General features: G+C 48.8%; 1 long non-coding RNA gene across 1 annotated transcript; it reads right to left on the minus strand.

Annotated features, from left to right (window-relative positions):
• Nucleotides 1–3,889: 3,889 nt before the first annotated feature.
• Nucleotides 3,890–5,025, minus strand: LOC117184788 (uncharacterized). Its single transcript, XR_004470257.1, has 2 exons — nucleotides 4,135–5,025; nucleotides 3,890–4,073 (listed from the first exon to the last, which is right to left on the minus strand). It is a non-coding gene; the product is annotated as an uncharacterized lncRNA (long non-coding RNA).
• Nucleotides 5,026–72,089: the final 67,064 nt, after the last annotated feature.

A 72,089-nucleotide genomic window follows, 5' to 3' on the forward strand; every position in this document is an offset into this window, starting at 1 on the left:
TAAAAAGGACCAGTAGTCGGGCTCCACGTCGGCCTTAGCTCTATACTCCTCCCCTCGCTCTCTGTTCCTTGCCGTTAATAGTCAGTGTTATAATCATTACCTTTCACAATGTAGTAGTAACTTTCGTAGTGATCCTAAAAAATTCTATTCGTTCGTTAATTCTAAGCGCAAGTCAAACGCTTTTCCTCCGTCCCTTCATTACCAGAACACAACAGAAGCTTCTGCAGATGGTATTGCAAATTTATTCGCTACCTTTTTCCAAACAACGTACTCGTCTCAAATTTACAACGCATCCACTCCGTATCCGTACCAGCTACCTCAAGCTAACGGTATTTTTCTGCCCTTTTTCGAGGAAAGCGTTGTTCTGGACGGTTTGTCATCTATGGACATATCGTTTTCTGCGGGTCCAGATAAGGTTCCAAGTTTCATTTTAAAACACTGTGCCCAGTCCCTTTGCAAACCCTTGACCTTTCTCTTCAACCTCTCCTTGGAACAGTCTTGTCTCCCAGTAATTTGGAATGAGTCCTCCATCATTCCGCTTCACAAAAAAGGTTCAAGATCAAACATTGAAAACTATCGTGGTATCGCAAAGCTTTCCGCCATCCCGAAGTTTCTTGAGTTCCTGGTCACCCGGCAACTGCAACATCTTTGTTGCAGCTTGATATTTCCGTCGCAACACGGTTTTTTCAGACATCGTTCAACATCGACTAGCCTTCTTCAGTTTTCTAACCTAATCCACCGTGGTTTTCAAATTGGTTTGCAGACGGATGTAGTTTTTACGGACTTCAGCAAGGCATTCGATTCTGTGAACCATGCTCTGCTTATTCACAAGCTCTCTTTATTAGGGTTCCCAACGGATCTTCTAGATTGGATTTTGTCCTATCTCTCTAACCGTACTCAACGTGTTTTGTTTTCTAACGTGTTGTCAAATACTGTTGTCAAATAATGTTACTTCAGGTGTGGCACAGGGAAGTCATCTGGGCCCGCTTCTGTTTATCTGTTTATTTGTGAATGACCTTCCTCAAGTTATAACATACTCTACTACACTAATGTATGCTGATGATGTTAAAATCTGCCTTTCTTACTCTGATTGGTATTTGCACACACGCCTTCTACTTGATCTAAGTGAACTACTATTGTGGTGTTCAACTAATCTTCTTTTTCTGAACCTTTCCAAATGCAAACTTATGACATTTTACCGTCGTGCTCCTCATTTTGTCTCATATGTTATAGGAAATCATGTCCTTGAGCGAATTTCGAGTTCAAATGACCTCGAAATCCTTTTTAATCATAAGATGTGCTTTAACACTCATATAGCTGCAACTGTAAATAAAGCTAAGGGTGTTTTAGCGTTCATCAAGCTTTGGTCCAAGGAGTTTGACGACCCGTACGTGACGAAACAACTGTACATCTCGTTAGTACGTCCTATACTGGAGTATTGTTCTTGTGTGTAGAGCCCGCAGTATAAAGAGCAGCAGGCTGTTATTGAATCCGTGCAAAAGCAATTTTTAATTTTTGCCCTTCGGAACTTTAACTGGGACTCGAGTAGAATCTTGCCACCCTACCGGTCTAGGCTAAATCTTATTGACCTGCCGTCGTTGCACCATCGCAGAATATGCTATGGCGTAATGTTTGTGCACAAGCTCCTTCTCGGGACTGTTGACTCCCAAACTTTCTTGGGTCAGATTGACTTGGCCGTTCCATCTAGACCTACCCGTACTTCTAGGCCTATCCGTCTACCCATATGTAGGTCTAATTATGCTGATCATGAACCTTTTAGGGTTTTATGCCATAATTATAACTCCCTCTGCCAAGCACTATCCCCTGAACTGTCTCTTAAACTAATTGCATGCAATATTTATAATCACTTAAATTTAGCTAACTTTTAACTTCTCTTTTTCCGCATTTAGTAACTAAGTACATTATTAACAGATAATTTGTTAATTTAATAAATAAATAAATACCATTGTACCTTCCTACTCACTAAAGTTTCAAAATTTATATCACGAGTAATATAAATCATCTACTTTGGCGGTAATGTATAGGTATACAACCTAAGCGCCATCCATTTTAAGGGCTAGTTGCTTCGGCAGGTGAGTTGTTACACACTCCATAGCGGATTTCGACTTCCATGATCACCGTCCTGCTGTTTTAAGCAACCAACGCCTTTCATGGTTTTTGCATGAGTTGTTAATTTGGGCACCGTAACATTACGTTTGGTTCATCCCACAGAGCCAGTTCTGCTTACCAAAAGTGGCCCACTGGGCACATTATATCATAACCTTAAACTTCATATCGAGAAAGTTAAGGTTCTTACCCATTTAAAGTTTGAGAATAGGTTAAGATCGTTTCGACCCTAAGGCCTCTAACCAGATAAGATTATTTTATATAACATTAAAATGCACCAGCTATCCTGAGGGAAACTTCGAAAGGAACCAGCTACTAGATGGTTCGATTGGTCTTTCGCCCCTATACTCAATTCTGACAATCGATTTGCACGTCAGAACTGTTTCGGTCTTCCATCAGGGTTTCCCCTGACTTCAACCTGATCAAGTATAGTTCACCATCTTTCGGGTCACAGCATATAGGCTCAAGGTACGTTCCAGTTAGAGGCATAAATACTATAAATATTATTATACATAACTATATAGAACGCCCCAGGATTGTGTAAATTATCTATAAATAGTTAAAAAACTAATACCATTATTAGTCAAGTTAATTACGCTATAAGTTTTATCTCCCAATAACTTGCACATATGTTAGACTCCTGTGGTCCGTGTTTCAAGACGGGTCCCGAAGGTATCCTGAATCTTTCGCATTGTTAATCATACAAATGCATATAATAAACACAAAAATCAATGATAATTATGCCATTATATAATTTCGAAAAATTAACGCACTGTATTAATTTTAGTTTATCAACACTTTATCAAATTAATGACATTTATGTAAAGGACAGTGTATCAAGCAGTTAACACTATCCCATCTAAATTAACATTTGAACTTAAGATACCATCGATAAGACCTAACCGATATAACCAGACTTAACCGATGTTTAAAAGACCTAGCCGATAAGGGGTTATCGATATGGGAGTCGGTTGTTGGAAGTAGAAGCAGAAAGTTGAACAAAAAGTCGGAGGAACAGAATCATTAATTGCACATCTTAAATCAAACACTTTGTACTCTTTTTCGATCAAAACATTATTAATAAACGATACTTTAATATTAATCTTACATTTGGGGGCTCGTCCGCGTCGAATAAAGAGCTCAGAGTGTGTGAAAAAGAAAAACAGAAGAAAGCAGAAGCTGATGCAAGAAGAGGATTGTTGAAAAGTTGTTAAAGTTGTTGTTTGTAGCTACATAAAGTTGTAAAGTTGTTGTTGGTGGCTATAAACATTAAGTTGAACAATCCAAATTCTGTGAGCATAACAGTAGACACGGATTTTAATTAAAGATCAGTCGTTTAATTCGGTTGGAAAATTGTGAAATTCATTGTCGCGTCGCAGCGTCGCCTTGTCCGTGCGCAGTACATACATAAGCAGAAAAAACACGCACAGACACGTTGTGTGTGATACACACTTATAAACAGAAAGGACAAGCACCCCAGCAGTACTGGGAACTAGTTCGGAGGTGGTGATATCACCACTCCCTAACAGACCAGGGGTACTTTCTTTACTAACCCTTAACAATGCTTTTCATCATTTCCATTTTTACCCGCAATGTCCTACGACATGGGGACCAGTGACACCACATCGTTTACCACCGAACTAGTGATATGGGTGCTCGTCTAGTAGCTAGTGAAATGAGTACCCATGTAGTAGCTAGTGAAATGGGTACCCATGTAGTAGCTAGTGAAATGGGTACCCATGAAGTAGGTTATCAATCTTCATTTAATTTCATATTTAAATTTTTATTTTATTATATACATATTTCATTTAAGTTTTTAAATTTACTAATTAAGGTCTGCTGTTCGCGGTGGTACTGTTTTTTGAAAAAACGTTTTTTTTGCAGCTGTAGGGCTTTCCTAATCTGGACTTCAGCTGATCCAGTCCCCGTACCTACAGTTATGGCATCTATAAATATAAAATACATATATAATAGGAATACAAAAAAACCAAAAGCATATAAGCTTACCAATCAAAACTCTAAAGAAGTTCTTTAAATTTTTCAGTGTCACTTTCCATTTGTTTCATTTTCGTCGATTGTCTCTCCTATTTCGCGGCCTTCAACTTTTTCTATTTCACTGCACGACACTGTTTCTCCGCTAGCACGATTATGTTTGGCTGCATATTTGTCTTATATTTCTTTATTGAGCCTACGCAAATGCCGTTTGCTATACATTTGCTTTGAATAACTGTTTAAAATTCAATAATTATAATCACTTGGACAGCCGCACTGATTTGCACAAACGCCAAACGCAAAGAACATTCTAGCAATGAAATTACCGAAAACAGAAAAGGGAAAGGAGAAGAGCAGATCAGCATCATTTTTAGCTACCTGCTCTCTTCATTTTCCTCTCATGCTTTTTCGTTTTTTCGTCTACTGGTGAGACGTTGCATCCCAACCGAACTAGTTCGGTGGCTGGTGCGCGGTGGGTTGTAGAGTATACAGAGCAACATTTTTTGTCTCTTCTTTGAGTGGTTCGGCGTTCGTTTACCATAGGGTTAGTCCGGAAAGTACCCATGTAGGAACCAGCCAAATCAGTAGTTCGGGCATGGTCAATCGCCACCGCCAGTACTAGAGGGACGCGTCGGGTACACAGACACAAGTCGAAAAGAGCCGCAAAATGATGCAAACACCGCCGCCGTTGCACTGGAAAGAGAGAGAGAAGGAAGAAGCTGTACCAGGAACGTCGTGCCCGAGTGCAAACGAGATGGAAGATTTAGAAAATGCGGAAAAGAATACTGAGGACAAGATTGATCAAATGATAAAGTTGCTAAGTTTGAAAGTGCTTTGCGATGAGCAACGAGAAATGAAGATCGCTCCAGATAATTTTACAAAAGTTGTGAGCGATCGTGATGGAAAATCGGTTAAAATAGAAAAATGGTTTGAGATTTTCGAAAAAAATGCCGACGCATATGAGCTTACTGAAAAGCAAAAGTATGTGCAGGGCAGAGGAAAAATGACCGGTGCAGCTAAGCTTTTCCTTGAAGCTGAATGCGTGTGCACCTATGAGGAACTCAAGAACGTATTATTGGATGAATTCACATGTAGCTATAACAGTGCAGACATTCATAAGCTGCTGCAAGAAAGAAAGAGGAAGAGTAGTGAGTCGATGCACGAGTACTTGCTGCAGATGAGAAAAATAGCAGCAGTCGGACATGTTGAAGACGCGGCTGTTATAAGCCATATTGTGAACGGTCTGGACATAAGAAAAGAGTATAAGTATGCCATGTATCGCTGTGAGACCTTCAGGGCTTTGAAAGAAGAGTTCGATATCTATGATCGTTTGAACATATTGGAGACGAAGGGCAATAACGAACAGCATAAGACGAGTTTCAAGCAGCAAAGTGGGCAAAGCGGTAAAAAAGAATATTGCTATAACTGTGGATCAGGAGAACACAAACGCAAAGACTGCAAAGCCGAAACGAAGTGTTTTAAGTGCAATCAGAATGGTCACATTTCGCGTAACTGTCCTTATGAAGCTGATAAAGTTGATAAAGTTCGCATCATTTTGGATCGCAGTCGCATGAAAAAAATTCAAATAAACGGCATTGTAGTTGACTGTCTTGTGGATACAGGATCAGATGTAACCATAATCAAAGAGAGTATGTTGAAGACCATGAAAAACGTTGAACTTTTGAAGTGCACAACTATGTTGCGCGGTCTGGGTCAGATATCAACAAAGCCTGTTGGATACTTTAATGCAGAAGTTACCGTGGATAACTTGCAGACCACACAGAAGTTTTTAGTAGTCCCCAGTAACCAATTGATTTCGACGCACTTTTGGGGCATGATTTCATTAAAAAGTTCCGTTTCGTCGCTGATATGCAAGGATACACGTTCTTGAAGCATGACGCAGATCCTGTGCCAACAGATGAGCATGCTCTTATATATAATGTAACTGAAGAGTTATCCTTTGTAGCTCCACCGCAATATCGTAAAGACGTTGAACAGATGATAAGAAACAGTTACCAAATGCCCACAGAAGTTGCAAAGCAGTCTCCAATTCAACTGAAGATAGTTTCCGACGGAGTAATCAAGCCGTTTCATCACTCACCGAGTCGTTTATCGACAGACGAAGCCAGTGGATCGAGCAAGGAATCGTACGCAAGTCGTCTTCAAATGTAGCGAGCAGAGTTGTCGTCGTGAAGAAAAAAGATGGTACACTTAGAGTTTGCGTAGACTACAGGAAGTTAAACAGCATGGTATTGCTGGACTGCTTCCCAGTCCCGATCATGGAGGAAGTCTTGGAAAAGCTGCAGTCGGCTAAGTGATTTACCATAATGGACCTTGAAAACGGATTTTTCCATGTGCCTATGGAAGAGCAAAGCAAGTCGTATACGGCCTTCGTCACAAAGGAGGGATTATTCGAGTTTAATAAAGCGCCTTTCGGATTCAAGAACTCGCCAGCTGCGTTCATTCGGTTCGTAAGCTATATTTTTCAAGAATTAATCAACTCTGACATTATGCAGCTTTATATGGACGACATAATTGTTTACGCCGCGTCGCGTCGAGGTATGCATGAGGAAGACTAAGTCGGTTCTGGAGACAGCTGCGCAGTTTGGCCTAAAGATCAAGTGGAAGAAATGTAGCTTCATGCAGCCACGCATTAGCTTTCTGGGCCATATCATTGAGGACGGGAGAATCTGGCCCGGCAAAGAGAAGACAGCAGCTGTCAGTCGGTTTGCTACGCCCAAAGACATTTAAGCAGTTCAAGCATTTCTGGGACTCACAGGCTTTTTCAGAAAGTTCATCCCTGGCTATGCACAAGTTGCCCGGCCGCTCACGAATCTACTCAGGAAGGAAGCAGTTTTCAACATTGGCGAAGCAGAGCAACGGTCGCTACAAACCTTAAAGAATCTGCTTGTAATCGCACCTGTATTACATTTATACTCACGAGAAGCGCCAACGGAACTCCACACGGATGCATCAAAAGAAGGTTTCGGAGCAGTTTTGTTGCAGCAGTTTGATGGCAATTTCCACCCGATTTACTATTGGAGTAAAAAGACTACACAAGCTGAGCCCAAACGTCACAGTTACTATTTGGAGGTCAAAGCTGCATACCTCGCACTCAAGAAGTTTCGTCACTACCTGTTGGGGATCAAATTTGATCTTGCCACTGACTGTGCGGCGTTTAAGCAGACAACAACGAAAGCAGATATACCCAGAGAAGCTTCCCAGTGGATTCTGTATATGGAGACTTTACATTCAAAGTAGTACACCGCCCAGGGGACAGAATGAGACACGTGGACTGTCTCAGTCGTTTTCTGCAGACATGCATGTTCGTGACGACGGAGCTAACAGCTCGGATAAAGAAAGCACAGCAGGATGACGATTTCATCAAAGCCACAGTTGAGATCCTGAAGCAGCACCTATATCAAGACTACAAGCTAAAAGGAGGTCTTTTCTTCAAATCTGTAAATGGCAATGACGTATTGGTGGTTCCAAGGCTGATGGAAAGGGAAATCATTCAAGGATCGCATGAAGTTGGTCATTTCTCCACAGCGAAGACTATGCACTCAGTTCAGCAGCAATACTGGATTCAGCACCTTGAACGGAAAGTAAATAAGTTGATTACTAATTGTATCAGTTGTATAATTTTCTGCCAAAAGTTGGGCAAACAAGAAGGCTATCTTCATTGCATTGACAAGGGTGAAACACCACTATACACGCTGCACGTTGATCTTTTGGGACCAATGGATGCGACAGCCAAGCAATACAAGTACGTTTTTGCTGTGGTAGATGCATTCTCCAAGTTTGTGTGGCTGTTCCCAACTAAGTCAACAGGTCACGAAGAAGTTGTGAAGAGGCTGAGAGATTGGTCATTTGTGTTTGGTTTTCCCAAGCGCATAGTCAGCGACAGAGGAGCAGCGTTTACATCCAACGCATTCAGCGAGTTTCTCAACGAAAACAAAGTCGAACATGTGTGTACAACGACAGGTGTGGCGAGAGACAACGGTCAGATTGAGCGGGTGAACCGTTCAATTTTGGGTATCATCGCAAAGCTCTCAGCTCAGGAGTCAACGAAGTGGTACAAGCATGTGCCAAAGGTTCAGATGCCGATTAATTCGCATGTGCATTCTACGTTGAAGTCGTCGCCATTCGAGGTCATGTTTGGGACAAAGATGCACAGACAAGCTGAAAGTCGACTATTGGAGGTTCTCAACGAGGAGTTGGTTACGCAGCTTAACAACGAGCGCCCAGAACTGCGTGACCAAGCGAAACAAAACATTGAGAAGGCGCAAGAGGTGTACAAGCGCAATTATGATAAAAAACGACGACCTGAGCACGGCTACAGACTAGGAGACATGGTCGCGATCAAGAGGATGCAGTTCGTCGCAGGACGTAAGTTGGCCAGCGAGTATCTAGGCCCATTTGAAGTCACCAAGGTAAAGCGGAACGGTCGCTACGACGTCAGAAAGGTTGCACAAGTCGAGGGGCCAAACATCACCGCAACGAGCAGTGACAATATGAAGCTATGGCGTTTTTTCTCAGAGAACGGGGATATATTATCATCTGGGACAGATGAAGATGAGCAGGAGGGCCGAATGTAAAGGACAGTGTATCAAGCAGTTAACACTATCCCATCTAAATTAACATTTGAACTTAAGATACCATCGATAAGACCTAACCGATATAACCAGACTTAACCGATGTTTAAAAGACCTAGCCGATAAGGGGTTATCGATATGGGAGTCGGTTGTTGGAAGTAGAAGCAGAAAGTTGAACAAAAAGTCGGAGGAACATAATCATTAATTGCACATCTTAAATCAAACACTTTGTACTCTTTTTCGATCAAAACATTATTAATAAACGATACTTTAATATTAATCTTACATTTATTCTATGTTAAAATGCAAGCATAATAATTTGAATAAACTATAAGTCTAGTAACTATATGTAACTATTATTATAATATTGTTAAAATATTAAAACTTTAATGATGAATTTTCCATAACGGATATTCAGACACCGAAAGAAGCACCGCACAAAGCAGAAAACGAAAATTTTGCATTCGGCAAGCGACACCAGAAAAACACGTTTGCTCTGACAGTCAGAAAGCAACTTCGACCACGTCCCGTGCGTGCACTCCGGCATTTTTGTTCCGCACCACCAAGAACCAGGTGTCAACCGGTCGCGGCTCCACAGGGGATGAAAAACCCACCACTGCGCCTCCATGGGGGGCTGCTGCCGGCAGAACCGGCGCCAGACCGCCAACATTCATCGGACCGATGGCCTCCAAACGGCCCCGCATTCGCTCATTCTCAGCAATAAGCGAAAAAATCAGCGCCTCATATTGGCCAATGCAGCCTACCAAACTGCACATTACCTCCGTTGTCGCACCACCGTCCAACGCCACGCTCAACACCTGCTGGCTTATAGCCTGCATTCGCTCTACAGTGTTATTCACCTGCGTCTTTGACAATGCAGGCACTGCAAACTGCGGCATATCTGCCGCCTCCACAGTGGGAGCCACACCCACATTCACTTCCTCAACACTCTTGCCGTGGTCCCCAAGGGTATCCTGGGAACCAACACGAACGTTCTCCGGGGACAGCTTGGCGATATCGGTCTCCGAGGTGGCCCTTTTCAACCGCCAGAAGCAGCCAGTTCTTCATCAGAACAAAGCTTCTCAACGGCCGCCGAATTTTTCTTTTTCGGAGGCATAGCAGCCACCTGCATATCTGCCGCCTCCACAGTGGGAGCCACACCCACATTCACTTTCTCAACACTCTTGCCGTGGTCCCCAAGGGTATCCTGGGAACCAACACCAACGTTCTCCGGGGACAGCTTGGCGATATAGGTCTCCGAGGTGGCCCTTTTCAACCGCCAGGAGCAGCCAGTTCTTCATCAGAACAAAGCTTCTCAACGGCCGCCAAATTTTTCTTTTTCGGAGGCATAGCAGCCACTGTCAAAGATCTTTATCGAGATAAGCAGCTATAAATAGAAATTTCACACACACACGCAAACACAGGCACACGCTAGCGCCCCAGCGACACCAGAAAAACACGTCTGCTCTTAAAGACAGTCAGACACAAAATGAGTAGATAGGGATAGAATGAATCTCATCTCTCAGCTTTATTTTACGTGGCGGTTCCTTAAGGGAGGGATTTTAACCACGGCGTCTAGTGTGTATTTGCGGCTTAGCATCGATTAGTGCAATATATATACATATATCACGCCATCACGCACCAGCGCTACAAATGCAGGAACCTGGTACATGCGCCAGTTAGCGAACCTAAAAAGAAGCGAGGAGACTGAGTCACAAGTCGGACTCCGGTCAGCTTATCACGCAAGCCCGTGATGTGAGGGAGAAAACTCAACCGCTCGCCAACCGTGATACTAAGGTACCGATACTTGCGCTTATATGGCAGGCTTGCTCTGGCGGCAGTCTAAGTATGCCACTGTGCAGCATGATCGCCGTCTTGCTAGTTGAAACGGCAACGCCAACTTCAAGTCCCCAAGCGCCTACGATGGACATTAGCTCACCTCCTTTTTGCTCGAGCCCTGATCGGGCATTCCCTTCGATGAGGAGGAGCAAGTCGTCAGCATACGCGCTGAGCGCACCAAGGGGCTCTTAGCGCTGGAGCAACACGTCCATCAAGATGTTCCATATAAATGGACGCCTGCGGGCAACCTCTTGTCACCGGAACAGTGGCTACTCCATGCCATTCCACTCGACGTTGTCGAAGGCTCCCTTGAAGTCCACGAAGACTCCGAGCACGTATTTCGACCGGCTGGCCGAAACAGTGCTCACGACGTGTTTCCAAGCATCCTCCACACGACGACCTTGGCGAAAGCCAAATTGCCATCTGCAGCCATCCGGATTGGTGTCCTTCAGACGATTCACCATGATCCCTTCAAGCACTTTGCCGAGCACTGGCAACAGACAGATAACACGATATGAGGATCAGTCCGGTCCTTATCGGGTCCCTTCAGGAGTAGAACCACCCTTCCATTCCGTTGGGAAGTACCCTCTCTCCAGGCAGCGGAAATACATCGCTGTCATGTGCTGAGTGATGGCACGCTACAATGCCTAGCAAATGGCACCTGTGATGTCGTCCATGCCGGGAGAGCGTCTGCTCTTCAACCTGGTGACGCATGCATCAACCTCGATAGCTTCGAAGGCCGGTGGAGCCTCGATCGGGATGGCAATGTGTGCATTCGACTCCGCAACAGGAAAGAAGTTGCGAAGGAGCACACCCGCACAGTCGCGCCATATTGCGACCAGCCTACCATCCGTTCGAAGGCATCCAATGTGTGCATCTGTGATCTTTTTGCGGCCTCGGCAAATCCTGTATACTTGCCCCCATGGATCATCTCTGTTCTCTCCCACGAGGTGGTCCTCAACGCGACCACAAGTTCCTCTGCTGCGTCGGTATCGTGCCGACGAGCGTCCTGAAGCCTCCGCCTGAGTCTCCTGACCTCTGGGCGTTTGGCGTGTAGTTCGGCAGTCCACCAAACTACTTTTCTCGCGGCTCTCGGTGTGCTGCGTCCCAGAACTCTGTCGCAAACACTGTACACTACAGAGCGCAGTGCAGACACTTGGTTGTCCAACGGCGATTAGGCGATGTCTTCCGGTAATTCGGCTGTCTCCCTTACCACTTCCTCCTCGTCGTCGGGTACACAGACACAAGTCGAAAAGAGCCGCAAAATGATGCAAACACCGCCGCAGTTGCACTGGAAAGAGAGAGAGAAGGAAGAAGCTGTACCAGGAACGTCGTGCCCGAGTGCAAACGAGATGGAAGATTTAGAAAATGCGGAAAAGAATACTGAGGACAAGATTGATCAAATGATAAAGTTGCTAAGTTTGAAAGTGCTTTGCGATGAGCAACGAGAAATGAAGATCGCTCCAGATAATTTTACAAAAGTTGTGAGCGATCGTGATGGAAAATCGGTTAAAATAGAAAAATGGTTTGAGATTTTCGAAAAAAATGCCGACGCATATGAGCTTACTGAAAAGCAAAAGTATGTGCAGGGCAGAGGAAAAATGACCGGTGCAGCTAAGCTTTTCCTTGAAGCTGAATGCGTGTGCACCTATGAGGAACTCAAGAACGTATTATTGGATGAATTCACATGTAGCTATAACAGTGCAGACATTCATAAGCTGCTGCAAGAAAGAAAGAGGAAGAGTAGTGAGTCGATGCACGAGTACTTGCTGCAGATGAGAAAAATAGCAGCAGTCGGACATGTTGAAGACGCGGCTGTTATAAGCCATATTGTGAACGGTCTGGACATAAGAAAAGAGTATAAGTATACCATGTATCGCTGTGAGACCTTCAGGGCTTTGAAAGAAGAGTTCGATATCTATGATCGTTTGAACATATTGGAGACGAAGGGCAATAACGAACAGCATAAGACGAGTTTCAAGCAGCAAAGTGGGCAAAGCGGTAAAAAAGAATATTGCTATAACTGTGGATCAGGAGAACACAAACGCAAAGACTGCAAAGCCGAAACGAAGTGTTTTAAGTGCAATCAGAATGGTCACATTTCGCGTAACTGTCCTTATGAAGCTGATAAAGTTGATAAAGTTCGCATCATTTTGGATCGCAGTCGCATGAAAAAAATTCAAATAAACGGCATTGTAGTTGACTGTCTTGTGGATACAGGATCAGATGTAACCATAATCAAAGAGAGTATGTTGAAGACCATGAAAAACGTTGAACTTTTGAAGTGCACAACTATGTTGCGCGGTCTGGGTCAGATATCAACAAAGCCTGTTGGATACTTTAATGCAGAAGTTACCGTGGATAACTTGCAGACCACACAGAAGTTTTTAGTAGTCCCCAGTAACCAATTGATTTCGACGCACTTTTGGGGCATGATTTCATTAAAAAGTTCCGTTTCGTCGCTGATATGCAAGGATACACGTTCTTGAAGCATGACGCAGATCCTGTGCCAACAGATGAGCATGCTCTTATATATAATGTAACTGAAGAGTTATCCTTTGTAGCTCCACCGCAATATCGAAAAGACGTTGAACAGATGATAAGAAACAGTTACCAAATGCCCACAGAAGTTGCAAAGCAGTCTCCAATTCAACTGAAGATAGTTTCCGACGGAGTAATCAAGCCGTTTCATCACTCACCGAGTCGTTTATCGACAGACGAAGCCAGTGGATCGAGCAAGGAATCGTACGCAAGTCGTCTTCAAATGTAGCGAGCAGAGTTGTCGTCGTGAAGAAAAAAGATGGTACACTTAGAGTTTGCGTAGACTACAGGAAGTTAAACAGCATGGTATTGCTGGACTGCTTCCCAGTCCCGATCATGGAGGAAGTCTTGGAAAAGCTGCAGTCGGCTAAGTGATTTACCATAATGGACCTTGAAAACGGATTTTTCCATGTGCCTATGGAAGAGCAAAGCAAGTCGTATACGGCCTTCGTCACAAAGGAGGGATTATTCGAGTTTAATAAAGCGCCTTTCGGATTCAAGAACTCGCCAGCTGCGTTCATTCGGTTCGTAAGCTATATTTTTCAAGAATTAATCAACTCTGACATTATGCAGCTTTATATGGACGACATAATTGTTTACGCCGCGTCGCGTCGAGGTATGCATGAGGAAGACTAAGTCGGTTCTGGAGACAGCTGCGCAGTTTGGCCTAAAGATCAAGTGGAAGAAATGTAGCTTCATGCAGCCACGCATTAGCTTTCTGGGCCATATCATTGAGGACGGGAGAATCTGGCCCGGCAAAGAGAAGACAGCAGCTGTCAGTCGGTTTGCTACGCCCAAAGACATTAAAGCAGTTCAAGCATTTCTGGGACTCACAGGCTTTTTCAGAAAGTTCATCCCTGGCTATGCACAAGTTGCCCGGCCGCTCACGAATCTACTCAGGAAGGAAGCAGTTTTCAACATTGGCGAAGCAGAGCAACGGTCGCTACAAACCTTAAAGAATCTGCTTGTAATCGCACCTGTATTACATTTATACTCACGAGAAGCGCCAACGGAACTCCACACGTATGCATCCAAAGAAGGTTTCGGAGCAGTCTTGTTGCAGCAGTTTGATGGCAATTTCCACCCGATTTACTATTGGAGTAAAAAGACTACACAAGCTGAGTCCAAACGTCACAGTTACTATTTGGAGGTCAAAGCTGCATACCTCGCACTCAAGAAGTTTCGTCACTGCCTGTTGGGGATCAAATTTGATCTTGCCACTGACTGTGCGGCGTTTAAGCAGACAACAACGAAAGCAGATATACCCAGAGAAGCTTCCCAGTGGATTCTGTATATGGAGACTTTACATTCAAAGTAGTACACCGCCCAGGGGACAGAATGAGACACGTGGACTGTCTCAGTCGTTTTCTGTAGACATGCATGTTCGTGACGACGGAGCTAACAGCTCGGATAAAGAAAGCACAGCAGGATGACGATTTCATCAAAGCCACAGTTGAGATCCTGAAGCAGCACCTATATCAAGACTACAAGCTAAAAGGAGGTCTTTTCTTCAAATCTGTAAATGGCAATGACGTATTGGTGGTTCCAAGGCTGATGGAAAGGGAAATCATTCAAGGATCGCATGAAGTTGGTCATTTCTCCACAGCGAAGACTATGCACTCAGTTCAGCAGCAATACTGGATTCAGCACCTTGAACGGAAAGTAAATAAGTTGATTACTAATTGTATCAGTTGTATAATTTTCTGCCAAAAGTTGGGCAAACAAGAAGGCTATCTTCATTGCATTGACAAGGGTGAAACACCACTATACACGCTGCACGTTGATCTTTTGGGACCAATGGATGCGACAGCCAAGCAATACAAGTACGTTTTTGCTGTGGTAGATGCATTCTCCAAGTTTGTGTGGCTGTTCCCAACTAAGTCAACAGGTCACGAAGAAGTTGTGAAGAGGCTGAGAGATTGGTCATTTGTGTTTGGTTTTCCCAAGCGCATAGTCAGCGACAGAGGAGCAGCGTTTACATCCAACGCATTCAGCGAGTTTCTCAACGAAAACAAAGTCGAACATGTGTGTACAACGACAGGTGTGGCGAGAGACAACGGTCAGATTGAGCGGGTGAACCGTTCAATTTTGGGTATCATCGCAAAGCTCTCAGCTCAGGAGTCAACGAAGTGGTACAAGCATGTGCCAAAGGTTCAGATGCCGATTAATTCGCATGTGCATTCTACGTTGAAGTCGTCGCCATTCGAGGTCATGTTTGGGACAAAGATGCACAGACAAGCTGAAAGTCGACTATTGGAGGTTCTCAACGAGGAGTTGGTTACGCAGCTTAACAACGAGCGCCCAGAACTGCGTGACCAAGCGAAACAAAACATTGAGAAGGCGCAAGAGGTGTACAAGCGCAATTATGATAAAAAACGACGACCTGAGCACGGCTACAGACTAGGAGACATGGTCGCGATCAAGAGGATGCAGTTCGTCGCAGGACGCAAGTTGGCCAGCGAGTATCTAGGCCCATTTGAAGTCACCAAGGTAAAGCGGAACGGTCGCTATGACGTCAGAAAGGTTGCACAAGTCGAGGGGCCAAACATCACCGCAACGAGCAGTGACAATATGAAGCTATGGCGTTTTTTCTCAGAGAACGGGGATATATTATCATCTGGGACAGATGAAGATGAGCAGGAGGGCCGAATGTAAAGGACAGTGTATCAAGCAGTTAACACTATCCCATCTAAATTAACATTTGAACTTAAGATACCATCGATAAGACCTAACCGATATAACCAGACTTAACCGATGTTTAAAAGACCTAGCCGATAAGGGGTTATCGATATGGGAGTCGGTTGTTGGAAGTAGAAGCAGAAAGTTGAACAAAAAGTCGGAGGAACAGAATCATTAATTGCACATCTTAAATCAAACACTTTGTACTCTTTTTCGATCAAAACATTATTAATAAACGATACTTTAATATTAATCTTACATTTATTCTATGTTAAAATGCAAGCATAATAATTTGAATAACTATAAGTCTAGTAACTATAAGTAACTATTATTATAATATTGTTAAAATATTAAAACTTTAATGATGAATTTTCCATAACGGATATTCAGACACCGAAAGAAGCACCGCACAAAGCAGAAAACGAAAATTTTGCATTCGGCAAGCGACACCAGAAAAACACGTTTGCTCTTAATGACAGTCAGAAAGCAACTTCGACCACGTCCCGTGCGTGCACTCCGGCATTTTTGTTCCGCACCACCAAGAACCAGGTGTCAACCGGTCGCGGCTCCACAGGGGATGAAAAACCCACCACTGCGCCTCCATGGGGGGCTGCTGCCGGCAGAACCGGCGCCAGACCGCCAACATTCATCGGACCGATGGCCTCCAAACGGCCCCGCAGTCGCTCATTCTCAGCAATAAGCGAAAAAATCAGCGCCTCATATTGGCCAATGCAGCCTACCAAACTGCACATTACCTCCGTTGTCGCACCACCGTCCAACGCCACGCTCAACACCTGCTGGCTTATAGCCTGCATTCGCTCTACAGTGTTATTCACCTGCGTCTTTGACAATGCAGGCACTGCAAACTGCGGCATATCTGCCGCCTCCACAGTGGGAGCCACACCCACATTCACTTCCTCAACACTCTTGCCGTGGTCCCCAAGGGTATCCTGGGAACCAACACGAACGTTCTCCGGGGACAGCTTGGCGATATCGGTCTCCGAGGTGGCCCTTTTCAACCGCCAGAAGCAGCCAGTTCTTCATCAGAACAAAGCTTCTCAACGGCCGCCGAATTTTTCTTTTTCGGAGGCATAGCAGCCACCTGCATATCTGCCGCCTCCACAGTGGGAGCCACACCCACATTCACTTTCTCAACACTCTTGCCGTGGTCCCCAAGGGTATCCTGGGAACCAACACGAACGTTCTCCGGGGACAGCTTGGCGATATCGGTCTCCGAGGTGGCCCTTTTCAACCGCCAGAAGCAGCCAGTTCTTCATCAGAACAAAGCTTCTCAACGGCCGCCGAATTTTTCTTTTTCGGAGGCATAGCAGCCACCTGCATATCTGCCGCCTCCACAGTGGGAGCCACACCCACATTCACTTTCTCAACACTCTTGCCGTGGTCCCCAAGGGTATCCTGGGAACCAACACCAACGTTCTCCGGGGACAGCTTGGCGATATCGGTCTCCGAGGTGGCCCTTTTCAACCGCCAGGAGCAGCCAGTTCTTCATCAGAACAAAGCTTCTCAACGGCCGCCAAATTTTTCTTTTTCGGAGGCATAGCAGCCACTGTCAAAGATCTTTATCGAGATAAGCAGCTATAAATAGAAATTTCACACACACACGCAAACACAGGCACACGCTAGCGCCCCAGCGACACCAGAAAAACACGTCTGCTCTTAAAGACAGTCAGACACAAAATGAGTAGATAGGGATAGAATGAATCTCATCTCTCAGCTTTATTTTACGTGGCGGTTCCTTAAGGGAGGGATTTTAACCACGGCGTCTAGTGTGTATTTGCGGCTTAGCATCGATTAGTGCAATATATATACATATATCACGCCATCACGCACCAGCGCTACAAATGCAGGAACCTGGTACATGCGCCAGTTAGCGAACCTAAAAAGAAGCGAGGAGACTGAGTCACAAGTCGGACTCCGGTCAGCTTATCACGTAAGCCCGTGATGTGAGGGAGAAAACTCAACCGCTCGCCAACCGTGATACTAAGGAACCGATACTTGCGCTTATATGGCAGGCTTGCTCTGGCGGCAGTCTAAGTATGCCACTGTGCAGCATGATCGCCGTCTTGCTAGTTGAAACGGCAACGCCAACTTCAAGTCCCCAAGCGCCTACGATGGACATTAGCTCACCTCCTTTTTGCTCGAGCCCTGATCGGGCATTCCCTTCGATGAGGAGGAGCAAGTCGTCAGCATACGCGCTGAGCGCACCAAGGGGCTCTTAGCGCTGGAGCAACACGTCCATCAAGATGTTCCATATAAATGGACGCCTGCGGGCAACCTCTTGTCACCGGAACAGTGGCTACTCCATGCCATTCCACTCGACGTTGTCGAAGGCTCCCTTGAAGTCCACGAAGACTCCGAGCACGTATTTCGACCGGCTGGCCGAAACAGTGCTCACGACGTGTTTCCAAGCATCCTCCACACGACGACCTTGGCGAAAGCCAAATTGCCATCTGCAGCCATCCGGATTGGTGTCCTTCACCATGATCCCTTCAAGCACTTTGCCGAGCACTGGCAACAGACAGATAACACGATATGAGGATCAGTCCGGTCCTTATCGGGTCCCTTCAGGAGTAGAACCACCCTTCCATTCCGTTGGGAAGTACCCTCTCTCCAGGTAGCGGAAATACATCGCTGTCATGTGCTGAGTGATGGCACGCTACGATGCCTAGCAAATGGCACCTGTGATGTCGTCCATGCCGGGAGAGCGTCTGCTCTTCAACCTGGTGACGCATGCATCAACCTCGATAGCTTCGAAGGCCGGTGGAGCCTCGATCGGGATGGCAATGTGTGCATTCGACTCCGCAACAGGAAAGAAGTTGCGAAGGAGCACACCCGCACAGTCGCGCCATATTGCGACCAGCCTACCATCCGTTCGAAGGCATCCAATGTGTGCATCTGTGATCTTTTTGCGGCCTCGGCAAATCCTGTATACTTGCCCCCATGGATCATCTCTGTTCTCTCCCACGAGGTGGTCCTCAACGCGACCACAAGTTCCTCTGCTGCGTCGGTATCGTGCCGACGAGCGTCCTGAAGCCTCCGCCTGAGTCTCCTGACCTCTGGGCGTTTGGCGTGTAGTTCGGCAGTCCACCAAACTACTTTTCTCGCGGCTCTCGGTGTGCTGCGTCCCAGAACTCTGTCGCAAACACTGTACACTACAGAGCGCAGTGCAGACACTTGGTTGTCCAACGGCGATTCGGCGATGTCTTCCGGTAATTCGGCTGTCTCCCTTACCACTTCCTCCTCGAACAATCGCCAGCGCGCATTGGAAAGCTTCCAGGACGGCACAGGAGCAATGGGCTCAACTGTGTCGTTCGGGTCAGTCGTCACCACAACATGGATCATGTTGTGATCGCTGGTGTCCCATTCCTTCACTTCCCAATCGTATGTGGCCCACATAGTCGCAGCTTGGTTGACGATTGTCACATCGATATCGCTTTGGCCTCTACGGTTATCGAATGTAAGCACCCGACTGGCTTCATTAAGCACGCCGGCTCTCATATCGGTTATCCACTCAGACAGCAGCTTACCCCGTGCATAGTTAGCTTGCCCCCGATTGTGTCTGGAGAGCTTGCTAAACCACGCTGGGGATACTGCGTTCGCGTCGAGCCCAAAGATGACAGGAGTGCGGCTGCCCAGCAGCAGCACCGTATCTAAGTACCTGAGGTACGGCGCCAAGTCGGTGTCGAATTGGCAGTACACGGAGCATAGGAAGATTGAGCCGAATCTTCCCGTAACTCTGACGCATACTCCAAAGTCCGTGGTAAGGGTCTTCATTGGCGTGCAGATGGCATCCAGTTCGTCGACGATGATAGCAGCTTTTTCTCGGCGGTCCTGGAAAACTCGCATTCCAGAAGGAAGGCCGGTAATCCGCCCTGCTCCATCGACGTACGGCTCCTGGACCAGTGCGAACTGACGGCCAAAGCTGCGCATGATGGCTCCGAGTGCCATCACAGCCGCTCGGCCACGGCCACAATTAGCTTGGATGAAGCTAAACATTAATGTCTAGCTTGCACCCTCGTCAGTACCGTCTCGTAGATCGGGCCCGCCGCTGTAAGCATGGAATGTGCTGCAGGGTACTCCTTGAAGCGGCAGTTGCGGCAGTCCACGGGGTTGGGACACCGTGCAACGTTGTGGCCGTTCTGTCCACATCGGTGGCACACGTTCTCCTTTAGGCGACATTGCGGCACCTTGTGGTCGAAGCCTGCACACCTGTGGCAGGCGTATGTTCGGACCAAGGAGCGGCAGCGGCATCCTGGGCCTTCGCGTCGACCTCTAGCGTCACATTGATCGTGGCGCCGTCGGTGACCGACCAGGGTTACTGCTTAGGTGAACCGACTTTTTGAATTCCGCGGCAGTCATGATGTCCTCCAGGTTCTTCGTGACGAGCTCCTCCATGAATTCCTCCTGAGTGACGGACGTGTCGACGTCGTACACCACAACCTGGGGCTAGGTATCCGGCCTCTTCTTCACTTCTAATCCTGCCTCGGCGACGATGGCGCTCGGTGCCGGCAAGCCTGGGAAGGCTGTCGCATACGCAGCGGTGGTGCCCGTGTTGGCAGCAGCAGCGGGTCTCGGTGGAGGCGGCATCCTTGCCCTCTCCTCCGCACCTTTTCTTCAGCCAGGGCCATGACCAACTCGTCGTACCGGTTGGTAGCGACGAGGATTCCCATGGAAGCCTCTTACGGCATCAGCCCCTTCAGCGCAGTCTCGCTCACCACCATCCTAATCACAGACATCTCCGTGATGATGGCCGAGTAGCCTTCCGCGACAATGCCAGTTGCCGGGCATGTGGCAGCGGCAGCGGTGGTGGCAGCGGTGGCGGCAGCGGTGGAGGCAGCGATGGTGGCAGCGGCAGCGGCAGAGGTGCCTGGAGCCTCCTCAAAGGGGAGCGATGGTGGCGGCGATCTCTCGGTTGGGATCGGCTGCTCTCCGATTAGCCCAATCCCAAGCCCTATCTTCTTGGCCCCCTTTTTTGTCGGCTGTGGATTTTGGCCGGCCTCGCCTGCGGACGGGAACGCTCGACGTCGAGCTCGCCCCAACACTAGCCAAGTTAGTGTCGCTAGCGTCGGCCTCCGTATCTACTTCCGTACCCGGCGAGTTGTGGCTCCCTTTATTGGCCTGACTCAACACTAAATGGCACTAGTGGAGACTGCGAACCAAAAGTCTCAGCGGAGACACGAACCGCAAGTTCTAGCGGAGACTAAACCCAAAAGTTTTAGCGGGGACGCCAACCGAAAAGCTCCGACCTCGAGCTAAAGTTTCGAGCTCGAACTTGTGGACGAACTATTCGCACTTGTTGACGCACTAAAGTTCCGCACGTGGCTGTTTTTCGGCGTTTATTTTGCAAAAATTAATTTACCAATATCGTCACTGTTTCTGCACCGAATTATCTCGCGATTACATTGGCGAACAGCGCGTGATCTCGCGGCAATTATGATATAATTTCCACTCGGAAAAATCACTTCTTACTTAACTCAAACGACGGTATAGCGGAACGATAGATAGATAGGGACAGAATGAATCTGATCTCTCAGCTTTATTTTACGTGGTGGTTCCTCAGGGAGGGATTTCAACGGCGTCTAATGTGTGTTTGCGGCTTAGCCTCGATTAGTGCGATATATATACATACGTCACGCCATCACGAACCACCGCTACATACGCAGAAACCTGGTACATGCGCCAATTAGCGCCCCTAAAAAGCAGCTATAGCTATGTACATAGCGACTCTTCCGGTACCAATTGAAAGTATCCTGGTCGGGCATACAATCCCCCGTGGTGAGGGGTGAGGTGTATCTAACACGTCTTCCGATCTATGGCTCTCCCCGCATAACTTTTGGGTATCAACCACAGCTACCACGATACTCCCAATAGGGGGCCGACCTCAATGTGCAGCCTTGGAACTGCACAACCCGTGGTACCGATTTTAATGACTCAGCTCGATCCTCCCTTTTAGCCCCGACCGGCCTGGAAGGGAATCCACCCAGCCGGTGCGCCGCTTGCGCCTTCAGCAGCTGCAGAACGCCACTCCGCCGAAGCTATCGAGAATCCGCATTCTCTCCTGAGAAGCCGTCACATCGGAAAAGGTCCAGTCGCCATCCGTGTACTGCACTCCAAGTCCATCGAGGTCTTGCAAGTCTGTATAGAGGGGACAAGCACATAGGGTCTCCAGCTGATACTTGCAGTGCCATGGTGGACACCATTCGGCATACCGGTGGGCATCCAATCAGGATGATCCTTTGACACGCAAGCAGATGCCTCCTGGCAATCACCTGCGTCGTCACACTACAGACCAAACCGAGGCCCCAAATAGTGCACAGGGCACCATGAGTCCGGCATATATTGTCCGCTTTGCGCGGGGACTGAGTCACAAGTCGGACTCCGGTCAGCATATCACGCAAGCCCGTGATGTGAGTGAGAAAACTCAACCGCTCGCCAACCGTGATACCAAGGTTGGCAGGCTTGCTCTGGCGGCTGTCTAAGTATGCCATTGTGCAGCATGATCGCCGTCTTGCTAGTTGAAACGGCAACGCCGACTTCAACTCCCTAAGCGCCTACGATGGACATTAACTCACCTCCTTTTTGCTCGAGCTCTGATCGGACATTCCCTTCGATGAGGAGGAGCAAGTCGTCAGCATACGCGCTGAGCGCACCAAGGGGGTCTAAGCGCTGGAGCAGCACGTCCATCAAGATGTTCCATATAAATGGACCACTTATGGACCCCTGCGGGCAACCTCTTGTCAGAATCTTTCCACCCTACCGGTCTAGGCTACATCTTATTGACCTGCCGTCGTTGCCCCATCGCAGAATATGCAATGGCGTAATGTTCGTGCACAAGCTCCTTCTCGGGACTGTTGACTCCCAAACTCTCTTGGGTCAGATTGACTTGGCCGTTCCATCTAGACCTACCCGTACTTTTAGGCCTATCCGTCTATCCATATGTAGGTCTAATTATGCTGATCATGAACCTTTTAGGGTTTTATGCCATAATTATAACTCCCTCTTCCAAACCCTATCCCCTGAACTGTCTCTTAAACTAATTGCATGCAATATTTATAATCACTTAAATTTAGCTAACTTTTAACTTTTCTTTTTCCGCCTTTAGTAACTAAGTACATTATTAACAGATAATTTGTTAATTTAATAAATAAATAAATACCATTGTACCTTCCTACTCACTAAAGTTTCAAAATTTATATCACGAGTAATATAAATCATCTACTTTAGCGGTAATGTATAGGTATACAACTTAAGCGCCATCCATTTTAAGGGCTAGTTGCTTCGGCAGGTGAGTTGTTACACACTCTTTAGCGGATTTCGACTTCCATGATCACCGTCCTGCTGTTTTAAGCAACCAATGCCTTTCATGGTTTTTGCATGAGTTGTTAATTTGGGCACCGTAACATTACGTTTGATTCATCCCACAGCGCCAGTTCTGCTTACCAAAAGTGGCCCACTGGGCACATTATATCATAACCTTAAACTTCATATCGAGAAAGTTAAGGTTCTTACCCATTTAAAGTTTGAGAATAGGTTAAGATCGTTTCGACCCTAAGGCCTCTAATCATTCGCTTTACCAGATAAGATTATTTTATATAACATTAAAATGCACCAGCTATCCTTAGGGAAACTTCGAAAGGAACCAGCTACTAGATGGTTCGATTTGTCTTTCGCCCCTATACTCAATTCTGACAATCGATTTGCACGTCAGAACTGTTTCGGTCTTCCATCAGGGTTTCCCCTGACTTCAACCTGATCAAGTATAGTTCATCATCTTTCGGGTCACAGCATATATGCTCAAGGTACGTTCCAGTTAGAGGCATAAATACTATAAATATTATTATACATAGCTCATGTGGCAGCTGCGGCGAATGCTGTTGCTGTGGCCGCTGCATCTGGTGCACCTGGTTCTGGTTCTGTTGGAAACTCAGGTTCTGCAGCTGTTGTACCAGACCGCGGCCATGGTAGTTTGACTGCTCCATATTTTCGAAAATAAATTCCAAACGTATATGACTGTGAAATATAGAACGCCCCAGGATTGTGTAAATTATCTATAAATAGTTAAAAAACTAATACCATTATTATTCAAGTTAATTACGCTATTAGTTATATCTCCCAATAACTTGCACATATGTTAGACTCCTTTGGTCCGTGTTTCAAGACGGGTTCCGAAGGTATCCTGAATCTTTCGCATTGTTAATCATACAAATGCATATAATAAACACAAAAATCAATGATAATTATGCCATTATATAATTTCGAAAAATTAACGCACTGTATTAATTTTAATTTATCAACACTTTATCAAATTAATAACATTTATTCTATGTTAAAATGCAAGCATAATAATTTGAATAAACTATAAGTCTAGTAACTATAAGTAACTATTATTATAATATTGTTAAAATATTAAAACTTTAATGATGAATTTTCCATAACGGATATTCAGACACCGAAAGAAGCACCGTACAAAGCAGAAAACGAAAATTTTGGATTCGGCAAGCGACACCAGAAAAACACGTCTGCTCTTAACGACAGTCAGAAAGCAACTTCGACCACGTCCCGTGCGTGCACTCCGGCATTTTTGTTCCGCACCACCAAGAACCAGGTGTCAACCGGTCGCGGCTCCACAGGGGATGAAAAACCCACCACTGCGCCTCCATGGGGGGCTGCTGCCGGCAGAACCGGCGCCAGACCGCCAACATTCATCGGACCGATGCCCTCCAAACGGCCCCGCAGTCGCTCATTCTCAGCAATAAGCGAAAAAGTCAGCGCCTCATATTGGCCAATGCAGCCTACCAAACTGCACATTACCTCCGTTGTCGCACCACCGTCCAACGCCATGCTCAACACCTGCTGGCTTATAGCCTGCATTCGCTCTACAGTGTTATTCACCTGCGTCTTTGACAATGCAGGCACTGAAAACTGCGGCATATCTGCCGCCTCCACAGTGGGAGCCACACCCACATTCACTTCCTCAACACTCTTGCCGTGGTCCCCAAGGGTATCCTGGGAACCAACACGAACGTTCTCCGGGGACAGCTTGGCGATATCGGTCTCCGAGGTGGCCCTTTTCAACCGCCAGAAGCAGCCAGTTCTTCATCAGAACAAAGCTTCTCAACGGCCGCCGAATTTTTCTTTTTGGAGGCTGCCCAGCAGCAGCACCGCATCTAAGTACCTGAGGTACGGCGCCAAGTCGGTGTCGAATTGGCAGTACACGGAGCATAGGAAGATTGAGCCGAATCTTCCCGTAACTCTGACGCAAACTCCAAAGTCCGTGGTAAGGGTCTTCATTGGCGTGCAGATGGCATCCAGTTCGTCGACGATGATAGCAGCTTTTCCTCGACGGAATACTCGCATTCCAGAAAGAAGCCGGTAATCCGCCCTGCTCCATCCTCCATGGACCAGTGCGAACTGACGGCCAAAGCTGCGCATGATGGCTCCGAGTTCCATCACAGCCGCTCGGCCACGGCCACAATTAGCTTGGATGAAGCTAAACATTAATGTCTAGCTTGCACCCTCGCCAGTACCGTCTCGTAGATCGGGCCCGCCGCTGTAAGCATGGAATGTGCTGCAGGGTACCCCTTGAAGCGGCAGTTGCGGCAGTCCACGGGGTTGGGACACCGTGCAACGTTGTGGCCGTTCTGTCCACATCGGTGGCATACGTTCTCCTTTAGGCGACATTGCGGCACCTTGTGGTCGAAGCCTGCACACCTGTGGCAGGCGTATGTTCGGACCAAGGAGCGGCAGCGGCATCCTGGGCCTTCGCGTCGACCTCTAGCGTCACATTGATCGTGGCGCCATCGGTGACCGACCAGGGTTTACTGCTTAGGTGAACCGACTTTTGAATTCCGCGGCAGTCATGATGTCCTCCAGGTTCTTCGTGAAGAGCTCCTCCATGAATTCCTCCTGAGTGACGGACGTGTCGACGTCGTACACCACAACCTGGGGTTTGGTATCCGGCCTCTTCTTCACTTCTAATCCTGCCTCGGAAAATTTGCTGCTAGCCAAAACCTTCTTGGGCTCGCACACTGAAGGGGTGCGAATGATCGCTCCTCCGCTCTTCAGCTCGCGAACCTCGTTGACGTGGACTCCCAGTGTCGGCACCTCGGTCTTTTTAACCCGCTCCACTAGTTCCTTGCATGTCTCCTCCGGGTTCTTGCTATTAATTAGAGCAGACCACGTGTCCCTTGGCTTCGGGATGGGTGCGGCGACGATGGCGCTCGGTGCCGGCAAGCCTGGGAAGGCTGTCGCATACGCAGCGGTGGTGCCCGTGTTGGTACTGGCAGCGGTGGTGGCAGCGGCAGCGGCAGAGGTGCCTGGAGCCTCCTCAAAGGGGAGCGATGGTGGCGGCGATCTCTCGGTTGGGATCGGCTGCTCTCCGGTTATCCCAATCCCAAGCCCTATCTTCTTGGCTCCCTTTTTGGCGGCTGTGGATTTTGGCCGGCCTCGCCTGCGGGCGGGAACGCTCGACGTCGAGCTCGCCCCAACACTAGCCAAGTTAGTGTCGCTAGCGTCGGCCTCCGTATCTACTTCCGTACCCGGCGAGTTGTGGCTCCCTTTATTGGCGTGACTCAACACTAAATGGCACTAGTGGAGACTGCGAACCAAAAGTCTCAGCGGAGACACGAACCGCAAGTTCTAGCGGAGACTAAACCCAAAAGTTTTAGCGGGGACGCCAACCGAAAAGCTCCGACCTCGAGCTAAAGTTTCGAGCTCGAACTTGTGGACGAACTATTCGCACTTGTTGACGCACTAAAGTTCCGCACGTGGCTGTTTTTCGGCGTTTATTTTGCAAAAATTAATTTACCAATATCGTCACTGTTTCTGCACCAAATTATCTCGCGATTACATTGGCGAACAGCGCGTGATCTCGCGGCAATTATGACATAATTTCCACTCGGTAAAATCACTTCTTACTTAACTCAAACGACGGTATAGCGGAACGATAGATAGATAGGGACAGAATGAATCTGATCTCTCAGCTTTATTTTACGTGGTGGTTCCTCAGGGAGGGATTTCAACGGCGTCTAATGTGTGTTTGCGGCTTAGCCTCGATTAGTGCGATATATATACATACGTCACGCCATCACGACATCCACCCAGCCGGTGCGCCGGTTGCGCGTTCAGCAGCTGCTGTCACCTGGAGAACGCCACTCCGCCGAAGCTGTCGAGAATCCTCATTCTCTCCCGAGAAGCCGTCACATCGAAGAAGGTCCAGTCGCCATCCGTGTACTGCACTCGAAGTCCATCGAGGTCTCGCAAGTCTGCATAGAGGGGACAAGCACATAGGAAGTGCTGACAATCCTCACGTTCTCGCGACAATGCCCCTACGACTCCGGTCTGCTTATCACGCAAGCCCGTGATGTGCGGAAGAAAACTTAGCCGCTCGCCGACCGTGATGCCTAGGTACCGATACTTGCGCTTATATGGCAGGCTTGCTCCAGCAAACCGTACCACTGGCGGCCGTCTAAGTATGCCTTTGAGCATCATGATCGCCGTATTGCTAGTTGAAACGGCAACGCCGACTTCAACTCCCCAAGCGCCTACGATAGACATTATTGAGCTCTGATCGGGCATTCCCTTCGATGAGGAGGAGCAAGTCGTCAGCATACGCGCTGAGCGCACCAAGGGAGCAACCGCTGGAGCAACACGTCCATCAAGATGTTCCATATAAATGGACCACTTATGGACCCCTGCGGGCAACCTCTTGTCACCGGAACAGTGGCTACTCCATGCTGACGATGCTCGCAATCAGGCCGGAGAAGAAACTTCGCCACAAGCTTGCTTCTTGGCATCCCAGCTCAAGGAGGCGGCGTAGTGCAGCATTCCACTCGACGTTGTCGAAGGCTCCCTTGAAATCCACGAAGACTCCGAGCACGTATTTCGACCGGCTGGCCGAAACAGTACTCACGACGTGTTTCCAAGCATCCTCCACGCAACGTCCTTGGCGAAAGCCAAATTGCCATCTGCAGCCATCCGGAATGGTGTCCTTCAGACGATTCACCAAGATGCCCTCAAGCACTTTGCCCAGCACTGGCAACAGACAGATACCCCGATATGAGGTAGGATTGGTCCGGTCCTTATCGGGTCCCTGTAGGAGTGGAACCACCCTAGGATGCTTCCATTCCGTTGGGAAGTACCCTGTCATGTGCTGAGGGATGGCACGCCACAATGCCTTGCAAATGGCACCTGTGGTGAAGTCCATGCCGGGAGAGCGTCTGCTCTTCAACCTGGCGACGCATGCATCAACCTCGAAAGCTTCGAGGGCCGGTGGAGCCTCGATCGGGATGGCAATGTGTGCATTCGACTCCGCAACAGGAAAGAAGTTGCGAAGGAGCACACCCACACAGTCGCGCCATATTGCGACCAGCCTACCATCCGTTCGAAGGCATCCAATGTGTGCATCTGTGATCTTTTTGCGGCCTCGGCAAATCCTGTATACTTGCCCCATGGATCATCTCTGTTCTCTTCCACGAGGAGGTCCTCAACGCGTTCTCAGTCTCCTGACCTCTCTGCGTTTGGAGTGTAGTTCGGCAGTCCACCAAACTACTTTTCTCGCGGCTCTCGGTGTGCTGCGTACCAGCACTCTGTCGCACACACTGTACACTACAGAGCGCAGTGCAGACACTTGGTTGTCCAACGGCGATTCGGCGATGTCTTCCGGCAATTCGGCTGTCTCCCTTACCGTTTCCTCCTCGAACAATCGCCAGCGCACATTGGAAAGCTTCCAGGTCGGCACAGGAGCAATGGGCTCAACTGTGCAGTGAATTTTATGCCTACTTCCACTCGTCTGAGCGCGAATTTTGTACGTAGTCGACGAATTCTTTAGGGGCACCAAATGCAGTTAGCGTGGCGATAACCGCAGCATGAGACACCGAGTCAAATTCTTTGCTTATGTCTAAAGTTGCGATATAAAGTGATTTACAACGTTTATGGTGATCCCTTAAGATTAAGTCGACTATCGTCGTATTGTCAGCACATCCGTCGGTTGGCAGGAAACCTCGCTGACGCGGATCCCAGTCGACTGATGAGGTCAACCGGGAAGACAAAATGGCATTTAAAATCCTTACCATAACAGACTGCACCGTAATAGGACGAAAATCTTGCGGCTGAGAAGCATTCGCCATCTTCGGGATGAAGATGGTTCGTGCCTGTCGGATGGAGACAGGCAACTTTCCGCACCAAAGAATCAGGTTCATTATGCGGAGCATAATTCCTGATGGAATACTCCTGACAGTTTTTGGAGTTATTCCATCAGGCCCCGGAGACTTCGTCAATGACACTTTGTGTACCCTGAGGTCTCCTAGTGTTATCGGAGACCAAACCCCTTCAAGTGGGTGTTCCGTCCGGAACGTGGTGTTCGTACCACTGTATGTTGGGCTTGCTTGTGTCATGACTTGTCTCCAATAAGATCACATTATACTTTGGCTTGGCATAGTTGCCGTCTCCTCAGTTCCATCCAAAATGGTTTTTATGCATCGACCTTTGTGCTTGTCCCAGTTACGCTGTGTTAATGCGTACTGCTGTCTTCTACCTTGTCTTCTATTTCGAGGTCTCCGTGGAGGTCTCGCTTGAATGGGGCGGTCATTCTGTGAAGGAAAAATTTCCAAACGGTAAGTAGACAAGCGCTGAAGAGTAATTTCCTTACCCGAGGCCTGCGCTCCATCTACGATGGATTGCAACACCTCAACTCTCCATCGGTCATCGCATACTACAGGAGGGTACCCCTGTAGTACTGCCAGGATATCCCTGTTCGAAATTTCAGTAGGAGTGGTTCCGAGAGTGTTTGGTGGTATGGCTGTATGGTTTCAGATTCGAATGCTTCTGGGAGATGAACTGCTTGGCCCTTTAGCTGTTCGATTTTGGTCTTATATCACTCCCTCTGTCGACATTTCTTGATAGCGTCGATGCTACGGTTCGTGAATACTTCCGCTAGCTTCTTATTTCGATATTATTTCTCCATTTGCTGCGAGCTCGATCTCTTTTCTTGCCATCATACTCAACTCTTTCTCACTCCATTGTGCCTTCTTGTCGGTACGAAGACGAAGTTGATCAAACTCGTCTTTGTGTCGACGTGACATATGAACGCCTAGTCCGCTTTCGCTACGGAAAGACGCTTCACATATCGTGCATTGGTAACCACGGTTTGGGTTAACCTGTGCACTATGTTGAGATTGGGCCCCTAGGCTAGAAACCGTAGGGATTTGGTTCGTCAACGAAATCGATATTGTCATCCGAGGCGTTATATTTTCCATACTTGTACCAATCAAAATGAACCGTCCAAGGGGATGGCAACCCCAGGGACTGTCTCGCTGTTCAAGTTATTTACTATTAGACTAAATACATTCAGTCTAATAGCATTGAGAAGATACCACGAGGAGGTCTTGAATCAACTTGATCTGATTTTTACGATTAACGAATTACGGAATAAATCCCCTTCTACGCTATTATTCAGATCCATATCTTCCTTAAGAGAGTCATATTTACTACCGCCGTTGACCCGCGCTTACTTGAATTTCTTCACTTTGACATTCAGAGCACTGGGCAGAAATCACAGAAATCACCCGAAGTTACGGATTTAATCTGCCGACTTCCCTTACCTACATTATTCTATCGACTAGAGACTCTTCACCTTGGAGACCAGCTGCGGATATTAGTACGGCCTGTTGAGAAGTTTGCGTGTGCCCACCATAAATTTTCAAGGTCCGAGGAGAAAATATACACACAACAGTATATGTCATGTACATGTCATACATGTATGTATGCTCTTCTAGCCCATCTACCATATCTCTCTGCGAAAGACTTCCATGGTAGTACTTCCTTATGGCTTCCTTGGCTTCCTTATCGTCGTTCCTGTTGCCAGGATGAGCACGAGGCCCATATTTAATAACAAACGGATACTCAACAGGTTACTGAATTGGAACCGTATTCGCTTTCGTTCAAAATTATTCAAGTATTTAAAAATCATAGAAGATTTGACAATATTACTCACTGATTTTTTGCTTGAAAATTTTCGGCTTCGCCTTGAATTTAGGACCGACTTACTCGTGATCAACCACTGTTCACACGAAACCCTTCTCCACTTCAGTCCTCCAAGGTCTCATTCGATTATTTGCTACTACCACCAAGATCTGTGCCAATGGCAGCTCCATGAAGGCTTACGCCAAACACTTCTACTTCTATCTGCAACTGTTAACTCGTTTTATAGTTCTATTTACTACTTCATATCGAGAAAGTTAAGGTTCTTACCCATTAAAGAATAGGTTAAGATCGTTTCGACCCTAAGGACTCTAATCATTCGCTTTACCAGATAAGATTATTTTATATAACATTAAAATGCAGCAGCCATCCTGAGGGAAACTTCGAAAGGAACCAGCTACTAGATGGTTCGATTGGTCTTTCGCCCCTATACTCAATTCTGACAATCGATTTGCACGTCAGAACTGTTTCGGTGTTCCATCAGGGTTTCCCCTGACTTCAACCTGATCAAGTATAGTTCACCATCTTTCGGGTCACAGCATATATGCTCAAGGTACGTTCCAGTTAGACGCATACATACTATAAATATTATTATAATACATTATACATACATTATATTATACATAGAACGATCCAGGATTGTGTAAATTATCTATAAATAGTTAAAAAACTAATACCATTATTATTCAAGTTAATTACGCTATTAGTTATATCTCCCAATAACTTGCACATATGTTAGACTCCTTTGGTCCGTGTTTCAAGACGGGTTCCGAAGGTATCCTGAATATTTCGCATTGTTAATCATACAAATGCATATAATAAACACAAAAATCAATGATAATTATGTCATTATATAATTTCGAAAAATTAACGCACTGTATTAATTTTAATTTATCAACACTTTATCAAATTAATGACATTTATTCTATGTTAAAATGCAAGCATAATAATTTGAGTAAACTATAAGTCTAGTAACTATAAGTAACTATTATTATAATATTGTTAAAATATTAAAACTTTAATGATGAATTTTCCATAACGGATATTCAGACACCGAAAGAAGCACCGCACAAAGCAGAAAACGAAAATTTTGCATTCGGCAAGCGACACCAGAAAAACACGTTTGCTCTTAATGACAGTCAGAAAGCAACTTCGACCACGTCCCGTGCGTGCACTCCGGCATTTTTGTTCCGCACCACCAAGAACCAGGTGTCAACCGGTCGCGGCTCCACAGGGGATGAAAAACCCACCACTGCGCCTCTATGGGGGGCTGCTGCCGGCAGAACCGGCGCCAGACCGCCAACATTCATCGGACCGATGGCCTCCAAACGGCCCCGCAGTCGCTCATTCTCAGCAAAAAATCAGCGCCTCATATTGGCCAATGCAGCCTACCAAACTGCACATTACCTCCGTTGTCGCACCACCGTCCAACGCCACGCTCAACACCTGCTGGCTTATAGCCTGCATTCGCTCTACAGTGTTATTCACCTGCGTCTTTGACAATGCAGGCACTGAAAACTGCGGCATATCTGCCGCCTCCACAGTGGGAGCCACACCCACATTCACTTCCTCAACACTCTTGCCGTGGTCCCCAAGGGTATCCTGGGAACCAACACGAACGTTCTCCGGGGACAGCTTGGCGATATCGGTCTCCGAGGTGGCCCTTTTCAACCGCCAGAAGCAGCCAGTTCTTCATCAGAACAAAGCTTCTCAACGGCCGCCGAATTTTTCTTTTTGGAGGCTGCCCAGCAGCAGCACCGCATCTAAGTACCTGAGGTACGGCGCCAAGTCGGTGTCGAATTGGCAGTACACGGAGCATAGGAAGATTGAGCCGAATCTTCCCGTAACTCTGACGCATACTCCAAAGTCCGTGGTAAGGGTCTTCATTGGCGTGCAGATGGCATCCAGTTCTTCGACGATGATAGCAGCTTTTCCTCGACGGAATACTCGCATTCCAGAAAGAAGCCGGTAATCCGCCCTGCTCCATCGACGTACGGCTCCTGGCCAGTGCGAACTGACGGCCAAAGCTGCGCATGATGGCTCCGAGTTCCATCACAGCCGCTCGGCCACGGCCACAATTAGCTTGGATGAAGCTAAACATTAATGTCTAGCTTGCACCCTCGCCAGTACCGTCTCGTAGATCGGGCCCGCCGCTGTAAGCATGGAATGTGCTGCAGGGTACCCCTTGAAGCGGCAGTTGCGGCAGTCCACGGGGTTGGGACCCCGTGCAACGTTGTGGCCGTTCTGTCCACATCGGTGGCACACGTTCTCCTTTAGGCGACATTGCGGCACCTTGTGGTCGAAGCCTGCACACCTGTGGCAGGCGTATGTTCGGACCAAGGAGCGGCAGCGGCATCCTGGGCCTTCGCGTCGACCTCTAGCGTCACATTGATCGTGGCGCCGTCGGTGACCGACCAGGGTTTACTGCTTAGGTGAACCGACTTTTTGAATTCCGCGGCAGTCATGATGTCCTCCAGGTTCTTCGTGAAGAGCTCCTCCATGAATTCCTCCTGAGTGACGGACGTGTCGACGTCGTACACCACAACCTGGGGTTTGGTATCCGGCCTCTTCTTCACTTCTAATCCTGCCTCGGAAAATTTGCTGCTAGCCAAAACCTTCTTGGGCTCGCACACTGAAGGGGTGCGAATGATCGCTCCTCCGCTCTTCAGCTCGCGAACCTCGTTGACGTGGACTCCCAGTGTCGGCACCTCGGTCTTTTTAACCCGCTCCACTAGTTCCTTGCATGTCTCCTCCGGGTTCTTGCTATTAATTAGAGCAGACCACGTGTCCCTTGGCTTCGGGATGGGTGCGGCGACGATGGCGCTCGGTGCCGGCAAGCCTGGGAAGGCTGTCGCATACGCAGCGGTGGTGCCCGTGTTGGCAGCAGCAGCGGGTCTCGGTGGAGGCGGCATCCTTGCCCTCTCCTCCAGGCGCACCTTTTCTCCAGCCAGGGCCATGACCAACTCGTCGTACCGGTTGGTAGCGACGAGGATTCCCATGGAAGCCTCTTACGGCATCAGCCCCTTCAGCGCAGTCTCGCTCACCACCATCCTAATCACAGACATCTCCGTGATGATGGCCGAGTAGCCTTCCGCGACAATGCCAGTTGCCGGGCATGTGGCAGCGGCAGCGGTGGTGGCAGCGGTGGCGGCAGCGGTGGAGGCAGCGATGGTGGCAGCGGCGTCAGAGGTACTGGCAGCGGTGGTGGCAGCGGCAGCGGCAGAGGTGCCTGGAGCCTCCTCAAAGGGGAGCGATGGTGGCGGCGATCTCTCGGTTGGGATCGGCTGCTCTCCGGTTAGCCCAATCCCAAGCCCTATCTTCTTGGCTCCCTTTTTGGCGGCTGTGGATTTTGGCCAGCCTCGCCTGCGGGCGGGAACGCTCGACGTCGAGCTCGCCCCAACACTAGCCAAGTTAGTGTCGCTAGCGTCGGCCTCCGTATCTACTTCCGTACCCGGCGAGTTGTGGCTCCCTTTATTGGCGTGACTCAACACTAAATGGCACTAGTGGAGACTGCGAACCAAAAGTCTCAGCGGAGACTCGAACCGCAAGTTCTAGCGGAGACTAAACCCAAAAGTTTTAGCGGGGACGCCAACCGAAAAGCTCCGACCTCGAGCTAAAGTTTCGAGCTCGAACTTGTGGACGAACTATTCGCTCTTGTCGACGCGCTAAAGTTCCGCACGTGGCTGTTTTTCGGCGTTTATTTTGCAAAAATTAATTTACCAATATCGTCACTGTTTCTGCACCAAATTATCTCGCGATTACATTGGCGAACAGTGCGTGATCTCGCGGCAATTATGATATAATTTCCACTCGGAAAAATCACTTCTTACTTAACTCAAACGACGGTATAGCGGAACGATAGATAGATAGGGACAGAATGAATCTGATCTCTCAGCTTTATTTTACGTGGTGGTTCCTCAGGGAGGGATTTCAACGGCGTCTAATGTGTGTTTGCTGCTTAGCCTCGATTAGTGCGATATATATACATACGTCACGCCATCACGAACCACCGCTACATACGCAGAAACCTGGTACATGCGCCAATTAGCGCCCCTAAAAAGCAGCTATAGCTATGTACATAGCGACTCTTCCGGTACCAATTGAAAGTATCCTGGTCGGGCATACAATCCCCCGTGGTGAGGGGCGAGGTGTATCTAACACGTCTTCCGATCTATGGCTCTCCCCGCATAACTTTTGGGTATCAACCACAGCTACCACGATACTCCCGACCTCATGTGCTACCTTGGAACTGCACAACCCGTGGTACCGATCTTAAGGACTCAGCTCGATCCTCCCTTTTAGCCCCGACCGGCCTGGATAGGGAATCCACCCAGCCGGTGCGCCGCTTGCGCGTTCAGCAGCTGCTGTCGCCTGGAGAACGCCACTCCGCCGAAGCTGTCGAGAATCCGCATTCTCTCCTGAGAAGCCGTCACATCGAAGAAGGTCCAGTCGCCATCCGTGTACTGCACTCGAAGTCCATCGAGGTCTCGCAAGTCTGCATAGAGGGGACAAGTCAGGACGTCAACGCCGACTTCAACTCCCCAAGCGCCTACGATGGACATTAACTCACCTCCTTTTTGTTCGAGCTCTGATCGGGCATTCCCTTCGATGAGGATGAGCAAGGGGCTCTAAGCGCTGGAGCAACACGTCCATTAAGATGTTCCATATAAATGGACCACTTATGGACCCCTGCGGGCAACCTCTTGTCACCGGAACAGTGGCTACTCCATGCCTACTGACAATGCTCGCACTCCTGCCGGAGAAGAAACTTCGCCACAAGCTTGCTTCTCGGCATCCCAGCTCAAGGAGGCGGCGTAGTGCAGCATTCCACTCAACGTTGTCGAAGGCTCCCTTGAAATCCACGAAGACTCTGAGCACGTATTTCGACCGGCTGGCCGACAGTACTCACGACGTGTTTCCAAGCATCCTCCACACAACGTCCTTGGCGAAAGCCAAATTGCCATCTGCAGCCATCCGGAATGGTGTCCTTCAGACGATTCACCAAGATGCCCTCAAGCACTTTGCCCAGCACTGGCAACAGACAGATACCCCGATATGAGGTAGGATTGGTCCGGTCCTTATCGGGTCCCTGTAGGAGTGGAACCACCCTAGGATGCTTCCATTCCGTTGGGAAGTACCCTGTCATGTGCTGAGGGATGGCACGCCACAATGCCTTGCAAATGGCACCTGTGGTGAAGTCCATGCCGGGAGAGCGTCTGCTCTTCAACCTGGCGACGCATGCATCAACCTCGAAAGCTTCGAGGGCCGGTGGAGCCTCGATCGGGATGGCAATGTGTGCATTCGACTCCGCAACAGGAAAGAAGTTGCGAAGGAGCACACCCACACAGTCGCGCCATATTGCGACCAGCCTACCATCCGTTCGAAGGCATCCAATGTGTGCATCTGTGATCTTTTTGCGGCCTCGGCAAATCCTGTATACTTGCCCCATGGATCATCTCTGTTCTCTTCCACGAGGAGGTCCTCAACGCGTTCTCAGTCTCCTGACCTCTCTGCGTTTGGAGTGTAGTTCGGCAGTCCACCAAACTACTTTTCTCGCGGCTCTCGGTGTGCTGCGTACCAGCACTCTGTCGCACACACTGTACACTACAGAGCGCAGTGCAGACACTTGGTTGTCCAACGGCGATTCGGCGATGTCTTCCGGCAATTCGGCTGTCTCCCTTACCGTTTCCTCCTCGAACAATCGCCAGCGCACATTGGAAAGCTTCCAGGTCGGCACAGGAGCAATGGGCTCAACTGTGCAGTGAATTTTATGCCTACTTCCACTCGTCTGAGCGCGAATTTTGTACGTAGTCGACGAATTCTTTAGGGGCACCAAATGCAGTTAGCGTGGCGATAACCGGAGCATGAGACACCGAGTCAAATTCTTTGCTTATGTCTAAAGTTGCGATATAAAGTGATTTACAACGTTTATGGTGATCCCTTAAGATTAAGTCGACTATCGTCGTATTGTCAGCACATCCGTCGGTTGGCAGGAAACCTCGCTGACGCGGATCCCAGTCGACTGATGAGGTCAACCGGGAAGCCAAAATGGCATTTAAAATCCTTACCATAACAGACTGCACCGTAATAGGACGAAAGTCTTGCGGCTGAGAAGCATTCGCCATCTTCGGGATGAAGATGGTTCGTGCCTGTCGGATGGAGACAGGCAACTTTCCGCACCAAAGAATCAGGTTCATTATGCGGAGCATAATTCTTGATGGAATACTCCTGACAGTTTTTGGAGTTATTCCATCAGGCCCCGGAGAGTTCGTCAATGACACTTTGTACACCCTTAGGTCTCCTAGTGTTATCGGAGACCAAACCCCTTCAAGTGGGTGTTCCGTCCGGAACGTGGTGTTCGTACCACTGTATGTTGGGCTTGCTTGTGTCATGACTTGTCTCCAAAAAAATCCTATTATACTTTGGCTTGGCATAGTTGCCGTCTCCTCAGTTCCATCCAAAATGGTTTTTATGCATCGACCTTTGTGCTTGTCCCAGTTACGCTGTGTTAAGGCGCACTGCTGTCTCCTACCTTGTCTTCTATTTCGAGGTCTCCGTGGAGGTCTCGCTTGAATGGGGCGGTCATTCTGTGAAGGAAAAATTTCCAAACGGTAAGTAGACAAGCGCTGAAGAGTAATTTCCTTACCCGAGGCCTGCGCTCCATCTACGATGGATTGCAACACCTCAACTCTCCATCGGTCATCGCATACTACAGGAGGGTACCCCTGTAGTACTGCCAGGATATCCCTGTTCGAAATTTCAGTAGGAGTGGTTCCGAGAATGTTTGGTGGCTTTACTTGGAGATCTCGCTCGCGTATACTAGGGCGGCGCTGTATGGTTTCAGATTCGAATGCTTCTGGGAGATGAACTGCTTGGCCCTTTAGCTGTTCGATTTTGGTCTTATATCTCTCTCTCTATCGACATTTCTTGATAGCATCGACGCTACGGTTCGTGAATACTTCCGCTAGCTTCTTATTTAGATATCTTTCTCCATTTGCTGCGAGCTCGATCTCTTTTCTTGCCGTCATACTCAACTCTTCCTCACTCCATTGTGCCTTCTTGTCGGTACGAAGACGAAGTTGATCAAACTCGTCATTGTGTCGACGTGACATATGAACGCCTAGTCCGCTTTCGCTACGGAAAGACGCTTCACATATCGTGCATTGGTAACCACGGTTTGGGTTAACCTGTGCACTATGTTCAGATTGGGCCCCTAGGCTAGAAACCGTAGGGATAAGGTTCGTCAACGAAATCGATATTGTCATCCGAGGAGTTATATTTTCCATATTTGTACCAATCAAAATGAACCGTCCAAGGGGATGGCAACCCCAGGGACTGTCTCGCTGTTCAAGCTATTTACTATTAGACTAAATACATTCAGTCTAATAGCATCCAGAAGATACCACGAGGAGGTCTTGAATCAACTTGATCTGATTTTTACGATTAACGAATTACGGAATAAATCCCTTTCTACGCTATTATTCAGATCCATATCTTCCTTAAGAGAGTCATAGTTACTCCCGCCGTTGACCCGCGCTTACTTGAATTTCTTCACTTTGACATTCAGAGCACTGGGCAGAAATCACATTGTGTCAACACCCGCTAGGGCCATCACAATGCTTTGTTTTAATTAGACAGTGGGATTCCCCAAGTCCGTGCCAGTTCTGAATTGATTGTTAATTGATAATCGTTATAATTAATAAGAACTAACTGGTTTAACCCAATGAGTATTCTTAAAAATTGTAGCAAGAAAGTTCCACAATTGGCTACGTAACGTAAACTATTTGGGCAACAAGTAACTACCATAAATGATAGAAACTATATTTACCCAGAACGAGCACATAAACAATGTTATTGTTTCCCAATCAAGCCCGACTATCTCAATCTTCAAAACCAATCCTTATCCCGAAGTTACGGATCTAATCTGCCGACTTCCCTTACCTACATTATTCTATTGACTAGAGACTCTTCACATTGGAGACCAGCTGCGGATATTGGTACGGCCTGTTGAGAAGTTTGCGTGTCCCCACCATAAATTTTCAAGGTCCGAGGAGAAAATATCGACACAACAGTATATGTCATGCTCTTCTAGCCCATCTACCATATCTCTCTACGAAAGACTTCCATGGTAGTACGGCTATAAAACAAAAAAGAAAACTCTTCCAATATCTCTCGATGGTTTCTTTATGGTCGTTCCTGTTGCCAGGATGAGCACGAGGCCCATATTTAATAACAAACGGATACTCAACAGGTTACGGAACTGGAACCGTATTCCCTTTCGTTCAAAATTATTCAAGTATTTAAAAATCATAGAAGATTTGACAATATTACTCACTGATTTTTTGCTTGAAAATTTTCGGCTTTCGCCTTGAACTTAGGACCGACTAACTCGTGATCAACCACTGTTCACACGAAACCCTTCTCCACTTCAGTCCTCCAAGGTCTCATTCGATTATTTGCTACTGCCACCAAGATCTCTGCCAATGGCAGCTCCATGAAGGCTTACGCCATACACTTCTACTTCTATCTGCAACTGTTAACTCGTTTTATAGTTCTATTTACTCCGCCCTTAATACTTTTGTTCCAGATATCACTGTACCTGTATCGTCCAAGCCTCCCTGGTTCTCCAAGTATTTGTTATTCTTAAAAAATAATAAATCCCGGCTCTATAAAAAGTACCAGAAGTCGGGCTCCACGTCGGCCTTAGCTCTATACTCCTCCGCTCGCTCTCTGTTCCTTGCCGTTAATAGTCAGTGTTATAATCATTACCTTTCACAATGTAGTAGTAACTTTCGTAATGATCATAAAAAATTATATTCCTTCGTTAACTCTGACTTGCGCTTCAAACGCTTTTCCTTTTCCGGCAACTGCAACATCTTTGTTGCAGCTTGATATCTCCGTCGCAACACGGTTTTTTCAGACATCGTTCAACATCGACTAACCTTCTTGAGTTTTCTAACCTAATCCACCGTGGTTTTCAAATTGGTTTGCAGACGGATGTAGTTTTTACGGACTTCAGCAAGGCATTCGATTCTGTGAACCATGCTCTGCTTATTCACAAGCTCTCTTTATTAGGGTTCCCAACGAATCTTCTAGATTGGATTTTGTCCTATCTCTCTAACCGTACTCAACGTGTTTTGTTTTCTAACGTGTTGTCAAATACTGTTGTCAAATAATGTTACTTCAGGTGTGGCACAGGGAAGTCATCTGGGCCCGCTTCTGTTTATTTTATTTGTGAATGACCTTCCTCAAGTTATAACGTACACTACTACACTAATGTATGCTGATGATGTTAAAATCTGTCTTTCTTACTCTGATTGGTATTTGCACACACGCCTTCTACTTGATCTAAGTGAACTACTATTGTGGTGTTCAACTAATCTTCTTTTTCTGAGCCTTTCCAAATGCAAACTTATGACATTTTACCGTCGTGCTCCTCATTTTGTCTCATATGTTATAGGAAATCATGTCCTTGAGCGAATTTCGAGTTCAAATGACCTCGGAGTCCTTTTTGATCATAAGATGTGTTTTAACACTCATATAGCTGCAACTGTAAATAAAACTAAGGGTGTTTTAGCGTTCATCAAGCGTTGGTCCAAGGAGTTTGACGACCCGTACGTTACGAAACAACTGTACATCTCGTTAGTACGTCCTATATTGGAGTATTGTTCTTGTGTGTGGAGCCCGCAGTATAAAGAGCAGCAGGCTGGCTATTGAATCCGTGCAAAAGCAATTTTTAATTTTTGCCCTTCGGAACTTTAACTGGGACTCGAGTAGAATCTTGCCACCCTACCGGTCTAGGCTAAATCTTATTGACCTGCCGTCGTTGCACCATCGCAGAATATGCAATGGCGTAATGTTTGTGCACAAGCTCCTTCTCGGGACTGTTGACTCCCAAACTCTCTTGGGTCAGATTGACTTGGCCGTTCCATCTAGACCTACCCGTACTTTTAGGCCTATCTGTCTACCCATATGTAGGTCTAATTATGCTTGGTTATGAATTAGTGGACTGTATAATCGTTTATATCTTGAGCTTATTTATTATTTATTGATTATTTAATATTGGTGGTTATAGTACAATTATATTACAAGAATAGCGGGGGGTTCGATTCTGCGGCGGTACAAACTATGCGTGCGGGCGGCTTCGTCTCGAAGTTTCTACTGCATCAACTCCGCGAAAAGAAGTCGAGCAAAAGGGAATTGAAAGATCACGCGATAAGACTCGACGCGACGGTTTCAATGCAAAACAACGGAACGCATCGCTGTGTGCGTGTGCAGCTGCGGGTCTGGCCATGCGTGTGAGAACATTACAGCTATGTTCTGGACCCGAGTAAACAACAACACAGCTATGCGCGTAAAAATAGTTACTTAGGCGGTGTACTACAATCATGAGCGTGTAAATAGGTCAATCGCAATATACATGTAAAAACTACGAGGCTCATTTCTCACCATACCGGCCCCCCTGAACGACTGTTCAGAACAAGGGAAGCACAGCAAGTTTAGTAATAGGCCTCTTGTACACTCCTCGGGCGGTTTTGACGGTGACCACTCGAACTCTCTCGTCTTGGCCAGGATGAACTTCGGTGATTCGCCCAAGCAGCCACTTGCTAGGCGGTTGATTTGGCTCCTTCAGTACCACAAGAGTGTCCACGGTTATGTCGTTGGACTCCTGCTGCCATTTCGTGCGAGGTTGCAAGGAAGTAAGGTATTCCAGATTCCAACGTTTCCAGAATCCTTGAACCTTGGCTTGCAGTTGTCTCCAACGCTGCAGTCTGTTAATGTTGACGTCTAACAAGGACGGCTCCGGCACCGACATGTGAGGTTGACCTGTAAGAAAATGAGCGGGGGTAAGGGGATCCAAGCTGTGATCCTGGGCGCGCACAGTGGGCGAGAGTTGAGTAACCCTTCAATCTGAGTTAAAATTGTTGAATATTCCTCGAAGGTTAACGCACTGCTACCAATTACTCGGCGAAGGTGGAGTTTGATAGATCGTACGCCTGTTTCCCAAAGACCTCCAAAGTGCCGGGCAGATGGCGGAATGAAGTGCCAGTTGATGTCCTGACTCGTCAGAAAATTAGCAATTTCCTCGTCTTGACTTTGAGATACAGCTATCCGTTGCATCTCCGTTAGCTCCTTTCTGGCTCCATGGAATGTTGTGCCATTGTCCGAGTACAAGTCGGATATAGGGCCACGTCGAGACCAAAAACGTTTGAAAGCGGCAATAAATGCAGGAGTCGTCAAATCACTGACGAGCTCGATATGAATTGCTTTGGTGGACAGATAAACAAAGATGGCAAACCAAGCTTTGCCAAACTTCGGTGTCCGACCTGCTGATGTCTTGATGGTAGCTGGTCCAGCGTAATCCAATCCAGAATGTAGAAAGCAGCGGGTGGGCTGAACGCGAACGGCGGGAAGATCAGCCATGAGCTGTGTACTCGTTCCTTTGCGCTGGAGGAAGCATATCTTGCAGTTGAATACAATTTTGCGGACTATGTTACGGGCTCCCAGGATCCAATACTTCTGTCTCAACGTGTGAAACATAAACTCGACTCCAGCGTGTAACGATGTGACGTGCTGGTGTCTAGCTATTAAAACAGCGACTGGTGATTCCTTTGGAAGAAGTATGGGATGTTTTGCGTCATAGGTTGTCATCGAGTTTCCAATGCGTCCTCCTACGCGCAGAATTCCTTGGTCGTCAACAAATGGAGTGTAGTGAATCAACTTGGATTTTTGAGAAAGGGCTTGTCCAGTGCTCAGCTGTCTGTACTCCACTTGGAAGAACTCCATCTGGACATGTTTGATTACCCTAGAGCGGACATATTGAAGCTCCCATGACGATAAAAATGATGACAGGCGGTCCTTGCAACGAAGACGATGTACGAACCGAAAGCAATAGCTAAGTGTCCGCAAGAGATGTGACCAGGAGGACGCTTTGTTGATCATACAGTTAAGATCATTTCCTTCATTGGAAATGTGTAGATTAACTTGGGGCTTGACCTTTACTTCCATCCGCTCAGCGTCCTCCGTCGACAGTGCGAACTTGGCCTTAGCAGGTGGCCAATTGCGATGTGATTGGGAAAGCCACGGTGGTCCATTCCACCACAGTTGATGTTCCACCAGATCCTTTGGTAGAAGTCCGCGTGATGCACAGTCCGCGGGATTGTCCTCAGTGCGAATGTGGGCAGCTACGTGGCAGCAGCTACGTGGCAGCAGCTACGTGGGCAAGCTTCTAGAATCTCAGCCGTGCGATTACAAACATAAGTGTTCCAAGTCCGTGGGGGTGATGAGAGCCAATGTAGTACAATTTCGGAGTCTGACCAACACGAAGTATCGAGCCGTGGGATGGAGATAGGTTTGATGGGTGCCACCCGGGTTTTTGCGGCGATCAGTGTTACAGCGTAATCATTATTGACTCTCACGCGACTGTAGATAACAGCGGCGTATGCATGAGATGACGCATCGGCGAATCCATGCAGCTCCGTTGCTTGAAGTGGCGAGGATAGGTAGCGGGGTATGCGACAGCTTTCCAGTAAATGAACTTCGGCTACAAACTGTTGCCACCGTGCGCATAGCTGCGCGAGTAGTGGTTCGTTCCAGTCGACCGAGCTCAGCCAACTATAAATGTCCTGTGGCAGTGTGGACCCCATCGGAGGGGCAGATTCCTTGAACGGGTATTGGACGATGTACACGCCATCGTTTCTGCGGGCGTGCGTATGAACGAAGTGTTGCTCAGCGGGATCACTAGCATCAATGGTAGCGTCACTTGGTTGAACTCGTTCCATGTCCATGAACGATCGAACCAAAGTGTCCAGATCCTCGTGCGCGTGATGTGCTAGTGCGTGGTTGTGAGCATCACTACTGAGATGGTAGCTGCCTGTAATGACCCAACCAAAATTAGTATGAAGTGCAATAGGATATTCAGAACCAAACTCTTTGCGTTGTCCAGTGTACAAGTTCCAAAGCTGATCAGCTCCTAAGATCACGTCGATTTCGCCTGGTTTACCAAATGTAGGGTCCGCTAAGGGTAGATCACGAATCCTTTTCCACATCGGTGTGTTAGACTCGATCCTCTGGGCTGGAATCGAGGAGCTGGAATCCTCTCCAATGTATGATGGCTGACCACGGCAGGATCAGCGTCAGCAGGGAAACTGGACGAGCGGAAGGGTGAGTCAGCGGAGTTGTTGACATCAGCGGAAGCCGTGACAGAGCGTATGTCCTCTGGATGAACAAGAGTGTGGTGCCTCAGCTTACACAGACGGCACGTGTTTGTGGAATTACACTTCTTGACTTGATGAGATCGGCTTAGACAATTGAAGCACAAATGACCATCCCTTGCGAACTTGCGGCGGTCCACAACATCCAGAGCCTTGAATTGAGTGCACGCATAAAGACTGTGTTGCTCGTGACAATATACACAATCACGAGCAGACGTATTTGGCACGTCCACATGATGAGAAATTGCACGACGTTTATTCAGCACCGTGTGTGTATCCTGGATTAGCTTTGGATCTTGACAAGACTCAAGTGCATCGCAACGGGCGAAGACAAAGCCGAACAGGTCATTTATGGTCACATTTTCCTTGCACGATTCACTGGAGGTGGCCCACGCTTCCTTGCATTCCGGGTCTAACTTTGAGAGCAAGATATGGATTAGCCACACATCGCGGCTGTCGCAGCTCAGCGCATGTAGACCACGTATACTTTCGTCAGCGGTGTCGACTATCTTACGCAACTCGGCGATGTTTGAACCCTTTGCGGTTGGCAACGAAAGAAAGTTTTGAATGAACGAACGAGCAATCAGTGACTTCTTGTTATAGCGATTTTCGAGCCTCTCCCATGCGTCCTGGTAATTGGCATCCGATACGGGAATATGTTTTATCAGAGACAACGCTTCACCGTCCAGATAGGATTTCAAATAATGAAACTTTTGGCACTTGGACAGACTACTCTTCTTGTCGACTGAGCCTAAGAACAAGTCACTAAACTGACACCAATCCTCGTATCTGCCCGAAAACGTCGGAATGCGTATTTTCTCGAACTGCAGCTCTGTGGTTCCCGATGAGTCCCGAATCCTCTGCAGAAGTTGAGTTTGTCCCTCAAATAAGCGTTCCACAGTGGTCGATAGCAGTAGATTTGAGTTGTCGTGCTCATTCTCGTGACTGCTCCGGTCACGTATGGCTTCAGTGAAGATACTATGCGCACTAAAGAACCTTTTCTCATATTCGGGGATGTCCAAATCCGGATCCACGTATTCATCTTCATCATTATATTGGACCAGCTCTTCAGACAGCTCCATAAAGCGGTTGAAAGTTGCAACAAGTCGGTCCAACTTGTGCTCTAATGTTTGCACAGAAGTACATGACTGTACAAACTCTTGAGCCTCCGCAGCCACGCGAGTTAATTGGGATTTGCAGGCCCCACGTTGCTGAATTAGACGATGCACTAGGGCCTTCATGGCAAACAGCGGGTAACGGTATCACTCAATATGTATACATATGTATAAATAAACTCAAACGCGGAGATCCGGCTCGAAGGACCAAAATTTGTTATGGTTATGAATTAGTGGACTGTATAATCGTTTATATCTTGAGCTTATTTATTATTTATTGATTATTTAATATTGGTGGTTATAGTACAATTATATTACAAGAATAGCGGGGGGTTCGATTCTGCGGCGGTACAAACTATGCGTGCGGGCGGCTTCGTCTCGAAGTTTCTACTGCATCAACTCCGCGAAAAGAAGTCGAGCAAAAGGGAATTGAAAGATCACGCGATAAGACTCGACGCGACGGTTTCAATGCAAAACAACGGAACGCATCGCTGTGTGCGTGTGCAGCTGCGGGTCTGGCCATGCGTGTGAGAACATTACAGCTATGTTCTGGACCCGAGTAAACAACAACACAGCTATGCGCGTAAAAATAGTTACTTAGGCGGTGTACTACAATCATGAGCGTGTAAATAGGTCAATCGCAATATACATGTAAAAACTACGAGGCTCATTTCTCACCAATGCTGATCATGAACCTTTTAGGGTTTTATGCCATAATTATAACTCCATCTGCCAAACCCTATCCCCTGAACTGTCTCTTAAACTAATTGCATGCAATATTTATAATCACTTAAATTTAGCTAACTTTTAACTTCTCTTTTTCCGCCTTTAGTAACTAAGTACCATTATTAACAGATAATTTGTTAATTTAATACATAAATAAATACCATTGTACCTTCCTACTCACTAAAGTTTCAAAATTTATATCACAAGTAATATAAATCATCAACTTTAGCGGTAATGTATAGGTATACAACTTAAGCGCCATTCATTTTAAGGGCTAGTTGCTTCGGCAGGTGAGTTGTTACACACTCCTTAGCGGATTTCGACGTCCATGATCATCGTCCTGCTGTTTTAAGCAACCAACGCCTTTCATGGTTTTTGCATGAGTTGTTAATTTGGGCACCGTAACATTACGTTTGGTTCATCCCACAGCGCCAGTTCTGCTTACCAAAAGTGGCCCACTGGGCACATTATATCATAACCTTAAACTTCATATCGAGAAAGTTAAGGTTCTTACCCATTTAAAGTTTGAGAATAGGCTGTAAGGAAGCGATCCTGGGCTGGGGTATATATCTCAGTCTACTCCAGGGTCGAAATTACAGCCACATTTATAATTTGCCGGGACTCCGTATTTCGGACAGACGATGGGGGACGGGGCGGCAGTCCCGTGGGCGGGAGCGGACGTATCATGGGACGTGGCGGTTGGTCCCACCGTGAGCACTCCGGTTATCGCCGAATAGCGCCTTCAGAACCCCACCGAACTCGGGATCAATGCGGGGGCCTTTGCTATGCGATAATACCGACAGGTGTCACCGAGAGTACCTAGGCTACCGCCGGACAGTACTTTCGGGACCCTACCGGCCTAAGAATTACTACGACGCGGAAAGGGGAACTGGCTATGCGGAAATACCGGCAAGTATCACCGAGAGTGCCTAGGCTATCTCCGGACGGTACTTACGGGACCCTGTCGGCCTAAGAATTACTACGACGTGGAAAGAGGAACTTTGCTATGCGGGAATACCGACAAGTATCGCCGAGAGTACCTAGGCTATCGCCGGACGGTACTTACGGGACCCTGTTGGCCTAAGAATTACTACGACGCGGAAAGGAGAACTTTGCTATGCGGGAATACCGACAAGTATCGCCGAGAGTACCTAGGCTATCGCCTGACGGTACTTACGGGACCCTGTCGGCCTAAGAATTACTACGAGGATCAGAGATATCGACGAGCATCACCGAGAGAGCTTAGGCAATCACCGGATAGCACTTACGGGACACTGTCGAACTAAGAATTACTATGGGGTCGGGGATATCGACAGGCATCGCCGAGAATGCCTAGGCAATCGCCGGATAGAACTTACGGGACGCTGTCGAACTAAGAATTACTGCGAGGGTCGGGGATACCGGCAAGCATCACCGAGAGGGCCTAGGCAATCGCCGGATAGCACTTACGGGACACCGCCGAATTAAGAATTACTACGAGTACGAGAGTACCGACGCGTATCGCCGAGGGCGCTTAGGCGATCGCCGGATAGCACTCACGGGACACTATCGGGCTAAACATTACTGGGAAAGTCTTTATCATACAGGGCAGGTATCGCCGAGAGGGCTTAGGCAATCGCCGGACAGCCCCTTCGGGACCCAGGGGACTGCGGGGATCAGGCGAGACACCAACAGGAGTTCCCGGGGGCGCTTAGACGGTCGTCGGATAGCGGCCTCGGGACCCTGCGGGGTCACAAACTACTGGATGGAAGCATGCGAAGGGGACGCCGACAGGTATCTGTCGGGCTACGAACTACTGGATGGAATCACACAGACTTGGGCAAGAGGCGGGAGGAAGGGCAGTGAAGATGAAGCCTCGGGCCTCCAGGTTATTTAGTGTATAGATTGTTGGTGGTCGGGCTATGTTTCTGTTATATTACATTTCGCTTTATTCCTTCTTGGTTCCCTACCTATCGCACCGCTCAGCAGCCCGCTGCTGACCCCTGAACTCCAACTCCAACAATATTCGTCGTAAACCTCTTCTTCTCCGTGTGTGCAGCGTAGATGCAGGATCTCCTCCGTGTCACCGATCGCGTTGGCGTGAATCTGGTCCGCCACGTGTCTTGCTTTTCGTGCGACACTCTAATTTCGTCCGCAAACACGTCCGACCTTTACGACTGCTTCAAAACGAATCTCCCTTTTAATCCACGTTCTCCTTCTCCAGCCTCAGAGCTCTCGTTCTGCTGGCTCTGCCGATCCAGCGTCAGCGTGGGCGGCTAGCGTCGTCGTTCTCGCCGCGGCAGAGGGCTGTCGCCGTCGTTCGGCGTCTATGCTACGCCGGTGACTTTCGTCTCTCTGTCTCGCTGCAGGCGCGTCGTTACTTCGCTTTAGTTTTCCGCGTCTCTCTTCTGCCGTTGCTGCCGTGGGCTTACTGTTCGGCTCTTGGTGTATTTCTCTCTCTCCTTGGCTTCCGCTGCGTTGTTGTTGTCGGGTTTCGTTTTCGCGGTGTATTCACGCCGTCGCTGCGTTGATGCCGTTAGTTTTCGGTCCTCGGTGTATTCCTCTCTCGTTTTGGCTGCTGCTGCGTCGTTGTTGTCGGGTTTTGTTTTCTCGGTGTATTCACGCCGTCGCTGCGTTGATGCCGTTAGTTTTCGGTCCTCAATGAATTCCTCTCTCGTTTTGGCTGCTGCTGCGTCGTTGTTGTCGGGTTTTTTTTTCTCGGTGTATTCACGCCGTTGCTGCGTTGATGCCGTTGGTTTTCGGTCCTCGGTGTATTCCTCTCCCGTTTTGGCTGCTGCTGCGTCGTTGTTGTTGTGTTTTGGTTCTGAAAAGCCAGGGGCGTCCGCCGTGATCGCGACTCTCTTCGGAGTCGAAGTCAATGATTCCCTCATCGGGACTTTGTGGGGGTAGTCCAGCGTGGGCGGCTACGAGGGGAGGCGGGACGTCATCTGACCCTGACGGGTTGGCTGGTGCCCACTGCTGGTTCGCCTGGGGCGCGAAGCTCAGGCTCATGAGGTACCCGGAATCGGACCCTCCGTCGTCGCGTTGGGGTCCCACTTCCCCGCCTGTATCGCTTGCGTGGGACACGTCGGAGTAGTGTGGTCCAGCACCGTCCCCGGATTCGTCCTCGTGGTGTACTGCTGGAGGGGTGGCTGCCCGACCTTGACCGGCCAGGTTCCACTCGGCCCAAAGGGGCGAGTCCCATTCGTTCCCGCGAGCCAGTGGGTGTCTGTTCCCTTCGTCCTGCAGCGTGGACGCCAGGCTTTGAGCGTCGCGTATTATTGTCTCGTGCTCGTCGGTGTCCGTTGTCGCGTTGTCGTCGTCGATAGCAGCCCCATAACTCCCGAACCAACGGCGATTCAGGGCGGCGACGTCGTGATTGGGCGCCGAGCGGACACCTGCGCTTGCGAAGCGGCCATCGGGCTCTACTTCCTCTTCGGCGTCGGTCCCCGGGTCCTGGGTTTGTCGGTCGATCCACCCTTGGATGGCTGCCGCGCGCTGGCCCCATGGCATCCTGTCCGGTTGTCGAAGTGTCGCCTCTCCGACCCGCCTCAGCTGGGCTTGACGGGAGGCAGATGGCCCATTGGGGTCGACGATCCAGCCGCGAGCCCGGTTTGTCGTTGGTTCATCGGCAGATGCCGGGACTTCAGGCAGCTGGTCTCCGCTAGGGTGTCCCGTCGTATCACCATTTTCCCCTAGGGGCCGAGCTTGCCTTCCGTCTCTTAGACGCTTCATGTCTTCAGTCGATTCTAGGGAGAAAATGCCTATCAGTTAGAACCTGCCTGTCTTAACTAGAAGTATTAATACCCTCCCCCTATCCTGCTGGAGCGGTGCGAGTGAGAAGATGTTTACATTGGGTGTAGTACTTATCTCTCCATCGTCGTCGGGTTCTCCTCAGGGTGGTCCACTCCGTGGAACGCCTTTAAGTCAGCTAAACTCGCTGTTTTCCTTTGTTTGCCTCGTTGAATCTGTAGTCGAACTACGTTGGGAGATAAGAATCAGGTTACTTTGTACGGCCCGTCGTACTTAGGGGCCAATTTTGACGCGAAACCGTCGGCGGCTTTGGATAAGTGATGCTGCCGAAGGAGGACTAGGGTGCCTAGTTCGGGTCGCCACTCGCGCCGTCGGAGGTCGTATGTTCTCTTCTGCTCTTGGGATGCCGTTGGGTGTTCTCCTGCACGACCTTGAACACTTCCTGCAGTCGTGTCGCCTTCTCGTGGGCAGGCTCTGGTTCATTTCCTAATCCTGGGGTCACTTCGCCGTACAAGGCTCCTGGTAGCCTTGGTTCTCGTCCGAGTACCAAAAAGGCCGGGCTGAAGGCCGTGGTGTAATACGTGCTGCTGTTTATGGCCAAGCTTAACTCGGGGAGGAGATCGTCCCAGGTCCGTTGGTCCCCGTCGACGTATTGTGCAATCATTGTCTTGATGGTTCGGTTTGCCCTCTCCGTCGGGTTTTGCTGAGGGGTATACGGCGCGGTGTGCACGAGTTCCATTCCTGTCCATTCCGGTAGATCTGTCCGTTCTCGATGATAAATTCTCTGCATTCCTCAGGTCGTGACTGGATACGTTTGAGCAACCTTTGTATCCAGGGGCAGGTGGACAGGTCTTCTAGGGCTTGCTGTATGGTGTCGATAGGTTGCCGGGAAAGAGCGTCTGCTACGATGTTTTGGCTTCCGCGTCGGTAAAGCACGTCAAAGCGATACTGTTGGAGTTCCAGCGCCCAACGGGCGATGCGACCGGTTGGATTATTGATCGAGTTTAACCACTTCAAGGCGAGATGGTCGGTGATGACGTCGAAGTGGTAGCCCTCCTGGTAGCATCGTAATTTCCTGATGGCCCAGACGATGGCTAAGCACTCCTTTTCCGTGGCTGAGTAGTTCTCTTCTGCTTTCAAAAGCCTTCGACTGGCGACTGGCCTCTCTACTGATCTGTTGCGTCAGGACGGCCCCTAGACCGTAGTCGCTTGCGTCAGTTTGTAGAGCGAACCTCTCCGCGAAATCCGGGCAGGCTAAGACGGGTGCTCGGGTTAACTTCTCCTTCAACTCCTCGAAAGCGGCCTGCTGTTCGTCACTCCAGATCCACCTTTTCTCCTTCTTCAGTGCAGCAACTCGTCGACCTGAGCATTGATGATTTTCTGATGGCCGGATTTTTGGGGAAATACCTCTGCTTTATCGGCTTGTCGTCCTTCACGCCCTCCAATCCCTTGAACTTGGCCAATTCTTGCTTCAAAAACTCGGCTACCCACGGCGGGAGGGGTGGTTCGGTGATGGGGGCTGTCGGTGGCGAGATTTCTTCGAGCAGGGCACATGTTATGATGGCGAGGTTCACGGTGATAGGGTCAGTCGAGTCTGATCTTCGAAAAGGGTTGCGTTGTCGACCGGCCGCGGCATCGGCTAAAGGGGCGAGTTGATAATCCGTTGGGGGGATAGATGCGAGTTGGTCTACCTTGACCCGCTCCTGTCCTTCGGGGCCGTGGTCTTCCTAGCGTAGCGGGTCGCGGTGCAGAACGATGCTGGTTTCCCGTGGGATCGTTCGCTCTGATTGAGCCGCACTGCTGGGCACTTCCGATTTGGCTCGCGTCGATCGTGTTGTATTCTTAGCGCCGCTGGGTCCGTCTCGGTCGGGGCTTAGATGCGTTGTTCTTGTATTACTGCTGGGTTTGGCGTGGCCGAAGCTTCGATTCGTTGTCCTTGTATTGCGGCTGGGTCTGGCGTGGTCGGGGCTTAGAAGCGTTTTCCTGATATTGCTGCTGAGTCTGGCGGGGTCGAAACTTAGAAACGTTGTCCTGATGTTACTGCTGGTTCTGGCGTGGTCGTGGCTTAGCTCAGTTGTCTTAGTAGGGATACTCGGGGTGGTTTTCGAGGCAGACGGACTGGCCCTGGGTGCGTCCAGCGGTGTCGCAGTCGTCTCCATCGAATCCTCGTTGCTCTGGGTGTTCTTCGAGGCGGGCGGACTGGCCCTGGGTGTGTCCAGCGGTGTCGCAGTCGTCTCCATCGAATCTTCGTTGCTCTGGGTGTTCTTCGAGGCGGACGGACTGGCCCTGGGTGTGTCCAACGGTGTCGCAGTCGTCTCTGTCGTAGCTTCGTTGATGATTCTGGCGTGGTCGTATCGAATCGTGGTTTGGGTTCGGGTGGCGTTGCTGGGTCTGGCGTGTTCGCGATCCTGGTGCGTGGTCATGATTACGTTGATGGGTCTGGCGTGGTTGGGATTCTGGTGCGTTGTCACTGGTACATTGCTGGGTCTGGCGTGGTCGAGGTCTGGTGCGTTGTCATGGTCACGTTGATGGGTCTGGCGTGGTCGAGATTCGGGTTCGTTGTCATGGTTACGTTGATGGGTCTGGCATGGTTGGGATTCTGGTGCGTTGTAACTGGTACATTGCTGGGTCTGGCGTGTTCGAGATTCCGGTGCGTTGCCTTCGTCCGGGCGGTCGCTGTTGGATTGGTCGAGCGGGTAGGAGCAGCGGATGCAGTCGCGGGACTTTCGTCACTAAAAGTAACCATGCGGGGCCGATTCGCGGATGATGTGGGGATCGGGTTGGTTTCCCGGACCGCTCGCTGGGTCAACTGCAAGTACGCTCGTCCGCATTGTATTATGGCCTGGACGCCGCAAAGGAAATCGAGCCCCAGTATGATGTCGTCCACTACCATGGGTAGGACTAATAGAATCACCCGCGTTTCCTGTTGATCCAGACGCACCTTGACCGAAACTGCTTGCGTCACCTCCTTTGCTGTACCATCCGCCAGGCGGACGGTAGTCCTTATATTCCGTGCGTTCCCTCCGGTACTTAATTCATGAGCGATGCGTTGACTGACGAACGACCGCGTTGCTCCCGTGTCGAGGGTAGCTGTGAGCGGTATTCCTTCGATGGTTACTAGCGCGGCGATCCTGCCTCCTTCCAAACTTAAGGGATGAGTTACTCCTGGGGGCCCTGGTGGTATGTCTCCGATCGGTTCCCTGACGAGCGGAGACTCGGCCCGTTTCCCGACTCGGATAGCCGGTGGATAATCCGGGTCCATGGTATGATGGCGTTCTGGCTTTCGTATTTGGGCGGTCGTTAGCTGGGTGGGTTTGTTCGCGGTCCCGCGTTGTCTCGTATGCTACTACCAATTGGGTCAGTTCTCGCAACGTCTCGAACTCATGTCTACGGGTGAACAGTTGGTATTCCGGCCGAAGGTTCTCGTAGATCCTGTCTAGCTCCCTGTCTGGAGTATACTGAGCTCGTTGCATCATGAGTCGGAGGTCGATCAAGTAGTCCTGAAAGGCTTCTCGGGGTCGTTGGCGACGGGAGCGGATCGTATCTTCTAAGCGCTGAAAGTATCGCGGGGGTAGGAAGAACTCCAAGAACTCCTTCCGGAACTCGGTCCATGGCTTGCCTTGCATCTGGAACGTCCTAAACCATCCTTCTGCCTTGCCAGTTAGTAGATCGGAGATGGCTCGCGGCAGTTGTGCTGGGCTTCCGCCATATGAGTCGACCCATTCTTCCAACCCTTCGATGAAAGCCAGCGCATCCGAGTGTCCGTCGAACTTCAGACCCCAATTCCGCAGTTTATCGGCCAGGGCGGCGAATGAAATTTCTTCCCTTCCGGGTCGCGAAGTTACGGCTTCCTCGGGAAAGCAGTGCTGGGGGTGATTGTCACCATGTCGTCGGTCAGTCGTGGTTTCAAGCCGGCCAGAGTCGCCGTGAGCTGCACGCGGGAACTCGGAAATTATGATAGATAGAGGCTGCTCCGCGCGGATCCCTTCCTTCCGCTCTCGCTGACTCCGTCCCGGCGACGGAGACGTGTTCCTCGGGCTGGGCGCGCTGTCGAAGACCATTCCGAGCTCTTTGATCCGTTTTTCGATCGCAGTCGGATGCTCACCGCGCGAGATAAAAGCCAAGATCCGGCTGCGCAGTTCGTCCACTGTCCCGGTCTCACCGAGGCCGAATTCGGCGGCGATGGCCTGCAATTCGTCCTTGCGCCGATATGAAATCCACTGTACCCCCATGTCGAAGCACGGTGGTCGAACTGGCACTTCGAGGCCTTTCGCTTTCCCGACGGTAGTATCACGTATTGACCCTCCGGTAGAATCTTTTCTTAAGTAACGCACTGAATACTGGAGTCCTTGGGGCTAGTCACGGAAGCGCGGCGTAAGCACGGTTAACACGGTTGTCCAGTGGGGGCGTCCTTGCTGCTTGGGGTCCTGGTCGATAGTCCTGGCTATCGTTATCCTTGGAATTGTCCTGACTGTTGATCCTGGCTAGGCCGGTCCTTGCTATCGTTGTCCTGGGAATTGCCCTTGTGGTCCTGGTAGTGCTGGTTTCGTTGATTTAAGCGTTGGATCTCGTCCCGTGTTGATGGCTGAACGCTGACCGATCACTTTGAAGGCCGGGCGTTTTGTTTTCTCGGCTATAATTTTGTAGGCTGGGCTTTGAATGATCACGGTGAAGACCTTGTATTGACGGCTCGTGCTGAGGGTCGGGCATCGACTATCTTCGTTGAGGGCCGGGCGTTGACTGCTCGCGCTGAGGGCCGGGCATTGACTATCCTCGCTGAGTCTGAGTACGAAATATATATAGCCGGGCTGATTGGTCTTCGGGAGGATTCCGACGCTCGCTCGGCCTCTACCGCTCACGACTCGCTGCTCGCCGCGTACGTGTCGCTCTCTCTCTAGCGATCTCTGCCCAGCTTCGGCTCGGTTCTCTTTCTCTGCCGCCTCGCCGCGGCACTCTCCTCCTCGTGTGGGCGCGGCGGCCACGTGTTGACGCTATTGCTAGGGAGGTTAGGGAAGCGAGCCTCGGCTGTTCGTGAATGATGGGCGGCCTCACGTGCGGTTTTATTTTCAGAGATATACAGCTATTCTTGTCTTAATGATTCCGACTGGCCGTGCTTGCGCATAGTACAGTCCCGATTCCCCCTGCTACACGTTTTCTGATCGACTGTTCCACTTAGCGCCCCAAAACATAACGGAATCCCGGAGTCCCTGCTCGGGCGCCATCTGTAAGGAAGCGATCCTGGGCTGGGGTATATATCTCAGTCTACTCCAGGGTCGAAATTACAGCCACATTTATAATTTGCCGGGACTCCGTATTTCGGACAGACGATGGGGACGGGGCGGCAGTCCCGTGGACGGGAGCGGACGTATCATGGGACGTGGCGGTTGGTCCCACCGTGAGCACTCCGGTTATCGCCGAATAGCGCCTTCAGAACCCCATCGAACTCGGGATCAATGCGGGGGCCTTTGCTATGCGATAATACCGACAGGTGTCACCGAGAGTACCTAGGCTACCGCCGGACAGTACTTTCGGGACCCTACCGGCCTAAGAATTACTACGACGCGGAAAGGGGAACTGGCTATGCGGAAATACCGGCAAGTATCACCGAGAGTGCCTAGGCTATCTCCGGACGGTACTTACGGGACCCTGTCGGCCTAAGAATTACTACGACGTGGAAAGAGGAACTTTGCTATGCGGGAATACCGACAAGTATCGCCGAGAGTACCTAGGCTATCGCCGGACGGTACTTACGGGACCCTGTTGGCCTAAGAATTACTACGACGCGGAAAGGAGAACTTTGCTATGCGGGAATACCGACAAGTATCGCCGAGAGTACCTAGGCTATCGCCTAACGGTACTTACGGGACCCTGTCGGCCTAAGAATTACTACGAGGATCAGAGATATCGACGAGCATCACCGAGAGAGCTTAGGCAATCACCGGATAGCACTTACGGGACACTGTCGAACTAAGAATTACTATGGGGTCGGGGATATCGACAGGCATCGCCGAGAATGCCTAGGCAATCGCCGGATAGAACTTACGGGACGCTGTCGAACTAAGAATTACTGCGAGGGTCGGGGATACCGGCAAGCATCACCGAGAGGGCCTAGGCAATCGCCGGATAGCACTTACGGGACACCGCCGAATTAAGAATTACTACGAGTACGAGAGTACCGACGCGTATCGCCGAGGGCGCTTAGGCGATCGCCGGATAGCACTCACGGGACACTATCGGGCTAAACATTACTGGGAAAGTCTTTATCATACAGGGCAGGTATCGCCGAGAGGGCTTAGACAATCGCCGGACAGCCCCTTCGGGACCCAGGGGACTGCGGGGATCAGGCGAGACACCAACAGGAGTCCCCGGGGGCGCTAAGACGGTCGTCGGATAGCGGCCTCGGGACCCTGCGGGGTCACAAACTACTGGATGGAAGCATGCGGAGGGGACACCGACAGGTATCACCGAGAACGCCTAGGCAACCGCCGGACAGCGACCTCAGGATCCTGTCGGGCTACGAACTACTGGATGGAATCACACAGACTCGGGCAAGAGGCGGGAGGAAGGGCAGTGAAGATGAAGCCTCGGGCCTCCAGGTTATCTAGTGTATAGATTGTTGGTGGTCGGGCTATGTTTCTGTTATATTACATTTCGCTTTATTCCTTCTTGGTTCCCTACCTATCGCACCGCTCAGCAGCCCGCTGCTGACCCCTGAACTCCAACTCCAACAATATTCGTCGTAAACCTCTTCTTCTCCGTGTGTGCAGCGTAGATGCAGGATCTCCTCCGTGTCACCGATCGCGTTGGCGTGAATCTGGTCCGCCACGTGTCTTGCTTTTCGTGCGACACTCTAATTTCGTCCGCAAACACGTCCGACCTTTACGACTGCTTCAAAACGAATCTCCCTTTTAATGCACGTTCTCCTTCTCCAGCCTCAGAGCTCTCGTTTTGCTGGCTCTGCCGATCCAGCGTCGCGTGGGCGGCTAGCGTCGTCGTTCTCGCCGCGGCAGAGGGCTGTCGCCGTCGTTCGGCGTCTATGCTGTGCCGGTGACTTTCGTCTCTCTGTCTCGCTGCAGGCGCGTCGTTACTTCGCTTTAGTTTTCCGCGTCTCTCTTCTGCCGTTGCTGCCGTGGGCTTACTGTTCGGCTCTTGGTGTATTTCTCTCTCTCCTTGGCTTCCGCTGCGTTGTTGTTGTCGGGTTTCGTTTTCGCGGTGTATTCACGCCGTCGCTGCGTTGATGCCGTTAGTTTTCGGTCCTCGGTGTATTCCTCTCTCGTTTTGGCTGCTGCTGCGTCGTTGTTGTCGGGTTTTGTTTTCTCGGTGTATTCACGCCGTTGCTGCGTTGATGCCGTTAGTTTTCGGTCCTCGGTGTATTCCTTTCTCGTTTTGGCTGCTGCTGCGTCGTTGTTGTCGGGTTTTGTTTTCTCGGTGTATTCACGCCGTTGCTGCGTTGATTCCGTTTGTTTTCGGTCCTCGGTGTATTCTTCTCTCGTTTTGGCTGCTGCTGCGTCGTTGTTGTCGGGTTTTGTTTTCTCGGTGTCTTCACCGCCGTGATCGCGACTTGCCAAAAAAATGTGGGTGGAGCGTACGCTCCCTCACAAGGTTAAGATCGTTTCGACCCTAAGGCCTCTAATCATTCGCTTTACCAGATAAGATTATTTTATATAACATTAAAATGCACCAGCTATCCTGAGGGAAACTTCGAAAGGAACCAGCTACTAGATGGTTCGATTGGTCTTTCGCCCCTATACTCAATTCTGACAATCGATTTGCACGTCAGAACTGTTTCGGTCTTCCATCAGGGTTTCCCCTGACTTCAACCTGATCAAGTATAGTTCACCATCTTTCGGGTCACAGCATATAGGCTCAAGGTACGTTCCAGTTAGAGGCATAAATACTATAAATATTATTATACATAACTATATAGAACGCCCCAGGATTGTGTAAATTATCCATAAATAGTTAAAAAACTAATACCATTATTAGTCAAGTTAATTACGCTATAAGTTTTATCTCCCAATAACTTGCACATATGTTAGACTCCTGTGGTCCGTGTTTCAAGACGGGTCCCGAAGGTATCCTGAATCTTTCGCATTGTTAATCATACAAATGCATACAATAAACACAAAAATCAATGATAATTATGCCATTATATAATTTCGAAAAATTAACGCACTGTATTAATTTTAATTTATCAACACTTTATCAAATTAATGACATTTATTCTATGTTAAAATGCAAGCATAATAATTTGAATAAACTATAAGTCTAGTAACTATAAGTAACTATTATTATAAAATTGTTAAAATATTAAAACTTTAATGATGAATTTTCCATAACGGATATTCAGACACCGAAAGAAGCACCGCACAAAGCAGAAAACGAAAATTTTGCATTCGGCAAGCGACACCAGAAAAACACGTCTGCTCTTAACGACAGTCAGAAAGCAACTTTGACCACGTCCCGTGCGTGCACTCCGGCATTTTTGCTCCGCACCACCAGGACCAGGTGTCAACCGGTCGCGGCTCCACAGGGGATGAAAAACCCACCACTGCGCCTCCATGGGGGGCTGCTGCCGGCAGAACCGGCGCCAGACCGCCAACATTAATCGGACCGATGGCCTCTAAACGGCACCGCAGTCGCTCATTCTCAGCAATAAGCGAAAAAATCAGCGCCTCATATTGGCAAATGCAGCCCACAAAACTGCACATTACCTCCCTTGTCGCACCACCGTCCAACGCCACGCTCAACACCTGCTGGCTTATAGCCTGCATTCGCTCTACAGTGTTATTCACCTGCGTCTTTGGCAATGCAGGCACCGCAAGCTATTCTGGTCGGGCATACAATCTCCCTTGGTGAGGGGCGAGGTGTATCCAACACGTCTGCTGATCTATTGCGCAACTCCACGAGGAGCCTAGCGGCTCTCGTTTGGGTATCAACCACAACCACTGCGATACTCCCACTATGGGGCCGACCTCAATGTGCAGCCTTGGAACTGCACAACCCGTGGTACCGATTTTAAGGACTCAGCTCGATCCTCCCTTTTAGCGCCGACCGGCCTGGATAGGGAATCCACCCAGCCCGTGCGCCGCTTGCGCGTTCAGCAGCTGCTGTCGCCTGGAGAACGCCAGTCCGGCGCACCTGTCGAGAGTCCGCATTCTCTCCTGAGAAGCCGTCACATCGGAGAAGGTCCAGTCGCCATCAGTGTACTGCACTCCAAGTCCATAGAGGTCTCGCAAGTCTGTATTGAGGGGACAAGCACATAGGGTCTCCAGCTAATACTTGCAGTGCCATGGTGGACACCATTCGGCATACCGGTGGGCATTCAATCAGGATGATCCTTTGACACGCAAGCAGATGCCTCCTGGCAATCACTTGCGTCGTCACACTACAGACAAAACCGAGACCCCAAATAGTGCACAGGGTACCATGAGTCTGGCATATATTGTCCGCTTTGCGCGGGGACAGAGTCACAAGTCGGACTCCGGTCAGCTTATCACGCAAGCCCGTGATGTGAGGGAGAAAACTCAACCGCTCGCCAACCGTGATACCAAGGTACCGATACTTGCGCTTATATGGCAGGCTTGCTCTGGCGGCAGTCTAAGTATGCCATTGTGCAGCATGATCGCTTCAACTCCCCAAGCGCCTACGATGGACATTAACTCACCTCCTTTTTGCTCGAGCTCTGATCGGGCATTCCCTTCGATGAGGAGGAGCAAGTCGTCAGCATACGCGCTGAGCGCACCAAGGGGGTCTAAGCGCTGGATCAGCACGTCCATCAAGATGTTCCATATAAATGGACCACTTATGGACCCCTGCGGGCAACCTCTTGTCAGAATCTTTCCACCCTACCGGTCTAGGCTAAATCTTATTGACCTGCCGTCGTTGCACCATCGCAGAATATGCAATGGCGTAATGTTCGTGCACAAGCTCCTTCTCGGGACTGTTGACTCCCAAACTCTCTTGGGTCAGATTGACTTGGCCGTTCCATCTAGACCTACCCGTACTTTAAGGCCTATCCGTCTACCCATATGTAGGTCTAATTATGCTGATCATGAACCTTTTAGGGTTTTATGCCATAATTATAACTCCCTCTGCCAAACCCTATCCACTGAACTGTCTCTTAAACTAATTGCATGCAATATTTATAATCACTTAAATTTAGCTAACTTTTAACTTCTCTTTTTCCGCATTTAGTAACCAAGTACCATTATTAACAGATAATTTTTTAATTTAATAAATAAATAAATACCATTGTACCTTCCTACTCACTAAAATTTCAAAATTTATATCACGAGTAATATAAATCATCTACTTTAGCGGTAATGTATAGGTATACAACTTAAGCGCCATCCATTTTAAGGGCTAGTTGCTTCGGCAGGTGAGTTGTTACACACTCCTTAGCGGATTTTGACTTCCATGATCACCGTCCTGCTGTTTTAAGCAACCAACGCATTTCATGGTTTTTGCATGAGTTGTTAATTTGGGCACCGTAACATTACGTTTGGTTCATCCCACAGCGCCAGTTCTGCTTACCAAAAGTGGCCCACTGGGCACATTATATCATAACTTTAAACTTCATATCGAGAAAGTTAAGGTTCTTACCCATTTAAAGTTTGAAAATAGGTTAAGATCGTTTCGACCCTAAGGCCTTTAATCATTCGCTTTACCAGATAAGATTATTTTATATAACATTAAAATGCACCAGCTGTCCTGAGGGAAACTTCGAAAGGAACCAGCTACTAGATGGTTCGATTGGTCTTTCGCCCCTATACTCAATTCTGACAATCGATTTGCACGTCAGAACTGTTTCGGTCTTCCATCAGGGTTTCCCCTGACTTCAACCTGAACAAGTATAGTTCACCATCTTTCGGGTCACATCATATAGGCTCAAGGTACGTTCCAGTTAGAGGCATAAATAATATAAATATTATTATACATAACTATATAGAACGCCCCAGGATTGTGTAAATTATCTATAAATAGTAAAAAAAAACTAATACCATTATTAGTCAAGTTATTTACGCTATTAGTTTTATCTCCCAATAACTTGCACATATGTTAGACTCCTTTGGTCCGTGTTTCAAGACGGGTCTCGAAGGTATCCTGAATCTTTCGCATTGTTAATCATACAAATGCATACAATAAACACAAAAATCAATGATAATTATGCCATTATATAATTTCGAAAAATTAACGCACTGTATTAATTTTAATTTATCAACACTTTATCAAATTAATGACATTTATTCTATGTTAAAATGCAAGCATAATAATTTGAATAAACTATAAGTCTAGTAACTATAAGTAACTATTATTATAAAATTGTTAAAATATTAAAACTTTAATGATGAATTTTCCATAACGGATATTCAGACACCGAAAGAAGCACCGCACAAAGCAGAAAACGAAAATTTTGCATTCGGCAAGCGACACCAGAAAAACACGTCTGCTCTTAACGACAGTCAGAAAGAAACTTCGACCACGTCCCGTGCGTGCACTCCGGCATTTTTGTTCCGCACCACCAAGGACCAGGTGTCAACCGGTCGCGGCTCCACAGGGGATGAAAAACCCACCACAGCGCCTCCATGGGGGGCTGCTGCCGGCAGAACCGGCGCCAGACCGCCAACATTCATCGGACCGATGGCCTCCAAACAGCCCCGCAGTCGCTCATTCTCAGCAATAAGCGAAAAAATCAGCGCCTCATATTGGCTAATGCAGCCTACCAAACTGCACATTACCTCCGTTGTCGCACCACCGTCCAACGCCACGCTCAACACCTGCTGGCTTATAGCCTGCATTCGCTCTACAGTGTTATTCACCTGCGTGTTTGACAATGCAGGCATCGCAAACTGCGGCATATCTGCCGCCTCCACAGTGGGAGCCACACCCACATTCACTTCCTCTACACTCTTGCCGTGGTCCCCAAGGGTATCCTGGGAACCAACACTAACGTTCTCCGGGGACAGCTTGGCGATATCGGTCTCCGAGGTGGCTCTTTTCAACCACCTAACCAGCTTCCCCTTCCTCTTCAACTCCAGCGGCCCAGAAGCAGCGAGTTCTTCATCAGAACAAAGCTTCTCAACGGCCGCCGAATTTTTCTTTTTCGGAGACATAGCAGCCACCTGCATATCTGCCGCCTCCACAGTGGGAGCCACACCCACATTCACTTCCTCAACACTCTTGCCGTGGTCCCCAAGGGTATCCTGGGAACCAACACCAACGTTCTCCGGGGACAGCTTGGCGATATCGGTCTCCGAGGTGGCCCTTTTCAACCGCCTAACCAGCTTCCCCTTCCTCTTCAACTCCAGCTGCCTAGAAGCAGCCAGTTCTTCATCAGAACAAAGCTTCTCAACGGCCGCCGAATTTTTCTTTTTCGGAGGCATAGCAGCCACCGTCAAAGATCTTTATCGCGATAAGCAGCTATAAATAGAAATTTCACACACACACGCAAACACAGGCACACGCTAGCACCCTAAAAACCGGTTTCGGTCAACGAAATAAACACCGCACAAAGCAGAAAACAAAAATTTTGGCTTAGGCAAGCGACACCAGAAAAACACGTCTGCTCTTAAAGACAGTCAGAAAAAAAGTGAGTAGATAGGGATAGAATGAATCTCATCTCTCAGCTTTATTTTAAGTGGCGGTTCCTCAGGGAGGGATTTCAACCACGGCGTCTAGTGTGTATTTGCGGCTTAGCCTCGATTAGTGCAATATATATACATATGTATATCACGCCATCATGCACCACCGCTACAAATGCAGGAACCTGGTACATGCGCCAGTTAGCGCCGCTAAAAGGAAGCTATAGCAATGTACATAGCGACTCTTCCGGTACCAATTGAAAGTATTCTGGTCGGGCATACAATCTCCCTTGGTGAGGGGCGAGGTGTATCCAACACGTCTTCTGATCTATTGGTCTCGGCACCCGAACTTTGCGGCTCTCCCAGCGTAACGTATCCCAGGTATCAACCACAGCCACTGCGATACTCCCACTAGGGGGCCGACCTCAATGTGCAGCCTTGGAACTGCACAACCCGTGGTACCGATTTTAAGGACTCAGCTCGATCCTCCCTTTTAGCCCCGACCGGCCTGGATAGGGAATCCACCCAGCCCGTGCGCCGCTTGCGCGTTCAGCAGCTGCTGTCGCCTGGAGAACGCCAGTCCGGCGCACCTGTCGAGAGTCCGCATTCTCTCCTGAGAAACCGTCACATCGGAGAAGGTCCAGTCGCCATCAGTGTACTGCACTCCAAGTCCATAGAGGTCTCGCAAGTCTGTATTGAGGGGACAAGCACATAGGGTCTCCAGCTAATACTTGCAGTGCCATGGTGGACACCATTCGGCATACCGGTGGGCATTCAATCAGGATGATCCTTTGACACGCAAGCAGATGCCTCCTGGCAATCACTTGCGTCGTCACACTACAGACAAAACCGAGACCCCAAATAGTGCACAGGGTACCATGAGTCTGGCATATATTGTCCGCTTTGCGCGGGGACAGAGTCACAAGTCGGACTCCGGTCAGCTTATCACGCAAGCCCGTGATGTGAGGGAGAAAACTCAACCGCTCGCCAACCGTGATACCAAGGTACCGATACTTGCGCTTATATGGCAGGCTTGCTCTGGCGGCAGTCTAAGTATGCCATTGTGCAGCATGATCGCTTCAACTCCCCAAGCGCCTACGATGGACATTAACTCACCTCCTTTTTGCTCGAGCTCTGATCGGGCATTCCCTTCGATGAGGAGGAGCAAGTCGTCAGCATACGCGCTGAGCGCACCAAGGGGGTCTAAGCGCTGGATCAGCACGTCCATCAAGATGTTCCATAGAAATGGACCACTTATGGACACTGCGGGCAACCTCTTGTCAGAATCTTTCCACCCTACCGGTCTAGGCTAAATCTTATTGACCTGCCGTCGTTGCACCATCGCAGAATATGCAATGGCGTAATGTTCGTGCACAAGCTCCTTCTCGGGACTGTTGACTCCCAAACTCTCTTGGGTCAGATTGACTTGGCCGTTCCATCTAGACCTACCCGTACTTTAAGGCCTATCCGTCTACCCATATGTAGGTCTAATTATGCTGATCATGAACCTTTTAGGGTTTTATGCCATAATTATAACTCCCTCTGCCAAACCCTATCCCCTGAACTGTCTCTTAAACTAATTGCATGCAATATTTATTTAGTAATTATCGCATTTAGTAACTAAGTACCATTATTAACAGATAATTTTTTAATTTAATAAATAAATAAATACCATTGTACCTTCCTACTCACTAAAGTTTCAAAATTTATATCACGAGTAATATAAATCATCTACTTTGGCGGTAATGTATAGGTATACAACCTAAGCGCCATCCATTTTAAGGGCTAGTTGCTTCGGCAGGTGAGTTGTTACACACTCCATAGCGGATTTCGACTTCCATGATCACCGTCCTGCTGTTTTAAGCAACCAACGCCTTTCATGGTTTTTGCATGAGTTGTTAATTTGGGCACCGTAACATTACGTTTGGTTCATCCCACAGAGCCAGTTCTGCTTACCAAAAGTGGCCCACTGGGCACATTATATCATAACCTTAAACTTCATATCGAGAAAGTTAAGGTTCTTACCCATTTAAAGTTTGAGAATAGGTTAAGATCGTTTCGACCCTAAGGCCTCTAACCAGATAAGATTATTTTATATAACATTAAAATGCACCAGCTGTCCTGAGGGAAACTTCGAAAGGAACCAGCTACTAGATGGTTCGATTGGTCTTTCGCCCCTATACTCAATTCTGACAATCGATTTGAACGTCAGAACTGTTTCGGTCTTCCATCAGGGTTTCCCCTGACTTCAACCTGATCAAGTATAGTTCACCATCTTTCGGGTCACAGCATATAGGCTCAAGGTACGTTCCAGTTAGAGGCATAAATACTATAAATATTATTATACATAACTATATAGAACGCCCCAGGATTGTGTAAATTATCTATAAATAGTTAAAAAACTAATACCATTATTAGTCAAGTTAATTACGCTATAAGTTTTATCTCCCAATAACTTGCACATATGTTAGACTCCTGTGGTCCGTGTTTCAAGACTGGTCCCGAAGGTATCCTGAATCTTTCGCATTGTTAATCATACAAATGCATATAATAAACACAAAAATCAATGATAATTATGCCATTATATAATTTCGAAAAATTAACGCACTGTATTAATTTTAATTTATCAACACTTTATCAAATTAATAACATTTATTCTATGTTAAAATGCAAGCATAATAATTTGAATAAACTATAAGTCTAGTAACTATAAGTAACTATTATTATAATATTGTTAAAATATTAAAACTTTAATGATGAATTTTCCATAACGGATATTCAGACACCGAAAGAAGCACCGTACAAAGCAGAAAACGAAAATTTTGGATTCGGCAAGCGACACCAGAAAAACACGTCTGCTCTTAACGACAGTCAGAAAGCAACTTCACCACGTTCCGTGCGTGAACTCCGGCATTTTTGTTCCGCACCACCAAGGACCAGGTGTCAACCGGTCGCGGCTCCACAGGGGATGAAAAACCCACCACTGCGCCTCCATGGGGGGCTGCTGCCGGCAGAACCGGCGCCAGACCGCCAACATTCATCGGACCGATGGCCTCCAAACAGCCCCGCAGTCGCTCATTCTCAGCAATAAGCGAAAAAATCAGCGCCTCATATTGGCCAATGCAGCCTACCAAACTGCACATTACCTCCGTTGTCGCACCACCGTCCAACGCCACGCTCAACACCTGCTGGCTTATAGCCTGCATTCGCTCTACAGTTTTATTCACCTGCGTCTTTGGCAATGCAGGCACCGCAAACTGCGGCATATCTGCCGCCTCCACAGTGGGAGCCACACCCACATTCACTTCCTCAACACTCTTGCCGTGGTCCCCAAGGGTATCCTGGGAACCAACACTAACGTTCTCCGGGGACAGCTTGGCGATATCGGTCTCCGAGGTGGCTCTTTTCAACCACCTAACCAGCTTCCCCTTCCTCTTCAACTCCAGCGGCCCAAAAGCAGCCAGTTCTTCATCAGAACAAAGCTTCTCAACGGCCGCCGAATTTTTCTTTTTCGGAGGCATAGCAGCCACCTGCATATCTGCCGCCTCCATAGTGGGAGCCACACCCACACGGCGATCATGCTGCACAATGGCATACTTAGACTGCCGCCAGAGCAAACCTGCCATATAAGCGCAAGTATCGGCACCTTGGTATCACGGTTGGCGAGCGGTTGAGTTTTCTCCCTCACATCACGGGCTTGCGTGATAAGCTGACCGGAGTCCGACTTGTGACTCAGTCCCCGCGCAAAGCGGACAATATATGCCAGACTCATGGTACCCTGTGCACTATTTGGGGTCTCGGTTTTGTCTGTAGTGTGACGACGCAAGTGATTGCCAGGAGGCATCTGCTTGCGTGTCAAAGGATCATCCTGATTGAATGCCCACCGGTATGCCGAATGGTGTCCACCATGGCACTGCAAGTATTAGCTGGAGACCCTATGTGCTTGTCCCCTCAATACGGACTTGCGAAACTTCTATGGACTTGGAGTGCAGTACACTGATGGCGACTGGACCTTCTCCGATGTGACGGCTTCTCAGGAGAGAATGCGGACTCTCGACAGGTGCGCCGGACTGGCGTTCTCCAGGCGACAGCAGCTGCTGAACGCGCAAGCGGCGCACGGGCTGGGTGGATTCCCTATCCAGGCCGGTCGGGGCTAAAAGGGAGGATCGAGCTGAGTCCTTAAAATCGGTACCACGGGTTGTGCAGTTCCAAGGCTGCACATTGAGGTCGGCCCCCTAGTGGGAGTATCGCAGTGGCTGTGGTTGATACCTGGGATACGTTACGCTGGGAGAGCCGCAAAGCTCCTCGTGGAGTTGCGTTCTCAACCGGGTGCCGAGACCAATAGATCAGAAGACGTGTTGGATACACCTCGCCCCTCACCAAGGGAGATTGTATGCCCGACCAGAATACTTTCAATTGGTACCGGAAGAGTCGCTATGTACATTGCTATAGCTTCCTTTTAGCGGCGCTAACTGGCGCATGTACCAGGTTCCTGCATTTGTAGCGGTGGTGCATGATGGCGTGATATATGTATATATATTTCACTAATCGAGGCTAAGCCGCAAATACACACTAGACGCCGTGGTTGAAATCCCTCCCTGAGGAACCGCCACGTAAAATAAAGCTGAGAGATGAGATTCATTCTATCCCTATCTACTCACTTTGTTTCTGACTGTCTTTAAGAGCAGACGTGTTTTTCTGGTGTCGCTTGCCTAAGCCAAAATTTTTGTTTTCTGCTTTGTGCGGTGTTTATTTCGTTGACCGAAACCGGTTTTTAGGGTGCTAGCGTGTGCCTGTGTTTGCGTGTGTGTGTGAAATTTCTATTTATAGCTGCTTATCGCGATAAAGATCTTTGACGGTGGCTGCTATGCCTCCGAAAAAGAAAAATTCGGCGGCCGTTGAGAAGCTTTGTTCTGATGAAGAACTGGCTGCTTCTAGGCAGCTGGAGTTGAAGAGGAAGGGGAAGCTGGTTAGGCGGTTGAAAAGGGCCACCTCGGAGACCGATATCGCCAAGCTGTCCCCGGAGAACGTTGGTGTTGGTTCCCAGGATACCCTTGGGGACCACGGCAAGAGTGTTGAGGAAGTGAATGTGGGTGTGGCTCCCACTGTGGAGGCGGCAGATATGCAGGTGGCTGCTATGTCTCCGAAAAAGAAAAATTCGGCGGCCGTTGAGAAGCTTTGTTCTGATGAAGAACTCGCTGCTTCTGGGCCGCTGGAGTTGAAGAGGAAGGGGAAGCTGGTTAGGTGGTTGAAAAGAGCCACCTCGGAGACCGATATCGCCAAGCTGTCCCCGGAGAACGTTAGTGTTGGTTCCCAGGATACCCTTGGGGACCACGGCAAGAGTGTTGAGGAAGTGAATGTGGGTGTGGCTCCCACTGTGGAGGCGGCAGATATGCCGCAGTTTACGATGCCTGCATTGCCAAACACGCAGGTGAATAACACTGTAGAGCGAATGCAGGCTATAAGCCAGCAGGTGTTGAGCGTGGCGTTGGACGGTGGTGCGACAACGGAGGTAATGTGCAGTTTGGTAGGCTGCATTAGCCAATATGAGGCGCTGATTTTTTCGCTTATTGCTGAGAATGAGCGACTGCGGGGCTGTTTGGAGGCCATCGGTCCGATGAATGTTGGCGGTCTGGCGCCGGTTCTGCCGGCAGCAGCCCCCCATGGAGGCGCAGTGGTGGGTTTTTCATCCCCTGTGGAGCCGCGACCGGTTGACACCTGGTCCTTGGTGGTGCGGAACAAAAATGCCGGAGTGCACGCACGGGACGTGGTCGAAGTTTCTTTCTGACTGTCGTTAAGAGCAGACGTGTTTTTCTGGTGTCGCTTGCCGAATGCAAAATTTTCGTTTTCTGCTTTGTGCGGTGCTTCTTTCGGTGTCTGAATATCCGTTATGGAAAATTCATCATTAAAGTTTTAATATTTTAACAATTTTATAATAATAGTTACTTATAGTTACTAGACTTATAGTTTATTCAAATTATTATGCTTGCATTTTAACATAGAATAAATGTCATTAATTTGATAAAGTGTTGATAAATTAAAATTAATACAGTGCGTTAATTTTGCGAAATTATATAATGGCATAGGTTAGGTTAGGTTAGGTTGAGGCGGCTGCCGGGCTCGCTCGGAGCCCGTCACACTTAGGCCGGTTTCGGCCCGTTGTGATACCGCATAGGATCATTTCCTTCCTGCGTTGTGAGACTTCCTGTCAGCAATTATCCCATCCAGATGCTCTCACAAAGTTCGCTATCCTTCTGGGACATAGTTTGGACATCTCTGAGATGTCGTGTAGAAAGGCTGAGCCCAGGTGTTGTAGCCTTCTTCTGCTGAGAGCCGGGCAGGAGCAGAACAGATGTTCCACTGTCTCCTCCTCTTCCTCGTCTCTACAGCTGCGACAAAAATCGTTATGTGGGGCCCCCAGCCTGTTAGCGTGGGTGCCTATTAGCCAGTGTCCCGTGAGGGAACGAGTGACTACGCTGCACCTTTTCCTGCTTAACTTGAGGAGCTCGGAGGTGCGCTTCATGTCCATGGTCGGCCATGTTTGCCGAGTTGTGCGACATCGTGGCACTGTTTGCCACATATCGTTTTTTAGTCGCTTGTATTGCTCCCTTATGATGAGCTTACAGGTGGCCATTGGCATACAGATATCCTCCTTGTCTTGGAGAAGGCGGATTGTAGTGCCAGATCTGGCCAGCTCGTCCGCTATACAGTTGCCCTCGATGTCCCGGTGGCCCGGGACCCAAATTAGGCTAATAGCAAATTGCTGAGCCATCTCGTGTAGAGATTTGCGGCAGTCTGCCACGGTGGCCGAGTTCGAGGAAATCGCGCTTAGCGATTTGATCGCAGCTTGGCTGTCGCTATAAATGTTTAGCTTGGTTGCCGTGACGGCAGCCGCTTGTAGGCAGTCTAGTGCCTCCCTGATTGCTATGACTTCCGCTTGAAAGACACTGCAATGATCTGGGAGTCTGAAGGAATGCCTTATGTTTAGCTGTTCAGAGTAGATTCCCCCTCCGACTCTGTCGTCCAGCTTTGATCCATCTGTGAAGATGCTTATGGCCCCTTCAGGGCCTGGGAGTCCCTCGAGCCATTCGTCTCTATGAGGGATGATTGTGTCGAAGGGAGTGTCTGTATACTTTCTTGGAACTTGGTAGTCTGTTTTTGAGGGGACAGTACTGCTATTTAATATGGCTGAGTGACCTATGCACTGTGTCACCCATTGATCTGAGTCTCTTAGACGTATTGCTGCTGCTTCTGCCCGTTCCTTTCCTGCGAGTTCAAGGCTCTGTAGGCATAGGATGGCATTTAGCGCATCATTTGGGGTGGTGCGGAGAGCTCCGCTGATGCATAGGGCGGCAGTCCGCTGGACTTTGCCCAGTTGCTTGGTGATCGCCCTTTTTGATAGGGCTGGCCACCACACCGTAACTCCGTAGAGTAGTATTGGTCTAACTATAGCTTGATATATCCATTGGACTATGCTTGGGATCATACCCCATCTTAGCCCAATAGCTTTTTTGCATGTATAGAGTGCAGTCATTGCCTTTTTCACTCTGTCTTTGACATTCAGGTTCCAGTTAAGCTTCTTGTCAATTACCAACCCTAAGTAACTGGCACTGTCGCTAAAGGAGAGCCTGCATCCTTGTAGTATTGGAGGGTTGAGGGGCGGGACCTTGTATTTATTTGTGAATAACACGAGTTCCGTTTTTGAGGGATTTACTCCCAGACCGCGCGATTCCGTCCAGTCCGACAGTTGCGCTAGCTTTGTGGACATTAAGTCGCACAGTGTTTGGGGGTATTTCCCCGAGAAAATAATCGCAACGTCATCCGCATAGGCCACGACTTTGCAGGCCCCCCCCCTCCAGGTCCCATAGAATCTTGTTGACTGCTATGTTCCACAGAAGAGGCGACAGGACACCACCTTGCGGGGTGCCTCTGTTGACATACCTTGACTGGGCGGACGATCCCATCGATGATGTCACCGTCCTGCATGTGAGCAATTGATCAATGAGCATCACCAAGTGACGGTCCACCCCCAGGTCGGTCAGGGCTTCTGTAATGGCGCCCGGTGTGACGTTATTGAAAGCTCCCTCAATATCGAGAAATGCTATGAGTGAGTACTCTTCGTGATGCAGAGATTTCTCTACCGCAGAGATCACTTCATGAAGAGCCGTTTCCGTGGATTTTCCTTTCCGGTAGGCATGCTGTGCGCCTGACAGCAACTGAGGGTGTATAGTTGTCCTCAGTTGCAGCCCGACGAGTCTCTCAAAGGTTTTGAGGAGGAAGGACGATAGGCTGATTGGTCTAAAGTCTTTTGCAGCTGAGTGCGAGGCTTTCCCAGCTTTGGGAATGAAGACTATCTTTGCCTTAAGCCATGTTCGCGGCATTGTACCCACAGCCAGTATCTTCCTGAAGATACCTTGTAGCCAGTTTATGGCCGTATCCCCGGCCTTCTGAAGTTGGGCCGGGATTACCTGGTCTGGGCCTGGCGATTTGAACGGGTTGAAGCTGTTTATTGCCCAGCTTATGTTACGTTTAGTGAGGATGTGATCCAGGTTACCGGTCCCTCTCCTGGAAGATGTGCCGTCTCGATGGTTGTGCACCCTGGAAAATGTGTGTCTAGTAGAATGTGCAGGGACTCCTCACTGGAGTTAGTCCACGTGCCGTCATTCCTTTTAAGATACCCCACCGAGGGGTTAGTTTTTGAGAGAATCTTGCGAAGCCTTGCGGCCTCTGATGTTTCCTCAATTTCCGAGCAAAATTTTTGCCAAGAGGCCCTTTTTGCTTTCCTTGTTTCCTTTTTATATAGTGACAGACTGATTTTATAGTCTGCCCAGTGGCTCTCCTCGTTCGCGCTTTTGGCCCTGTTGAAAAGGGTCCTGCAGCTTTTACGTAGGATGTCTATTTGCTTTGACCACTAGGGGGGTTTCTTTTTCCCCCTAGGTTTGCTAGAGGGGCATGCTGCCGCGAAGGCTTTGTTGCATGCCTCTGTGAACCTGTTCACTAGGCGATCTAGGTCGTCTTTTGTGTCAGGGCATGATGGTGCTTTGGAGGGGAGTAAGTCCTCCAGGGCTGAGCTATATTTTTCCCAGTTGGCTTTCCTGGGATTAATATAGTCCTTAGGTTTCGGACACTCGAGGGATAGTGTGGTCTCGATGTATCTGTGGTCAGAGAAGGAGTGGTCATCAAGGACTTGCCAACTCTTGACTATGTCTAACAGATTGGAAGACACTAGGGTGATGTCAATAACCTCCTGTCGATTTTTAATTATAAAAGTGGGGTCGTTGCCCCGATTACAAATAAATAGATTTGAGTTAAGGATGAAGCTGAAAAGTGACTCACCCCTTGCATTTGTGTTCGAGCTCCCACATTGAGTGTGGTGAGCGTTGGCATCGCTACCTATTAATAGGTCTATGTCCGACCTCTCGCTGTCGCTGGCTAGTTTGCGAACAAGGTCGTTGGGGGGATCGTTTCCCTCATGGGCCATGTAGGACGACATCAGCCTTAGATGTGTCCCTTTCAGCTCTAGGCTTACCGCCGTGTTGTCGCTATCGCTATAATTATGGAGCAGAAAGATATTAAGGTGCTTTCTGGCGAGAATGCAGGTGCGAGTTTTACCTTCATGTTGAGCTACAATTATCTTGTACTCCTTCGACCCTAATCCACAAACCTTGTCTCCCACTATCCAAGGTTCCTGGATCAGGGCTACGTCTGCTCCGCTCTCTTCCAGGCGGAGTATAAGAGCAGCGGATGCTGCTTTACAGTGGTGGAGATTGATCTGAAGGAGCCTCAGGAACATCCTTAGTGTTCTCCACCACTGTAATGTCGGCATCCGGATCGTCCTCGACTTCCTCGTGGCAACACATCGCCTCGAAGTCGCATCTCAGCGTGCCATCTGTGGAGTAGCCCTCTGGGTCTATCTCTGTGTGATCGTCGGGTGCTTCGATCTCC

This window comes from Drosophila pseudoobscura, chromosome X (genome assembly GCF_009870125.1).
Source record: "Drosophila pseudoobscura strain MV-25-SWS-2005 chromosome X, UCI_Dpse_MV25, whole genome shotgun sequence".
NCBI classification, from domain to species: Eukaryota; Metazoa; Arthropoda; class Insecta; order Diptera; family Drosophilidae; genus Drosophila; species Drosophila pseudoobscura.